The sequence below is a fragment of the Aegilops tauschii genome, chromosome 4 (genome assembly GCF_002575655.3).
Source record: "Aegilops tauschii subsp. strangulata cultivar AL8/78 chromosome 4, Aet v6.0, whole genome shotgun sequence".
In the NCBI taxonomy this organism is placed as follows: Eukaryota; Viridiplantae; Streptophyta; class Magnoliopsida; order Poales; family Poaceae; genus Aegilops; species Aegilops tauschii.
The window spans coordinates 87699781-87770926 of NC_053038.3; the positions used below are offsets into that span (position 1 = coordinate 87699781).

Genomic DNA, 71146 nt, shown 5'->3' on the forward strand with positions numbered 1-71146 from the left:
TGATGCCAAGAATGATGAACGGTGACACAACCCAATTATTAATCTTCCTAGCAATTATCTTCAATTCAAAAGAAAATTTCCTATCCTCCTCAATTTTTTAAAAAACTACTCCTTCGAAGTGAGAGAAAGCTTAGGCCTTGTTTCAGGAAAAAGAAATAGCTCATGAAAAAATTAGCAAACGATATAATTTTAACTAGATAGAGGACATCAAGTTCAATAAACTAAAGCAAAACATGAACAACAAAGTCCCTCCATAGAACAAATAGTTACTCGACCTCATCAAGAAACGGTTTCCTCATCAGATTTGCGGCTTCCGTCATGATTCATGATTTATTAACAAAGATTTTGCGCTTAAAAATCCCGCTGCAATGTGGGGGCAATCGCGCCGCAATTCTATAGTGAGTTGTTGTTGTTCGACTACAAATGCACTGACAACAAAACTGGAGGTAGCTATTGAAGCATAAAGAGTTCATAATTATCTGCTCTTGTCAAAACTCAAAACTGGCGAGTGGTGCCGAAGATCTGATAATATCGACTCAAAGGTGAGTGATCTACCAGAGATCCATATGTTGTAATGTACATCAGTAATTTGGAGAGCCAAAACGTGAAAATGTGCACAAGTGACCTGGCAAACTAGTGCAGAGTTTAGACATGCTTTGCTTTACAACATCATGAGCTCAATCATTAGAGACTTGTGTTGCAACTGCTTGTTCAAGTCATTGGTCAACTTCACTATCGTCACAAAGGCTGGAACGGCGTACATCACCGGCACCACCCCTACCAATACTCTAACATGAAGCATAAGCGCGACACTGATGGAGAGCATGAAGAGGATTTCAGCCATAATCACACCATTCTGAACAAGAACGAAAAATAATTAGATGCTAGCAAAATAAAGTTGCAGGATCAAGGCTTGAGGAATTCTGGAATGCAATAAATGGCCTACCTTCAGACAAAGCCCCAGGAGCAGATGGTTTTGTTAGGGTGTTCTTCTTCAGAAAGTGCTTGGGGGTTATCATTTATCGAAGCTGATTTCAGAGTGGTGATGGAGAGATTCTGTAGCATCAGTAGCTTGAACCTATGACTCTATATAACACAAATATATCATTCTGATACCTAAGAAGGATGGATGTTTGGAGGTCAAGAACTATATACTTATTACTCCCTCCGTTCCTAAATATAAGTCTTTTTAGAAATTTCAACATGGACTACGTAGAAAGTAAAATGAATGAATCTACACTCTAAAATACGTCTATATACATCCATATGTAGTTTATTTAGAAATATCTAAAAAGACTCATATTTAGGAACAGAGGGAGTAGTTTGGTGTGCAGATTTGCAAGGATCAAAGCTTCGGCCGGGCGGATGCTGAGCAAGTGAGCGGTGTGACCGGCCAAAGCTTCGGTCGGTCGGCCAATTATAATCGTCTCCATTTTTAAAAAATAACGGCAAATCAAATCTGGTGTGTCTTAACTAGGGGCTGAAGCGTAATTGTCCCATCCTCAATATACACTGACTGCACTAGTTGGTCACGTGAGTCACTAACAAGAGAAAGAGCGGGTGGACGGGCGCTCCTCTTCTAATCCCAACTTCGGCGCCGCCCGGCACCTCCCATCCATAACCCCCTCATACCCCCTCCCTGGAACCCTAGCTGCTGACGTTTCCGGCACCTCACAGACCCGCGGAACCCTAGGCAGTGCGATAGCAGTGGATCCTAGCCAGGCGGATGCGGCCCCAGACCCCAAGTGCAGCATTGCCAAGCTCATCAACTACGTCGAGGTAAGGACTCTCCGCTCTAGTTTCATTGTTTGCCTCTACCACCTTGGTGCTTCATGCCCGGTGTTGCATGGGTTGCGGATTTGTGTACTGTTAGATCGTTACGGGATCAAGTGCTCGACCAGGAAAATATGTTGGTTTTTCTCATGTTGACGAAGTGGGGAATTTTCGGCCTACCAATGCTCAATTTTGAGGGAGAACGGTATAAAGAAAAGTGTGTTTTTCTTGAGCTCTAAAAAGGAAATTTCCTCGTGTTTATTTTAGTTCAAGGGGAACGGTGGGACGATCAAATGCTAAGGCCCTCCAGAGATCACAGGCTCTGGCCTACATCGATTTTACTGCTTCAGGGTGAGTAGATAACCGAGGTCACAAATGAGCGTAACATCCCCTTTGAAAACTATGTGGCGTTGTTCTTTCCACATACCTCTGATAGGATAAGTTCATAAGTATTGTAAGGGCATATTTATCCCTAAGATATTTTGGTGATTGATGACAATGCTTTTGCGGATTAATCATGTGCATTGAGTTTTTCAGAGATTCATCCTTTGGCACGAGACGATTCCCTCCCCTCGGAGTTTGAAGCGAAGACGGTGTAGTACTTTCGAATTAGTTTGGTGGACTAGTTTCGTAGGGATCACCGTACTATCAAGAGGAGGTCCGCTTTGGAAAGGCTAGGGTGCAATCATCAGCGTACACTTCCTTTGCACACCCTCCGAGCCTTTCCGCTTCGTTGATGAGCTCGTTCCCCTCTCTCAGTGTGCCCTCTCTGGTCCTAGCGGTAGTACCGCGGGCCGGAGCGGTAGTACCGCTTGGGTGCTATAAGCGGCAGTACCACTCCACAGCGGTAGTACCGCTGTAGCCCCCAGCCGTAGTACCGTTGCGGCTTCGTGCTAGTACCGCCTCGATTCGAGGGGTCTTTTTCCGTGTCGGGTTTTACGGTACTTGCCGCGGCAGTGGGGGTGTAGTAATGCTCGAGTGCGGTAGTACCGCCCTGACCACCGCGGTAGTACCACTCTGGGCCCAGCGGCAGTACCGCGAGAGGGAACGGTAGTACCGCTGGCTAAGCGGTAGTACCGCTGGCCAAGCGGTAGTACCGCTCTCTGCGGGGCTGAAGTGGGGGGTAACGGTTGGATTGTTTCCCCCACTATAAAAGGGGGTCTTCTTCCCCAAAGTTGACCTACCTCTTCCCCCAAAAGCTCCATTGTTGCTCCAAGCTCCATTTTCGCCCGATCTCTCTCCCTAGCCAATCAAACTTGTTGATTTGCTCGGGATTGGTTGAGAAGGCCCCGATCTACACTTCCACCAAGAGAAATTTGATTCCCCCCACTTATCCCTAGCGGATCTTGTTACTCTTGGGTGTTTGAGCACCCTAGATGGTTGAGGTCACCGCGGAGCCATAGTCCATTGTGGTGAAGCTTTGTGGTGTCGTTGGGAGCCTCCAATTAAGTTGTGGAGATTGCCCCAACCTTGTTTGTAAAGGTCCGGTCGCCGCCTTCAAGGGCACCAATAGTGGAATCACGGCATCTCGCATTGTGTGAGGGCGTGAGGAGAATACGGTGGCCCTAGTGGCTTCTTGGGGAGCATTGTGCCTCCACACCGCTCCAACGGAGACGTACTTCCCCTCAAAAGGAAGGAACTTCGGTAACACATCCTCGTCTTCACCGGCTCCACTCTTGGTTATCTCGTCCCTTTACTTTCGCAAGTTTACTCGTGTTATATCTCTTATTTGCTTGCGTGCTTGTTGTCATTGCATCATATAGGTTGCTCACTTAGTTGCATATCTAGACAACCTATTTTGATGCAAAGTTTAATTTGGTAAAGAAAAGCTAAAAATTGTTAGTTGCCTATTCACCCCCCCTCTAGTCAACTATATCGATCCTTTCAATTGGTATCAGAGCCTCGTCTCTTTTTAAGGACTTTACCGTCCGAAGAGTATGGTTGACGTCGTAGACGGTGTGGAGGAGCACTCCGGTGTGAATCCGGTCTCGTCTACGGGAGATGGGGAACCGCGGTCTCTTGTGAGGAATTAAATGTGGCGTTGGACACATTGAAAACCTCCATGACTACCGAGGTCGAAAGCATGTTTAATAAATACTTAGAAGGGCTTAAGCTTTCCACCGCACCGTTGAAAGTGGGTGATCCCGCCAACAAGGTGACGGATGCTACCTCCGACAAAGGGGAAGCTACTAGCGAGAAAGCTCCTTCTTCTAGTGGTAAAAAGGGCACCGGCATCTTTGCCCATGTGGAACCTCCACCTGTCTATGGTGGACCGCTCCCTTCCACTCATTTAAATCATGCCGGCCCGGCTCCTAAGATTGAGAAGAATGTAGATTTTGATTCTTGGGTCTATCATTTTAAGCGTCATTTAAATCATGTGAACACTAACCTTTGGAGAATCATTGAAGAAGGTTTTTATCCGCATGACCGAAGTAATTTCACTCCTAGAGAAGTTGTGGATCATCAATTCAATGAGAATGCTCTCTTCATCATCCAAGAAGCAATCCCACCTGAAGATCTTCCTCATCTCCGGCCTTACACCGTGGCCAAAGATGCTTGGCTCCAAGTTGTTTCCCTCTATCGGGGAAGCGCAAGCATTCAACGCTCCAACTATGAAGTAGTGCAAGATGAAGCCGACGAGTTTGCAATGAAAGAAGATGAAGAACCTCGTGAGATTTTTCGGAGAGTAACCAAACTCGCGGTCTCTCTCCGAGATCATGGAAGTAAGGACACGGATGACAATTGGATCAAGCGCAAATTCCTCAAGGCAATGATGCCCTACCACAAAGCCATGTCCTCCGTAATTCGTCAAAGGCCGGACTTTCACACCTTGTCCTCAAGTGAAGTGTTGGATGAGTTTGTTGCTATGAGCATCTTGGACAAGACCGCCGACAATGCGGTTCTTCGCTCTCAAAGAGTAAAGAAGCCCAACCTTGCTCTAAAGGCCAAGGTTAGTATGGAGGAAGAGGATGAAGAGGAAGAAGAGGAGGGCAACCTCGAAGATACGAAGTATGCCTATCATGAACACATGGCTCTTGCTTCAAGGCAATTTTGGAGCAAGAAGAACACAAGGCCAAACTTCAACAAGAGCAATTCAAGTGGTGCAAAGGGCAAGCAACGAGTGAGGACTTGCTTCAATTGTGGCAATGTGAGCCACTTTGTTGCGGAGTGCCCTTACGAGAAGAGGGAAGACAATGGTGGCAAGCTCATTAGAAAGGACAAGGCCAAGTCGTTCCCCAACAAGAGCAACTTCACCAAGAAGACTCCTCCCAAGGCATTGGTGGTACAAGAAGAGTACAATGAGGATGATGACGATGATGAAGATGGTGAGTCGGTTGCCATGGCCTCCTTTGCCATTGCGAAGACTCCAAGGATGTCTCTCTTCGACTCACCCAATGAGAACATCACCGCCAAGTGTCTCATGGCTAAAGCCACCAACAAGGTAACCCCCAACATCAAAACTACCATCATTAATCATCCTTCTTCGACGGATAGCATTGATGAACATGAGGGGACAAATGTGGAGGAAAATGAGTTTGAGACCTTTATGGGTAAACTCAAGGGTAAATCCAAGAAGCACTTCGTTGCTCTCTTGGAACAACTTGGTGAAGCCAATGACATGATCGAGGCTCACGAAGATACCATCTCTAAGATGGAGGGGCATAGTCGTGACTATGCCGATGAGATTTCGGATCTTTCCAATGCTCTTGATGAAGAGCGTGGTATTCGTTTGGATCTTGAGGAGTCATACAACGATGATCATGCTAAGTTAAAGAAAGATCTTGATCATGCTCTTGTTGTGTCTCGTGTGCTAAACTCCGAGAAGGCAAAACTTGGGGTTGATCTTGCTAGACTTAAAGAGGAGTTTGACATTCTCGACAAGGCTCACAAAGTCTTGAAGGGTGTTCATGCTAGCCTCAAGGAGTCTCATGATCAACTCCAAGTAAAGCTAACTAAGGAGAAAGCCACCTTTCCTCATATGGTGTTAATTGATAATGCAAATGCTACTAACCCTTGTTGTGAGCATGTGAACCTTGTTGAGGAGAATGCTAAGTTGAAGGAGCAGCTTGAGAAAGGCCTTGTGTCATGCATACAAGGTGAGAAGAACCTCAACGACCTTTTAAGAAACCAAAAGGAAGTTGTGGCCAAGGAGGGGATTGGGTTCGCACCCAAGCCCAAGAACAAGAAGAACAATGACAAGACCAAACGACCTCCTCCTCTCAAGCAAACTTTTGTGAAGGAGGGAGAGGGTGCTTCCAAGGAGAAGAAAAACAATGCGAAGGGTGACGGTGTCAAGAAGGGCAATACCACCCCATCCAACAAAGCCGGCGACTTTAATCCTTCTTATGTGTTATGCCGTGCTAGTGATGGGCATGTTTATGCCAAATTGTTGGTTCTCCTCATGAGTATATTGAATGGTCCATTTGGGTTCCTAAGACCCTTGTTACTAACATCAAAGGACCCATTACAAAATGGGTACCTAAAACCAAGCATTGATCTCTTGTAGGTGTTTGCTTCCGGTGGGGGATCATGGTTGCTCGATAGTGGAGCTACAAATCATATGACCGGAAGCAAGGACTTGGTGGTGGACGTGCACAGGATTCCATCTATGCCCACCAATGTCGAGTGGGGTGATGCCTCGTCTTCTAAGGTATTGGGACTCGGCAAAATTGTCATTTCTCATGATCTCACGATCGAGAAGGTCATGCTAGTTGAGTCCCTTGCATACAATTTACTTTCCGTTCGTCAACTTGCTATCATGGGCTTTGCCACTTTCTTTGATATTGATACCGTGGCCCTCTTGTGGAGCAAGACTCTTAAAGTAGCCTTTGTTGGGCATGTCGAGAACGGTCTCTATGTGATTAACTTTTCGGAGCGACCCACTAAGACCGCGACATGCCTAATGGCTAAAGTTGATGTGGGATGGCTTTGGCATCGCCGTTTAGCCCATGTCAATATGAGATCTTTGCAAAGTCTTCTCAAGGGGGACCATGTCCGTGGACTAACGAACGTTAGTTTTGCTAAAGATCGTGCTTGCAGTGCTTGTATCGAAGGAAAGCTTCATGAGAAGGCTCACCCTCCCACGACTCTCATTTACTCGAAGAGGCCTTTGGAGCTCCTTCATTTGGATCTCTTTGGGCCTCCATCCTTTGATAGTCTTCGGGGTAGAAAGTATTGCTTGGTAATTGTGGATGACTATTCAAGATACACTTGGGTGTATTTCTTCAAGAGGAAGAGTGAGACCCAACAAACCGTCATTGACTTTGCAAATGAAGCCCAACGTCAACACAATGCAAAGATCTTGACAATAAGAAGTGACAATGGCACCGAGTTCAAGAACTACACCTTGGATGAGTTTCTTAGTGATGAGGGGATCAAGCATCAATATTCCGCACCTTACACCCCTCAACAAAACGGTGTTGCGGAGAGGAATAACCGGACGTTGATGGATGCTGCAAGGATCATGATGGCGGAGTTCAAGTCTCCATACAACTTTTGGGCCGAAGCCATCAACACCGCGTGTCATGCATCCAATCGGCTCTACCTCCGCAAGGGCTTGAACAAGACTCCATATGAGATACTCACCGGTCACAAGCCCAACCTCAAGTACTTTCGGGTGTTCGGGTGTAAGTGTTTCATTCTCAAGAAAGGTGTTCGATTGTCTAAATTTGAGGCTAGAGCATATGAGGGCATATTTGTTGGTTATGCTACAAACTCTCATGCTTACCGTGTCCTCAATAAATCCACGGGACTTATTGAGGAGACGTGTAATGTGGAGTTCGATGAGAATAACGGCTCCCAAGTGGAGCAAAGTGGCACTTGTGATGTAGGTGATGAAATTCCTCCTCAAGCCATAAAAAGAATGGGTATTGGTTTTATACTACCCATTGAGGAACCCCTTGTGGCCGAAGGAGAAGGACAATGCTCCACTCAAGTGGAGCCATCACCAACCCAAGGCCCACACGCTTCCGAAGAACAAAGTGAAGGCCCTCAACCTCATGAACAAGACCAAGGGCAAAATCATGATCAAGACGGTGGAGACACACCAAGTGATGACCAAGGTCAAGTTCTCTCCTCCGAGCAAGTTCAAGATCAAGAACAAGCTCAAGACGGCGCTCAAGATGATCAAGTGACCGCTCCTCAACTCACCTCCGAGGAGGAATTGGAGCGTCGTGCCGCCAAGATTGCTTCCAAGCTCTCCACCAAGGGTCATCTCATGAAGAATGTACTTGGAAGCATTCAAAAGGGGGTAAGCACTCGTAGATAATTGGCAAACTATTGTGAACATCACGCGTTTGTCTCTTGTGTGGAACCCCAAAAGGTATATGAAGCTCTCGAAGATCCGGATTGGCTCAATTCCATGCATGAAGAACTCAACAACTTCGAGTACAACAAGGTGTGGAGATTAGTGCCAAGGCCAACGGGGAACCATAATGTCATTGGAACGAAGTGGATATTCAAGAACAAGCAAGATGCTCATGGGACCATCATCCGCAACAAGGGACGATTGGTGGCACAAGGCTACTCCCAAGTCGAGGGTATCGACTACGGTGAAACCTTTGCTCCCGTTGCTCGCCTTGAATCTATTCGTTTGTTGATTGCTTATGCTTCTCATCACAACTTTAAGTTGCAACAAATGGATGTGAAGAGTGCTTTTCTTAATTGACCTATTAATGAGTTGGTGTATGTCAAACAACCCCCCGGGTTCGAGGATCCCTACTTTCCCGATCATGTGTATCAACTCGATAAGGCACTCTATGGCCTTAAACAAGCCCCACGTGCGTGGTATGACCACCTTACCGAGTTGTTACAAGATCGTGGGTTTGAAGTTGGGCTAATCGACCCCACTCTTTTTACTAAGAAGGTCAAAGGGGAGTTGTTTGTGTGCCAACTATATGTTGATGACATTATCTTTGGTTCCCCTAACAAAGCTTTCAATGAGGAATTTGCCGCACTCATGACCTCAAAATTCAAGATGTCTTCCATGGGAGAGTTGAAGTTTTTTCTCGGTTTCGAAGTAAAGCAAAGAAGAGAAGGAACCTTCATCAACCAAGCCAAATACACTCAAGACATACTCAAGAGATTCAAGCTAAGTGATGTCAAGCCGGCGTCCACTCTAATGCCCACCAAGTGCCAACTTGACATCGATCCCAATGGTAAAGCGGTGGATCAAAAGGTATATCGCTCCATGATTGGTTCATTACTTTACCTCTGTGCATCTAGACCGGATATCGTGTTGAGTGTGGGAATTTGTGCACGTTTTCAAGACGCACCTAAGGAAAGCCACTTTGTGGCGGTCAAGCGAATCTTTCGATATTTGGCTCATACCCCAAACTTTGGCTTATGGTACCCAAGAGGAGCAAACTTCAAGCTTGTAGGGTATTCGGACTCCGATTGGGCGGGAGACAAAGTGGATAGGAAGTCCACTTCCGGAGGGTGCCAATTCCTTGGTTGCTCTTTGGTAAGTTGGTCTTCTAAAAAGCAAAGTTGTGTGTCTCTCTCGTCCACTGAAGCGGAGTATGTGGCGGCCAGGATTTGTTGTGCACAACTCTTATGGATGAGGCAAATTTTAAAGGACTACGGTGTCATTTGTGACAAAGTGCCTCTTTGGTGTGACAATGAAAGTGCCATCAAGATTTCTCTTAACCCGGTGCAACACTTCAAGACGAAGCATATTGAGATTCGATATCACTTCATCCGGGATCATATTAGGCGAGGGGAGATCGAGCTCAACTATGTCAACACTCATGATAACCTTGCAGATATTTTCACGAAGCCGTTGGATGAAGCAAGATTTCGCGAGTTAAGGCATGAGCTAAATATCATTGATTCGAGCAATGTTGCTTGAGCACTTGCACTCCCCACCATACTCGACTTGTTATCTTGTTTAGGTGTAGGCATGGACATAGGGGGAGTGTTGTTCTCTTAATGAACTCTCCCTCCTCTTATTATGCATAAATTGATCAAGTCTTTCACATTAGCCATTTTTGATGGCACTTGTGCTTCAAAGACGAGCTTTGGTCATGGGCCCAAGGATAATTCTTCGCGGTGCCATACCAATTGACTCAAACATAGGTGGCCTCGGCCACCGCCCTCTCTTGTAGAGGTGTGTGGTTCTTGTCCTCGTGCTGATGCTTTTGTTGCTGAGTGTTTTGCTCTCTTTTCTTGCCGTTTGTTTCTCTCTTCTTTTGAGCTAAGCCTCTGTGTCTAGTCTTGGAGTATTGGCTAGGCGGTACTACCGCTGGTGGTGCGCGGTACTACCGCTTATGTTGACAAGCGGTACTACCTCCCACCCGAGTGGTACTACCGCTGGGGGGCGGGATCAGGGGGTTATGTCGGGGCAGGGGGAGGTTTCTCCTCCCCCATACCCATTCGCACCACCCCTTCGTCCCTCTCTCTCTCTCCAGCGACTCCTCGCTGCGGGAGGGCTCCGGCGGGCCGCCGTCTCCGGGCCATCCCTCTCCATTCCCTTCGATGGAGTCGATCCCCACCTCGTCCTCTTGCCATGGATGCCGGTATTGCCCTCGTTCTTTCTCTCTTTTTGACTAGTTCTCAGATCTAGTGTTTTTGGGGCAATAGTGGTTGCATCTCTAGATTTTTGGCTAAATCTCGGCTTGAGTAGTTTGGAGAAGGCATCTAGACTATGTGGATTAAGTTTTGGTAGGATTATTTTTGAATTTGGCAGTCCGATAGTGCCGGATCTGACCACGGCAGTAGGAACCGCCGGTTCCCCGTCTTGCGCGGTACTACCGCTCCCGCTGGGGCGGTACTGCCGCCTATGGCCAGCGATACTACCACTGTCTGCCAGATTCCATCATTCCCTACCTTTGTTTGATCCATGTTGTTTTGTTTGGAGGCTTACGCTTTTTTTTTTCTTTCGTGTTGGTTTTCTGTTCGTGTGCTTGGTTCCAGGTGATGAACATTCTGAGCAGCAAGTCCGCCGTGTCAACCCCGGGCGTTCAACGTCAAAGCGGTACCGCACATCTGAGTCTGCTGGTGGTTCCTCCAGTGCTCCACCGCCGCCAGTGGGTGCTTCCTCAAGTGCTAATCCTCAACGTCAGAAGAAACTTGCCAACAGACCGAAGCCAAGGGCCAAGACTGTGACTGAGATGTCTGCGAAGGAGTTCTGGGCAAAGCGTCGCCACAACCCCTATGCGGAAGACCAAGAACCCAGTTTGGTCAACCGCCCGTTCTGGAACCGCTTTCAGTTTGCCATCTACTTTGATGTGATCAAGGCCAAGAAGAATCTCTTTGTTAATGTTCGCTCCATCGACACGGATGCCATGGAGAAGGATCCCGAATACTTTGGTGAAGCTCTTCAGATGTGTACTCAGCTCAACATTCTCAGAATCATGCAGTTCAACAAGGACTTTGATGAAGATTTGGTGGCTCAGTTCTTTGCTACTATCCATCTTGGAACTGATGAAGAAAGGACTCTGACCTGGATGACAAATGGCAAGTTACTGTCTGTCAAGTGGAAGGCCTTCATGGAGTTACTTCATGTGGAAGATCGCGGGCTTGAGACTCCTGTTGGCTTTCGCCCTCACCACAACGTCAACTCCACTCACAAGCAAGCCCTCTGGCCCTACTGCACTGTGAAGGTTCACCCTGTGACTAAGAAGGAGACCTATGAGTTGTCTGCCTACCTGGACATCCTTCATCGTGTCTTTCGAGAGACCCTCTTCCCTCGCATCGGGAATCTGGATATGGTTCACTCCCATCTCGTGGATATGCTTCTCTTCTGCCAGCGTGAGAAGGAAGCAAACACTGGCGAGTCCCTGGACATCTCTCATGTTATGTGGTCTGAACTTCTCACTGCCATTTCTGAGCGCAAGTGCCCGATCTATGGTCCATTCATCATGTTGCTCATTGAGAAGGCCTGGAGACGTTCCTTTCCCGCGGAGCAGCTGGAAACTGGAGAGTTGGTTTCTCATGAGATCAAGCGTCTGAGGAAGAAGGATAATTGGGGCACCTCCGTTCCTACATCTGGGGTTCTGTCTTCGGCTGCTGCCATGGAGACCGAGGGCGAGGATGAGGCCGATGATGACGATGAGGATTATGTGCCTTCTGGGACAGAGCCTTCTGCGGCAGAGCCCTCTTGGGCAAAGAAACTCAAACACAAGATGAAGAAGCTGTTCTGCATGGAGTCTCACGGTCAGTACATGACTCATGTGGCTGAGAAGAAGGCAAGGGGACGTCACAAGGAGCTTATGCGTCAGTTGGGTGTGACAGTCACCAGCGGCTCTGAGGGTCAGATCACTGAGGAGGAGGAGTGAATCCAGCAGTACTGTCCGTGGACCGATTCAGATGCCGAGCAGTTTCCGGCCGAGGATGGTGGTGCAGATGATCACGCAGAGTCCTGATGTTCGAGATCCTCAGCATGCTCTCACCTGGAGCCGTAGGTTAGCTCTTTGCCCCTTTTGGTGTCTCGATGCCAAAGGGGGAGAGAGTTTAGGGATTTGCGTCGTTGTGTTGCGAGTGTGTCTTTGTCTTTGTGCTTTCGTTGTGTTTGCTACCTTGTGCTTTGTTTCGTTTTGTGTTCCGTGAGACCTAAGTTCCAGTCATATGGTGTGAGACATATGCTACCTTATCCTTTTCATATCTTTATCTATGTCTCTAGTCTTTTGGTATCTCATGAGTTGCGTGCTTATTATGTTATATATCCTGCTCTCTTGAATCACGCTTAGGTTGTTGGTCTCTAAAATACTGGGGGAGTGTTGATCCTAGTATGTGTGTCGTGCAGTCCAAAGCACTTATCTTGATGGCACACATCTAGGGGGAGCCCGTCTATATTTTAGAGATTTGGGGGTTTGCTTATGTCCTTTGTCTTTTCCCGTTTGTGCAAATCCCGTATTGTCATCAATCCACCAAAAAGGGGGAGATTGTAAGGGCATATTTATCCCTAAGATATTTTGGTGATTGATGACAATGCTTTTGCGGACTAATCGTGTGCATTGAGTTTTTCAGAGATTCATCCTTTGGCACGAGACAATTCCCTCCCCTCGGAGTTTGAAGCGAAGACGGTGTAGTACTTTCGAATTAGTTTGGTGGACTAGTTTCGTAGGGATCACCGTACTATCAAGAGGAGGTCCGCTTTGGAAAGGCTAGGGTGGAATCATCATGTACACTTCCTTTGCACACCCTCCGAGCCTTTCCGCTTCGTTGATGAGCTCGTTCCCCTCTCTCAGTGTGCCCTCTCTGGTCCCAGCGGTAGTACCGCGGGCCGGAAAGGTAGTGCCGCTTGGGTGCTATAAGCGGCAGTACCGCTCGCTGTAGCCCCCAGCCGTAGTACCGCTGCGGCTTCGTGCTAGTACCGCCTCGATCCGAGGGGTCTTTTTCCGTGTCGGGTTTTACGGTACTTGCCGCGGCAGTGGGGGTGTAGTACCGCTCGAGTGCGGTAGTACCGCCCTGACCACCGCGGTAGTACCGCTCTGGGCCCAGCGGCAGTACCGCGAGAGGGAACGGTAGTACCGCTGGCCAAGCGGTACTATCGCTCTCTGCGGGGCTGAAGTGGGGGGTAACGGTTGGATTGCTTCCCCCACTATAAAAGGGGGTCTTCTTCCCCAAAGTTGACCTACCTCTTCCCCCAAAAGCTCCATTGTTGCTCCAAGCTCCATTTTCGCCCGATCTCTCTCCCTAGCCAATCAAACTTGTTGATTTGCTCGGGATTGGTTGAGAAGGCCCCGATCTACACTTCCACCAAGAGAAATTTGATTCCCCCACTTATCCCTAGCGGATCTTGTTACTCTTGGGTGTTTGTGCACCCTAGACGGTTGAGGTCACCGTGGAGCCATAGTCCATTGTGGTGAAGCTTTGTGGTGTCGTTGGGAGCCTCCAATTAAGTTGTGGAGATTGCCCCAACCTTGTTTGTAAAGGTCCGGTAGCCGCCTTCAAGGGCACCAATAGTGGAATCACGGCATCTCGCATTGTGTGAGGGCGTGAGGAGAATACGGTGGCCCTAGTGGCTTCTTGGGGAGCATTGTGCCTCCACACCGCTCCAACGGAGACGTACTTCCCCTCAAAAGGAAGGAACTTCGGTAACACATCCTCGTCTTCATCGGCTCCACTCTTGGTTATCTCGTCCCTTTACTTTCGCAAGTTTACTCGTGTTATATCTCTTATTTGCTTGCGTGCTTGTTGTCATTGCATCATATAGGTTGCTTACTTAGTTGCATATCTAGACAACCTATTTTGATGCAAAGTTTAATTTGGTAAAGAAAAGCTAAAAATTGTTAGTTGCCTATTCACCCCCCCCTCGAGTCAACTATATCGATCCTTTCAAGTATGATGAGAGTCGCTTTGTCATTTGTTCGATCAGGCGTTAAAGTTTTCCTCCTAGATTGCAACAAGAAGTTCATGTCTTCAACTGGAACCTAGGACAGGGTTGAGCTCTAGCTTCATTATGTAGTTGCGGCAATGAATGTTCATACATCGTTGAAAACATGAAAGCATAATAGATTTTTTTTGTTGAAGCATGTACCGTAGAACAATTTTTCTACTGTTAATTATATTAAATAAAGTATGTATTTACAAAATTCAAAAACTCAAAAAAAATCTAAGTTAACCAATACCAGCTCTAGGAAACATCAAGAAAAAATATTATAAATGGGTATCAATCCAGGACTGTAACTTTTGGGACTTGATTGCTTTTGCTCTGTGAATTGTTGTCTTCAGAGTTTCTTTCAAATAGTGAAGCCAACTCATGGTATGTGGTGCTGCATTTGGGAAGATTTTATCATTTCTAACCGACCAAATACTCCAGCAACCCGCAATGATGATATCGAGTGCCAGATTAGGGGGTAGTTCACCAAGTCTAATGTAGATCTCATCATAACTTGTCATGCCTCTAACTCTATTAGGCAGGATCTTATCCCAATAGTCGTTAGCAAAATTGCAATCCCAAAATAGGTGTAAGAGTGTTTCTTCAGTTTGATCATGGCACAGGGCACAATGGTAGTTCTGTAGGTACATGGACCTTCTAAGCAAGAGATTTTTGGTGTTGATTCTATCATGTAGTAACAACCAGAAGAAGAATTTGTATCTCAGTCGAGCTGCACACTTCCAGAGTAATTGGAAAAATTTATGAGCAAAGTTGGGTCCCATGAGGGCTTTGTACATCTTAATGGCCAAATAATTGCCCTGATTCCCCTTGTATGTCCATTTGTCATTCTCATTGAGGTGTGCTCTGTTTTGCAAATGTGCCTGAAGTAGCAATAGTTGTTGATATGCTTGAGCTGAGAGTGGGAGTTGAAACATATCCTCAATGTTGTCTTGAGCAAGTGCATCTTGCAGAGTGATCTCAGTATCATGGCAGATGGAGAAAAGGTGTGGGTAGCTGAGTGAGAGTTCTTGACCCTGTCATTTGTCTCTCCAAAAGACAATTGTATCTCCTTGACCTAGTATACATAGTGCATGCCCTTTATATATTGGCAGTAGTTTGAGAACAACTTTCCACCAGCAAGAGCCTTCATTCCTGACATGTGGGAGGTGATGGCTGTAATATGTTTGCCAAATGATTTTGACCCAAGGAATGTCTTACTTATTTAAGAATTTGTGTAGGTATTTCATTACGAGAGCCTGGTTATCGACCCCAGCATTAAGTACTCCAATGCCTCCATGTGACTTGGGCTTGCAAGCTTTCTCCCATGCAATCATGGCCATCCCTTTCTCCTCTGAACCATATTTTCTCCAAAGATAGTGTTTCATATAGGAGTTAATCTGGTTGAGAACTGTTATGGGGATCATCAATGTAGACATGAAGAATATGGGCATGCTTGAAAATACTGACTTGACCAATGTGAACTTATCACCAGTGGAAAGTAGGGTACTACAGCCTGAGAGTCTGGTGGAAATCCTTTTCAGCATAGGGGAGAAATCCTCCACTTTGGGCTTAGAATAGCATAAAGGAAGACCCAGGTACTTGATGGGCCATTGCCCAATCTGACAGCCTAGCAAATTGGATAAGATGTTCATCTTATCATCTGGGGTGTTAATTGCAAGCAGTGTGGATTTGGAATAGTTCACCTTGAGCCCAGTGTAAGAAGCATAGTGAATCAGCAGGGTTTTTCAAGTGCAAGAGTTGAGTGGGGGCAGCAGGTAAGACCAAGAGGGTATCATCAGCATATTGAATGACTGGAAAAGTCAGGGCATGATTGGTGTTGTGGTGGAGATTCAATCAGGTGGTTGGACATGGCTTCATTGAGCATTGTTTGTAGAGATCAGCTGCAAGCACAAATATCAAAGGAGATAGAGGGTCACCCTGTCTCACACCCTGTTTGCATAGAAATTGTTTACCAGGCACACCATTGAGTAGAACCGAGGAGGAACCTGTGCTGTAAGTTTGCTTAATCCAGTTTATCCATCTGTTGCCAAAACCTCTAGTTGTCATTATTTCAAAATGGTGTCATGGCTCAGAAGGTCAAAGGCCTTTTCAAAGTCTAGCTTTAGTAGCACAATTTCCTTTTTGGATTGGAAGCATTGATTATTCATATGACCAGGCAAGACAATCTTGGATGCATATGAAAGCAAAATAGTCAGACATGCAATGCTGCTGGATCATCGTCCACGCGATTTTCTTTTGCAGTATAGTGCTGCCCATAGAGTCCAGATTAGTTCAACATGCAGATGAATGATTCCCATAGCAAATTAGCAAGCAAAGCATTAGCATATTTGCCATAGTATGTGTTATTGATCATCTAGTTCCGAGCGATCTGATCATTTGCATTCAAGAGGTGGACATCCTGTAATACATTGGGTAATTGTTGTGCCATGCATCCGTCAACAAAAGGGCCACAACGCATATTACTATGTTTCAAAACCTCAGTCACAATTCAATTTTTTGACGTGTGCTTGAGGAGATGTTTAACTTGCATCCGTTCAAAACCTGCAACTCCGTTCATTTTATTATGTTTCAAAACCTCTAGGATTGAGAGCTCTCTTATTCCTTGTGCCATATTCAGTCTTAATCAGACCTCACTATTTGCAATTGCAAGTTAAAGTTGTGTGTCACTGGTCATATTCAGCACTACTTCTCGAGTGTCACTAATGTATTTGCCATTTTCCTTTTCAGGATTCTAATGACATCAACCTGACCGGTTGGAATTATCCAAGCTTCGCAAAACCTCCATGAAACCAACAAGCCATACGCACTACAACTCAAATCTGTATCTGGATTCTGGATGGGTTTTTAGTTCAAATCTACTCCCTCCGTTCACAAATATAAGTTGTTCTAACTTTTTTTTAAACCGGATGTATATACACATGTTCTGGGAAAGGATTGACAATTGTCCAGATGCCGGAGAGGGTAACACATATAAAGCCAGTCGCCGATCATATTTCAGATCCAAACCACAAAACGACATTTTAACATGAGGTGAACCGCAGAATCCAGTTCGCGCTTCAACAAGTGGCACATGCCGCAGTTAGGCTAATTACGATGTTGAAGTCGATAGGCGGTCTAGACACGTTCTTGCAGTAATAATGATTTCAACATATCCTCTTTTTGTTTTGGTTGAAGCAATCTTCACTCTGAAGCTTATAACACATAAAAAGGAAAAAAATTATACACATCTATTAACAAACACACAAGCACGACCACACGCGCATGGGTTGGTACCCCTAAACATCAAATCATACACCTAGTAGACAGCACGTGTCTAGGTCTCTCTTATATAACACTTAAAAGCATACAATGTGTGTTGTGTAGATGTGGTTAGTGCTCATGTATGTGGACGTCGGATGCTGAAGCGAGCCGACCAGGGCTCTATTTCTTGATCATGCTGGTAATGACGGCCATGCGCGGCCTCTTGCACACGGCGCGCAGAAAGAAGAAGACACCGACGACGGTGGGCAGCAGAACGGCGGAGAAGACGATCTTCTCCACCCAGTCCGTCCGCGTCAGAACCAGCGCCAGCAGCGGGCAGCACGCGACCGCCGTCAGCAGCAGCTGCAGAGGCACCCAAACCTGCAGCAGACGGAACACCTATGTGAGCCACACGTTTCCAAGTAGATATCCGTCCTCTATCTATGCGTGTGTGTGTGGACGTACGTAGTTCGGCATCTCGCGGTCGTCGTCGTCTTCTCCCCCGCCGGCGGCAGCGGAGGACCTTGGCCGGGCGCCGAAGTTTGCTGGCAGCGCAACGACAACGATGACTACGGACCCGGGCATGGACCCCGTCTCCAAGTCCGACGGGTCGTCCCCTTCCTTGGCCATCTCGGGGCGACGGCGACGGCGACGTACGCGAGTTTTTCGGGTGCCAACAAACCTAGGTTAACAGCGCGTAACAACTTTCCTCCCCGTCCCCGATATATTATTAACCGAAGAGAACAAAAACAAGCGGAAGCCCTTTTGCGGTGGACCGGTAGTATATGAGTATGGACGCAGGACGGAGGTCCAGCAACTAGATTCCGATATTCACTGCAAAAAAAAAAAAAAAAAGGATTCCGATACCGCGTTTGGTCCAATGCAATTCCAAGCACCATGTACCACTTGTATTACTGGATTCCTCCCCGCAAAAAAAAAGAGGATTACTGGACTCCTATTCGGAGCATGAAAGCTGCGCCCTTGTTTGCTTGCGTGCCACATTGCTCCCCTGTTACATTTGTTGTGCCAATGGTCCAGTGTGAGTCTATTCGAATTTGAATCTAATAAGCGATTTATGTTGTATTCTTATTTCTTCAAGAATAAATTGCACGCTGCACTTGAATTTTGTACGACACACGAGTTGCATCAAATGTATTTCATCGTAGCATTGCAGTTCACACAAGTTTTTTTGAGTAAATTGCACGAAACCACCATAATTGCTGCTCAAATAGCAAAAACCGCTACTTTTGTGAAACGTTGTAATATGCACTGCGCGAAACTTTTTAGCCCGTTTAATCCTGAAACTACAGTGATAGTAGTCTTTTTTTCCTTGGACACTCCTTGGGAAACACTTCCCAGCAGACGCCCGACATGATCAATTCAACGTTGAAATTTGCAATTATTTCCTTCTCAATGTATACAACCATGTTGTGTTGAAGAAAATCTTCACCGGTTTTATTTTGGTGACGTGTCTTGACAAGGTTCGTTGCTGACAAAGCTCGCTCTGTAGTTGCAATTGACACCGGGAGAGTGATGAAAAGTCGCAATAAACTATTAACAATTGGATACACATAAGCTTTGCATGTTTTATGCAATCCAATTGTCAAATCGGCAAGTGATGACAAAGATTTCAGTTCATGATGGTTGCGAACATCTAACCGACGGTAAAACGGTCATTTAGCTCAACCAGCTGCTGATCTATCGCACATTGAACACATTTGCTTTGTAGTGGTGAAGCACCATGATGTTATCATGTTTATTTTGAGACTTAGTCACATCTACGTACCTACTAATTACAATTACAGTATATGTGTTAGAGTAAAGAAATTGTGAATAATATTATCGTTTTATATAGAGGAAAAGGGACATACTTGCACTCATATCGGGATCTCAACTTTGTTCTTCATACAAAAGGACTTAACCTCCTCTATCAGAGGTACCCAACCTTCTTCTCTTAGATCAGCAAATAGCACCTGAGTGTTCAAGAGTTAATCTAATGCATTTAAAATGTCCAAAGAATTATTCTGGAATGTTTGGCACGAGACATATGTATTTAACCTCCTCTACTTCGTAGGTGCGGAATGAACACAAAATCAAAATAGACGATTATCCTTAGGGTGCCTCTAGCATCTCCACGGGAATATTGTGTGACCGAACGATCGTTCGCTCTACTTCGTAGGATTGAATTTTAGTAGCAAACATCTTCTCCGGCTCTGAATTGACTTGAAGTGGTAACTCCATATAGTGTCTCCTAGTCCCCTTTAAAGAGCCTATCTGGTTTGCCCCTTTACCCATATCAAACTCCCCAAGTTCAATTTCGCGTGCAATCTCAATGGCTTGATTTGGTGGTAACTCATTATTGCGTTTAGGTGATGCACTAACAACATTTATGATGAAATTAGTATGATAGAAAAAGTTTGCACTTCATGTACTCCCTCCTTTCCGGTTTATAGGGCTCAATTTAAAAATCTCACCAACCAAGGTAGATGATGAATGGTGGAATACTTTTTGTAGTTTGCAAAAGCACCCAATTAATGTTCTTGTTTTCCTCAAAAAATTATGTTTACCAATGCATTAATTGCAATGCACGCATGCATATAGTACATGTATTGGTCAATTTTCTCTTAATACTAGCATGCGATGATTTAATGCACCTTGGAATCTGAACATGTGATGGGGAACAACCAAATTGAGCCTTATAAAATGGAAAAACTAAAATTTTAAGATAAGCCCTATAAACCGGAAAGGAGGGAGTACCTCCTATGATGCTGCAACAAGAGCCAATATTGAAGTTGATGTGTCATACAATAAATGTAATATGCATAAGGGCACTCTTTTAGAATTAAAGCCTTCAATCAATTCCACTCCCCTCGCATGATGATGGCCCCGTCATAGCCTAGACCTCTGATTTCTTGCACATTTAAATTATTGTCAGCTAGGACAGTGCAAACTTTCTCCTTGAGAGTCAATTCAAGAGTGTCATTGACATGATTGACATCAAAGAATCGCTCATGTATGAACCCTTCAGTGTTGGGAAACCGGAGGACAATGCCATTTGCTCTCTTTTGGATTCATGACAACCTTGGTCAACCATTATACAAAATTTATTATCAACAATCTCTTCTCTAATTGTTCTTTGCACCTTCCAAGAAAGTATACTAAGATTTTCTTGTTGAATAGAATGAGAGGTTTACTTTGCATTCCAGGAGCATTTGCCAGGAAAACATCTTTCTCCTCCTTGTTATAAGAAGCCAAAAGTTTTACTAGGTCAAGGAAATTATCCTGGTTAATGGATCTTGGAAATTCATCATGGCCTCTAAAAGTATAAGCCTGGAATGTTAACAGCTTGCATCATATCGTAGAAAATTTCTTGTTAGATCCTACAACATATAAAAATATTTTAATTAATGTAACAGAAGATGGAATAAAATATTACTTACCGAATGGAATCAATTGTACCTATGAGCCTTAGCCTTGCACCTGGAATCATTTTTGTGGATGCTTTCACAAACACCTTACCGATATGAGTCATATTATTTTTAAAATTCTCATAACAATGAACCGAGAGTTATGGGCTGAACCAACATCTTTGCCCATATGAGTTATAAACACCTTTTTCATTATTCACCTTCTTCAACCTATCAAAGCCCAAGACAGTAAATGTATACCCGCACTTTCCAATTGGCTTTCTTGAAAAGAGAAAACGATGCAAGCAATATGCATGCTTTGTGCGGCTTTACTCCTACGTGACCGACCGCTAGATCCTAATCTTTTCTCCCTCCCCCCCCCCCCCCCCCCCCCCCCCCCCGCCCCGATTCCAACGGTGGGGGCCCGGGCGCGTGGCACTTTTCCCCCTCAATTAACCAAAATAGGAAAGAGTAGGGCCTGTCTGAAATCGGGCGCTGAAACGCGCGCGCGTCAGATAGCAACGCCTTGCTTTGTGTAAAGTGAAAACTCGAGCCAATCAAACTGCTTGAACCAACTATAATGGAAATGCCGACGATGTTTTGATGGGTCGTCATTATATGGATACTCTCTCATGTATGGCATGTATTGGCCTTCTTAAATATAGAATTGGTGTGCTTCATTCCACTTCTCAAGAGGGAGTTCCCAAATCTGTTACGATTTGCAATGTCTTGCTCATATGGTGTGCTTCTGATTCTTTCTTGTTGTAGAACTTCTACATATGCCTCAATATTTTGCTCGAGGGTTTGCATATCAACTGAACTAAGATTGGGGACATTGCGTCCAGTAGGTTGTATTGGCTAGAAAAATTACTTATCGGTGGTGTCTTCCTCCTCATGACCTATACAATTCTAATATTAGTACAAAGCAAATATGTAATCTGTAGTTGATCTATCAAGTGACAAAATATACTAAGATCAAAGATAATAGCACAGCCGGCTGCTGGCTATATAGCAATGCCACGTCATCATAAAGCCTTCTCTCATATAGTAGTCTGGCGTTTTGACTGGCTATTAGCATGGCTCCATTTAATATGAAGTATTTATTGCTTGCAGGTGCATATGATCTGCTGTGATCTACAGTAAACAACATCTTTGTGGCATCATATACATGCCATCCATGCAACCAGGAAATAGGAAGACTGACTGGCATTTAGGCAACAAACATATGTCATACAGCATCATAGTACTCCAAACATGTCACACAGCATCATACTACTCCATAGCATCATGAGTAATTACTTAAGATTACATAAGTCTTTAAGAAAGCATTCAGCAAACATAATAGATAACATCTCCGGCAAACAAGCCGTTCACGACCACAAGCAACAATCATAGTTTTGATCTGGACGATGACAAAAGTCACAAAGCATGGAGGGTACTATAAGTAACAGCTGCCGCAATCACCACATCACAGCTCACTCCTGAAATAAAAATGCATGTAAGATATCAAGGTTACAGTAAAAAAAAGGAATATGAACATGCAGATATCAATATCCCACCATGATTAATTATGATGTCTGTTTTGAAACTTATGCCAGATATGCTCGACTAAATCACTTTTAAGTTGGGCATGCTGTGGACGAGCACGAATAGTAGCTTTTCTACGCAACACATCTGCGAAACATAGATTACCACCAACATTCACTTCGGGAGGTAGAGCAAATGAAGCCCCCGGAATCTCATTCAAGTCAATATGAATTTTTGCCTGCTCTCTCTCATCTTCGATTATCATATTGTGGAGAATCACACAAGCCCTCATGATCCTTCCAACACTCTTTCTCTTCCATAGACGTGCAGGCCGACGGACAATGGTAAAACGGGACTGTAATACCCCAAAAGCGCGCTCGACATCTTTCCTTGCCCCTTCTTGCTTCTGGGCAAACAACTTGTGCTTCTCTATTTGGGGAAGTGGTATAGTCTTTATGAAGGCAGCCCATTCTGGGTATATACCATCAGCAAGGTAGTAACCTGCGGTATACTCATTCCCATTGACAAAAAATTGGACTTGAGGGGCTTCTCCTTTCAGTGCATCAAAAACAGTGGGGATTGATTGAGCACATTCAGATCATTATTTGACCCAGCAACTCCAAAAAAAGCATGCCAAATACGAAGGTCCTGGGAAGCAACGGCTTCTAGGATCATCGTTGGTACTCCATAATCGCCGCGGGTGAATTGCCCCCTCCATGCAAGAGGACACTTCTCCCATCGCCAATGCATGCAATCAATGCCGTGTTCTGAAAGTAACTAAGGTAACCACCAGGTGGGTGAGAATCCACTCCCCTGCTCAACGACATAAAGAAGCGAAGAGCGATCAGCACCGAACTACATGCAAGTATATACTCAAATTTGTAAAATCTGAATACAATACATTTGAGATGCATACTAGTTGATCACAGCAACTATTTAAAGGAAAAATAATCTGAAATGATCACAACAACTATTTAAAGGAGAAATCTGAATTGATCACAGCAACTATTTAAAGGAAAAAAATCTGAATTGATCACAGCAACTATTTAAAGGAAAAATAGTTTTTATATATATATATATATATATATATATATATATATCATACACACTATCATGTGGAAACTGAAAAGTTACACTACACTGCAATCCAAGATTCAGCAAACGAGAAGTCACGTGCTCCTGTACATCAAAGAAAGATCATCTAGCAGAAGGAACTTTTCTTTTACTATCATTACTAAGCTACTAAAAATGAACTCTGAAAATAGACAGTAGAGTAGTAGATAGATTTCTGATGTTGTATCATCTAACTAGCATATCATACAAGTGTGTCAGCAGCTCTAAGAAATGACACCACGATTCAGAGTTGAGATAAGCAATGGAGAAAATTCATACCATACTTGTGGATCAGAGTAGTCCATATTGCCAGCCATGTACCAAGGTGATGTAGAGTCACCGATGCAAGCAGGCGGTGCCCAGCAAGGACCTTGAGCCGTAGGACCCGATTCACTTGGTTGCTGCAGACTAGCCGCCAGAGACTCTTGTGGTCTTGGGGGATCCAAGTGCTTGTTCTCTGCTTTGAAGGGAAGGCCGACGGGATCCCCGGCGGCGGGGCGGACTTAGGCGCCGTCGAGACCAGCAGATGCGCCGGCGGCGGGACCAGGAGATGCGCCGGCGGCGGGGTGAGCAGAGGCGCTGGTGGAGGGGCTTCACGAGGTGCCAGCGCGCGCGTCCGTTTGGACTGCTGACCCATCTCCTTGATGTGCGCCGGCGACAGTTCTAGGGTTCGGGAGAGGTGGCGATTTGGGGAAATTTGGAAGGCTTGATTTGGCGCGAGGAAGCTATTTGGGGCGACGGCACGGGCTGATTTTCGCGCGCGAAGGAGGAAGGAGAAGCGCGGGAGGCGGGAGAGGCGCAGGGGATCGAGAGCGCCGGCTCTAGCGCTCGCCACGGGCTGCAAGCGGGCGCAAAGCTCTCGTATCTTGTGCCGCAGCCCGGCGCTTGACGAAGCGCCCGTTCGCTTCTCTCTCCCTCTTTCTCTCCTTTCCAGATGTGATTTGGCTGACGTGGAAGGGCTTATAGCCAGCTGAGTCAGCCTTATTATACTTGCTCTAATGGAACGTATAAACACCGCTGCACTACCCGCCATTCTGGAGGCTTTGCGGGCGCTGAGCTTCGTCATCCGTTGGATTTTTTTACTGTTCACTGATTTTTACCTGCTGGCGTTTGGTCAGCCGTTGGTCCTTCTGTACATCAGCAGCAGCTTCACAGGTCAATGCCAGGTGGGGCTCGTTACCTGTGGGGTCGAGAGAATCATGTGAGGTTGCTTTGGTTTTGCGTGAGTGAATTGGGGGATCGATTTCACCGCGGTGGTCCCCGTCCTCCTCGATCCCCACATCCCTCCTCCCCACCAATCCCCCGTCTCCTAAAGCCCCGCACCCCTCCTCCCCTGCTCTCGCACCCCGCGTCGGGCCGCCGCCGTTTCTCTCGGTCTGCTCGGAGGGACGGAGAGGGTGAGTCCATGGTCAGATGAGGGAGGAAGACAGATGACGGGGTGGATCGGGTACTCGAGGAGGACGCCAAGGCCCAGCAGTCTCCCCCAAATCTCGTCGCCTCGGGCGTGGAGGCGAGCTTCCCGGCGACGTAGGCGTAGCGCCGCCAAGAGGTCAGCAACGAGGAGGTTCACCAGTCCGTTTCGTCGTCCTCGTCCCTAGGCGTCTGTTGCTGGAGAGAAGGACGCCAAGGCCCAGCAGTTTGTGACGGCCCCACCGGACGACGGACCCGGCGGGACAGCGGGCTCTAGCTTTCTCTCCCTTCTTCTTCATCTGGACAGAGAATGGTGAGATCTTACGTACTACATCATGTTGATTTTGTCTTCTTGTTCATGGCTAGGATTTGCAGTGTAATTTGGTGGTTATTCTTTTGCTGGGACTCTCCTGCAAAGACTCTGCTCAGATGCATAGTCAGGCAACTCACCGGAGAGAGCTGGGATGGAGGCGACTCTGAGGAAGATGAAGGCCAAGAGCGGTGCCGCTGCCGGGGAGAGGAGGCCGGTGCTGTCGAGGACAATACTGCTCCTCTGCGCCTGCAGCTTCATCCTTGGCGTGCTCTTCACCGACCGGTGAGCCCTCTCCTCTCCCCCCAGATTCGTTTTCGCTTGACCCTCTTCCTAGCGGAGTCCTTGCTCTCCCCGCTTTCTTTTTCTTGGATTCGTTTGAAAGCTCGCCGATGGAGTGCTCTGCTCGCCGTAGGCCTGCAACTGATACGTGTTCTATGGCGATGGTTTGGTCAGGTTCAGAGCGATGCCGGATTTAAAGAGCCAGGTGGTGGCGCAGCTGCGGTGACAGGAAGAGGAGCTGCAGATCGTTTCTGAAGATTTTGTTGCGATCGACAGCATCCATTTTTTGGCTCCTGGTTTATTTCAGAAAAAGAACAAACGAGGTTTTTGAAGATAATATAAAATCATGTTATTTTTTAAAGAGCGAGTTATGGAGTGAAAATGGATATTTTAATAAGAAGATAATCCTGATGTTCTTCAGTTTCCTCTTTGGTTTGTAATTCTGTGAACATCCTTTCTTGATTTCAGAAACCATCCTACGACAGGGACGTGATGGGGAAGTGGCAAAGACTCATGAGGCCATACAGTACGTCGACTTGATTTTTTTTTTCGCGAATACGCTAAGGATACGTATCTTTCCATTGATAGAACGGGAGTGTTTACAGCATGGGATTAGGACGACACACTATGCCATGTACACAAAAGGGAGGCATGGAAGTGGACGTCGAGCAAACAGACGGGGTTCCTCATCCCCAAGAAAACCCTAGCCTAGCGCTCTGGGATGATGTTGGTGATCGCGCCGGCGCCGGCCTGGGCCCAAAGGTGCGCTTCGTCCTTGATGGTGGAGCACAGGTGGGAGACAGAGGGTCGGTCCCCGTCGAAGGTGCAGCTGTTTCTATGCTTCCAAATCCACCAAGCGGTGAGGATGATGAGGGAGGATAGGCCTTTACGCATGGCAGCGGGCGCGAGAGCACAAGAAGAGGCCCAACGATGCAACACCTGCTGGCTGGCTGCTCCTTCTCCCGCCAGGTGTGGTACGATGTTCTTGCTTGGGCTTGCTTCCCCACCGATCTGCCGACCGGAGACACCGACTTGAATATTGAAAAATGATCTGAATTGTTTGCACTTCTGCGTTATATATCTATTGGGGGACTAATTGGAATATATCATAATTGTATCTAGATATTTAGACAAGTTGATCGCCACGCTGCAGATGGAGTTGGCAGCGCGGTTCAGCAAGCATGAGCTGCTTGAGAGTGCGGATGGCAAGGCAGGAAAGGAAAAAGGCTTTTATGGTGAGCAGGATCAATACCGCGTTCAGTAGCAAGAAGCGCCGTGATTCTGTCAGGGAGAGATGGATGCCTCAAGGTTCATTACTTTGCAATGTTGTCTCCCTTGTTTTGGCTGTTTTGGCCTAGCTGTTGCTTTCTGCATTTCTTGTTCTTAGTTAGATCAATGCAGAGGGATGTGTTTTTAATCAACTAGGATTATGACGTGCAAATAGCAAGGAAATAACAGAGAAATGTGCAAGTACGAAATCAAGGGATCAGATAGGATCATCTATCGTCCCAGCAAATAGAATCAACTAAATGTGATTTTTTATCATCATAACAACTAGAATAATCAGGTAGGTTTATTTAACATCATAGCTGCCTTGGGTCATACAGTTTGTTTGTTGCCTGCATACTTTCTTCTAAGAGCTGAGCTATTTAGATTGGGGTGGATCATTTAGTTGTCTGGCATTTATTTTTATTTCACCACATATATCTCATCGTTGTTTATCAGATGAGAAACTCAAGAAACTGGAAGAGGAAAAGGGAGTCGTCATTCGATTTATGATTGGGCATAGGTAAGGTTACTGGCACTAAGGTTCAATATATAATAACTTGTTTGCTGAAAAAAAATCATAAGATGAGGTCCCGTAAAAGACAAATCGTAACATAGAACACATATATTGTAAATATCTCCATGTAAAGCTTACATATTTTAGACAATAAAAGGAACCCGTAAAGCCTCAATGTTATAAACAGGTGCAGATGGGGTTTCCCTAATTCCCTATCTTTAAACAGGACACCACTTGTCTAATTGGACAGTAAGTAGATAAGGACATAAATCTGCTATTCGTTGTGCAGCTATGAGTCAACTGTGCATGAACTGAAAAGGGAAGATTGAACAAGTTCTGAGCTGCTATCTGGAACCATAAGTATGCAAGTTTTACAAAATAGTTTGGATGAAAAAGCAAAACAATACAAGGAGCCTGCGTAGATGCACATATTTTTGATGAATAACACTCATTTTAGTGTTATATCTCAGCTTGTATGTCAGTAAGTGTGTAAGTTTAGTCTAATACTCGCTTTTCTTTTTCCTCAGATCAAAAGCCAAGGATTTGTTGGGTGATAGCTTGATTCTAAGGCATTAATAGATTTACAACACTTCCAAAAATTTACTGGCATTTTGTATTATATTTATTCAAGTCGCTGATTGATTCTTGACCATCACTTGATCAACTATATTCATTTTCTAATACAAAGCCACTTCGCTAATTATCTTATGACTATTGAAGGGTTTAAAATATTCAGGTATTTCAAGTGACCAACAAGTGTTATTTCAGTAATTTGAAATCTCCTGTATTCAGAGTTTAGTCAACTCTTAGTCATGTTCTTTAATAATCATTAGGTCTAATAAAAGTTTAGAACGATGCACTATTTTCCTGAATTTTGACTAGGCAAGTGCATCTTTGGTTGCGCCGATCGGATCGGATTCAATGCGTACATCGTATTGATGGACTGCTGACCGCTTCATCTGGTGTTTCCTCTGTCGTGTGAGTTGCATGTTGTTTTGAGAGCTTGAAGCAAGCAGAAAGCCGATGGAGGGGCTTAGGGATGATGAAAGCATTAGTGACGACATCAGGCGAGAGAGTATCGAGACTGCAAATCGCTTTCCTGTTTCTGCATTTCTTACTGTATATGTAACTTTGGCAGTATTCAGATCGTATAGCCTACGGGGAGCAGTGGAAAACATAATTTGTTGATGCTTAAAATTTGGAGTGGTATGTTTGATACATCTGCACTGTTGACACGGTCTTCTTTAATGAATAACAAGGTAGTACAGTAGAATTGTAACTTTAGAGCCCTGCAAACTGTCTGTGCAAATTATGATGCTGGTTTATAGAACTAAATTTGTGGTGTGCCTGTATTTTATCTTTAGTTGTAGGTTTCTCGGAAGCTTTACTGTGGGCTGTGTTACTTGCCAAACAAGTTCTAAGCACAAGTCAGATCCTTTCATGGCTTCCCTTATAAGATGATATACAAGGAAGTTTATTGCTTAGTGTAATTAGACAAGTGCTTGGATTATTCTGTAGTGAAAATAATGTGATTTTCCATCTTCTTTCTGTTCTTAGATCAGCTCACCTTAGGCCTTAGCCATACAAAGTAATTTGTGAAGATATATGTTCCTTAGTTTGATCCCACCTTCCCTGATTAAACATATGTCGTTACTCGATTTGATTATTGTATTAGTGTCTCTTAAGTTCGCTGGAATCGCTTGATGTTTCCTTTGAATTTAGAAGAAGGGACTCCAGCCATAAGATTCTTAAGTTCGTTGGCTTTGCGGCCGCATCATGGCAAGACGGCCACAAGGCAGCTGTTGCTTCCAGGCACAGAAAGGCCACCGATCGGATCAGCACGCAGGAAACCCGTTCGGATCGCCGCCGCAAGCCTCACTTTAGCAACAGATCAACCTCTGCACCTACATCCACTTCGATAGGCCGTTAGTCAAAGTTTATTTCAAATTTCAATCTAGAGTAGTTACACTTTTTCGCCTCTGCCTGCCTGCTTCTTCTAGCAGAGTTGCATTTCTCCTATTTTCAAAGCTTCAAATAACTCGATTTGATTAAAAATCATTCCTAGGGGAACCCAGCCGGAAGTTTTGATGATCATTGCACATGGGGTAACAAAGTAAAGCTTTACAAAGATCAAGTCAGAAAATTGAAGCGTCTCATCTCTGCGAAAAAGTCACACATCAATTGTTACATTTGCCACATGAGCCTTCAAGTACCTATGGAAGTATACCATGCAAGCATTACGCGACAATGACACTCTCTTTATTCCTACGTTCACACCTTCTGAAAACCAGTCAGACTAAGATGACTAAATAAGCTCTACAACTGCCTATGTATGTGTTTCTGTAAAACGATCAACCTCACTCTACTATATGTGATAAATTCACATTGCATTATGTTTGTAGCTACATCCCCTACCTATTCACTACTAACATCGCTACTAACTGGCTTCTTGCGCCATTGGCGCAACCGGGTCATCTAGTAACTACTAACAATTAATTAATTGGTTTCTGTAATTAAATTGACAGCTGTAGCAGTATAAATCTGTTATCTGTAGACAATGATACCTTAATCTCTGATTCACGGGATCAAGTTAAGAATTTGTGGCGGTGTCGTTCGGCTGGCCATAGTCCATAGACTCGTAGAATTGTACTCCATTGATGTGCGGCAAGCAACAGCTTCGCTAATCACCGAGCGACGACTATGTCACGCCCGGCGGCCGGCGACAATGAAGCCCTAGCGTGTCGGGCACATCCTCACCACGGAAAGAGTCTAAGAAGTCGGCTCAACGTGTGAGTTTTTGTGTGTGCATTGATCGATTACGTGATGTATAGCCAATGGCGGATGGTGCAATTTGTTGTCTTTCTGCTTCATTCTATAATAGAATGAGGCGGGGGAAACCCCTTTCAAAGAAGAAAAAATGGTGGATGGTTTGGACAAGAGGTCAATGTTTTTCTCTCTAGGGCATCTCCAACCTCGACCTGCACACATCTCCTATCAGTCCGGACTGAGTTGTTCAGACCGCGAAAGCCACATCCAATACGGTCATGTGACAGTCCACGGCGCGGTTCGGACGCGTTTTTTCCCGCAAACCGAACACAACGTGGAGGAGGTTTGCGGGAGTTCAGACCGCTGTCACGCCCGCTTCTGACCGCGCTGGCCCACCAAAAATCACTCCCCTCGCCCCCGCGCGCTTCCCACCCGTCGCTCAGCTGCTTGCATTCATGCCGCTGTAGAGCGCGCTGCTCCACATTGAAGGCGGCTCAGGGCGGACGCGACCTCTCAGTGCCTCCGCCATTGAAGCGGCGCGCCGGTCGAGGGCGCCGCCCGCTGCATGCTCAGCTGAACACGCCTCCTCGCCGCATTCAAACGCCTCCATTAAACCCCGTGAAAGCCGAGAAACTTACTGCGGCTACACGTCCGTTCACGAGTGGACTGGCATTAAATGCAAGCCCGAGCAAGCTCCTCCCGTCCGTCTTCTATTTAAACAAGGTCAGACGCCGGGCAAGAATCGCATCACTCCACCGCTCCCCATCTCCTTCTTTCACCATTTTCTTTAATCTTTCGATGACATCGACGAGCTAGAAGAGCAGTTCTCCGGCATAAAAGCCGACTGGGTGGCCCGCCGAACCCGGCGAATACGAGCGAGGCAGCTCGCTGCTCCACCTTCCTCGCCTAACCCGACGGAGCAAGTTGTTGCCCCAAGCCGATGCGTGGTTCAGCAACTCGCCGCTCGAAGCTAGCTCGCAGAGGAGTGGCGAGTTGCTCCAGGCTGGCACAGCAGGGAGCATGGCGGCACGGGCGTCAACGATGCCGCGTCATACTGGTCCTCCAGTGCCCACGACCGCACCGCATCGACAACGCAGAGAAAGACGCCGGTTGTGCGGATGTTGACGAGGTGGTGGCCCACACGTCCGCGCCCCCCGCCATTATCGAGAAGAAGTAGAACATGGAAGACCACCACCACTTGGGTCCTAGGAAAGCCACCGACGAGGCACCGCCGGTGTACACAGTCGGCGTCTTGCCCTCTCACCAGCCACTGTCGTCCCCTTACCCAAGAACCAACTATGGCTGCGTAGGGACCCTTCCCCTCCGGCTGAAGCATCTGGCGGCGGTTCCACTCTGATGGGCGATAGGGTAGCGAGCCGTCCTTGGCGTTGAAGCGTATACCTTCGGTGCTCACCGATGCCGGTCATGGGGGCGAGTTGGAAACCCGCCGAGCCTGCCGTAGACAAGTCCGGTTTCGGTTTTAATTGAAAATATGTCCAAAATATAACCGTTTTCGTTCGATTTATATGATATCCATCATGTTTATATGAAATCCGAATGAGTTTGCATGAATTTTATCCGATTTATTAAAAAAGAGTTTGCAATGTATGCGGTTAGTGTTGGATGACGGCCTCCCGCATCCGTATCCGCGGACTGGTCCCTCCTGTCCACGGACGGATGCGGATGCGGGAGGAAATTTGCGGGTCGCAAGATGCCCTTAGTCTTCTTGATGCCTATAGGATTCCTTTCGACACCCTGCTTGCGAGATTTATACACTAGAAAGATCTGGATTCTTGTTTGTTTCTACGTCGCCTGTAAACAAATTTCGCAGCATGGAACATGACACTTGGACAGATGGAGACGAAACCATCTGTGCAACGTGCTCACGGCGAGGGCACACGTCAGGACGGGGGCCAAGTCCATGTGTGCTGCAGTTCATGGCACACGTGTGGCCATGCACACCGCCGCACAAACATCCTCGTGTCCGCTCGGTCTGGCAGAAAGAAGCTTGCAATTCTTGGATCCGGTGACGGCTGTCGCACGGCCTATACCTGGCAAACCCTGCATGCACCTGGTGGCAGCAGAACATCAGAAAATAAGCAGGGAAATTGTCTCCATCTACATGGGACCTGGGACTTGGCCACAGCAAAGCCTGGTAACCTTGGTACTGTGCATTGCTCCGCTTCTAGTTCTAAGAAGAAAAGAGCAAGCCAAACAAGGGGGGTTCAGTTGATGATGGAACATTTCCGGAGCTGAAGACAGTGCATCTCTCCCCTGATCACACAATGATGATCTGAATTCTGAATCCAAGAGTTGCCCAACTGAAGAAACAGCATTTGATTCTCACCTAAAGAAAGAAGAATTCAGAAGGTGGGATCAGGACGTGTAGACGATTATCGCATTGCCAAATTGAGCTCGATCTGCAAAGGAGATTGAAGCCAGTGGCTTCAGAGAGATTTTCTTTGTTTCTTGAAGAGGGATGGCCTGGCATGGTGGATGAGAGCCACTCTGGCTAGCCAAGAAGACCCACCCATGCAGCCACACTCACTGCATCCATCACAGGGGCTTCCCAGCCGATGGTGAGATGGATCAGTTAGCAGAGGCATTGCATAGGCAAGTCATTCTTGGCTACCAGATGAAGGGAGGCTCTCCATCTCCATGCAAGGCTTCACCTCTTCCTTCTTTTTCTTCTTCACACTTGATATACAATTCCTTCTCTGATGTATGTATGATGATGGGTCTCCTTGGGGCTCTCTGTGGCATACATCCCTGCTGGCTCACACCAGATGGTATTTATAGTGTGGACATGGGAGGGGGTCAGGACAGGTGGTGCTAGTCACATTTAAGCTGAGTCACACAATTGACATCATTCCAAATTTTATTTGTAGCCAAGTGAGATTAATTTTATTTAAGTGATGATTTTGGATTACTGGAACTCCACGCGAGGCCTTTATTTTCACGCGAGTGATGGATGTCCATCATATATTATTATAAAAGTTCACCAGATGTTCAAAACATACCAAACATACATTGAGGTGTCTGGACCATCGAACGACCACTACCATCGCAAAAACGAGTCACCGACGCGCCTCTGCCGCTGCTCTCCTATTAGAGTAGGCTCTGACCTAATCGATGGCAGTCAAGAAATTTTCGTGCACATGCCCCTAAGGACCAACGTCCTTGAGCCGCCATTGTTGTTGTCGAACCCTTTAACCCATCAGAAATAATCCATCAGAAGCGCCTGACACCAGATCTCGTCGTCGCGTACATACAACGAGAAACCCTAATCTCGCTACCACAAGGAGACGACATGAATCTACATCGGAGCTTCAGCGTGCCCGTCCTCCCGAACAGACTCGAGGAGGATTAGATTTGGAAGACCAACACGAAGATGAAGCGTCCTCATCAGTTCAAATGTCATCCCTACGAGGATTAAAAAACCCTTACCTAATCTAATACCCGAAGCCGTGGAACCGGGATTTCCCTTGCCGCGAGGGGAGGCGAATGCACGAGCTGGCTGACGGAGCCTGGAGGGGATGAGGTCTTCAACCTAGTTGTTGTTGAGGGGAAGGAGTTCCGATGGTTAAGTTCCTTCATGTTTAGTTGTTTGCATTTTTCAAGATTTATTATAGGCAATGTTCGTTCGATGAAAAATGACGTTCTCATCGACTCTAATGTATTTGTGGTGACTTCATCAATCTCAATCTTTATCCGTCTCTTGGGTGTGCTCATATGGATAGGATGTGCATGGATGCGTCCATAGGTATGCTCGTAAAGAAACCATATATTTTACTGCACTTTTCAATATGTCCTGTATCGCAATACTATTCCATTGAAAAGTAGATTTTATTCTGTAGATCTTGAAAGTTGACCCCCAAAATTCTTTTTAGATCTCATCCTAAGGGATTGAGACGCCCAATGCTAAGATCGACCAAAGCATCTAAAAGGTACCTCTCGAACAGGAAAAGTCTAGCGAATGTCAATGAGCATCCAAGAGTAACAATCACAGCTAGCATATGCTTGACACTGCATGGTACCTACGATCGTTTCCCAACACAGGTGAAACGGTTAGATCACCTCAGCCATGATAAAGGAATATTGCAATTTTAGGCATCAACTTGTATGTATAGTGCAAATGTAAGGGCCATCAGATGCAACAATTCTACTTCTTTTAGCAAGTTGGAAGAATACATCACAAATTCAACGACAAATAAAACACGAAACATCCATCAAAAGCACAGACCACTCCAGACTCCACAAGCCTTTCCAAACGTCAAATATATGGCTACAAGAGATAGTAACGCACATCAATAATAAGTCTGATGTGAATGCAGGCAACAAGACAAAATAAAGTAGTTCAGCTGTTTATTTTACAGGTGGAAATTTCTACATTTCAAGTAGAGGAACTAATGCCTTGTTCTTAAGTGAAGCTACTTCTCATCAGGTCCTTACTGCCTACCCTGCACGACACCAAAATGAAGAATCATCAGTGATTAGCCACAGATTAACGGTATAAGCAAAACTGCAGACACAATTTATCATAGGCATATTCCTCAGGGTTGATGTATGCGCCAGGATTTCCTAATACAAAATTTAATAGTACCCCGTATATGCTTGCATTTACATTTAAGGACCTAGCAGGTTCATTGCTCTAGTGTTTTACCAAACAGATGGGCATGAGAATTTAAGGCCAAAAATTTAGTCCACTTCCGAGACATGTTGAAACTACAAATCTACTCCCTCCGTTCCAAAATAGATGACCCAACTTTGAACAAACTTTGTACTAAAGTTAATACAAAGTTGAGTCATCTATTTTGGAACAGGGGGAGTAACAGTCAACATACAAACTTCAAACCATCAGTAGGCAAGCGCTACAGGCATGATAAAGTAATATTCATAGGTTGCTTCAATGTACAGCTTTATGGACAAATTGTGCAAATTTAAGCTTTATGGACAGAAGAAATCAATATTGGTCATCTTCAATCAAATATTCCCTCCGTAAAGAAATATAAGAGTGTTTGAATTGCTACTTTAATGATCTAAACGCTCTTATATTTCTTTACAGAGGGAGTACTTGTCTATAGTGCCAGTAAAAGCCATATGACAAAGGCTTTCATACCTGCCAGTTCCCTTGTTGTCCTTCACCTGGGCTAGGATACTGACCAGAAACCCCTTGCAAGTTATCCCCTCCATATGCAGGCGCTGCACCCTGTCTGTTGTCTCCACCATAACCAGGACCCCCTTGGTTACCTCCAGGATATCTCGACCCAGACGGTTGTCCATAAGCTGGAGGTCCAGATGGCTTCCCATAGGATCCAGGAGCAGGTGGTTGACCATAATTTCCAGGTGCAGGCGGTTGACCGTAATTTCCAGGTGCAGGTGGTTGACCATAATTTCCAGGTGCAGGCGGTTGACCATAATTTCCAGGTGCTGAAGGGCCACCAGGCCTGAGATCTCCTTCCTGTCCTTGCGAGAAACTCCTGCGCTCTTGTGGATCTTGGAAACCTTGACCGGCTTCATTTACACGCCCTTGGTACCCACCAGGCGCATTGTAACCTGGATGGTCGGCAGAATCATTCCTCCCATAACCTCTACCATCTTGCCCAGCTTGTGCGTAATTCTGCTGTGGAGCGTAGCCTCTTACGTCTTGCTGTGGGCGGGACCCTTGGAAGTTTCCTTGTGGTGGCGACCTGTTCTGGTAATTACCTTGCGGTGGAGGACTGTTTTCGTAATTTCCACGATAGTTGCGGTTTCTATCATTCCTTGACGGTTTGCTATACTGAACAGGTGGTGGTCTTGGAGTTATGACACCATTCTCGTATTTGTCTCCTGATGAAACCAATTCACACATACAGATAAGATCGGGGGCATATGAACTTACTAAACAGTAATTGATGAACAAGAATACAACAAACCTCCATACTCCTTTGTCTCTGGGTATAAATATGAATCAGGCAAGATAAAAACAACTCCAGGCAATCCTGATCAAAATGCAAAAAAAGAAGGTACTTAAATTTATAGAATAACAAACATTTCAAACAGAATATAAGTCTAGATATCACATCATCTCACCGCGAAACTTTTCTGACATTTCCTCAGTCATTACAGCTTGAAACCCAACATATGTTGTTGTACTAAGAGCATACATCCTCTTCTTAGCCTCCTCATAACTACAAGAAGCTAAGAGCTCAGCTAAATGTTGCAAATGATATTACATTGCTTACACATCAGTCAGAAGAAACATTAGCATCATAAATAAGGGCATGCCTTCACTAGATAATTTCAGAGCCATCAATTTGATAAGCAACAGCTTTACAAATTCTAGGCAAGAGCAACGACTTAACCTTTTAAGAGCGGAAACAGAACCATCAAATATAGGGAACCATTCGCTAGCAGTATTCATTGGTGTAGAAACAGACCATTCGCTAACAGTGACCATCAAATTCAATGAATAAGAACATACTGCAGTAAATATGACAGATAAGGGATCCTTGAACTGAAAAGTACATTCAAAATACTAGATGTAGATCTCATAATGACTTAAGTTATATATTACCAAAACGTTATGAAAAATATTACCATTGCAATTCTCCAAAATCAAATTTTTCTATATATCCCTTTATAACCAGTTAACTACTATTCTAATTTCATACAGAAGAAAGCAACAAAGCTGACAGCACAAAACAACAAAGTACATATTAGTTTTGAGGTCAATCTCGAGATGCTACTTCTGATATTTCTGCCTAGTGGCACACGTCTAGTTTAGCGGAGAGCCCTAACTAAAAAAGGCAGGATTAAATGTATGGTTGGATTATGGAAAATGCATGTCTTTACGGTCAGGAAATAATAAATAGCAGTGGATTTAGAATATCTTGAATACTTCAAATCACCACACACACAAAAATGCTCCAAACAGAATAATGTTACTTGACATAAGTGTATCAAACTGCTCCCTCCGTTCCATAATTCTTGTTTATTCAAGTCAAAAAATGTTGATGAAACACAAAAAAATTGCATCATTCACGACTAAACCACTGGAGCTATCGAGCATAGAAAATTTTCAAACGTTATTAGTTGTCATAAGTAGAACAAGGCACATTATCGCAAGAATCAAACTTTGTTGACATAATTCAGATCCATAGCCACCAAAATAAACATGACAGCCACCCTCAAAGTTATCACCCACTCACTTGAAAAAGCAACAATCAGCTCAATGATTCCAGCAATTGCAACTACAGATTAGTATCATAAACCTTTGTTGATAAAAAATTAATATGGAACGACAATCAAACTAACAGCACGCCATATATCAGAACCACATGAATACCACACATACGCAGCCTTCAATCACTCCAACCATACACAAGACACAAGAAAGGAAAGCAATCAGACTCATCCTCTGAGACTACTTCGACACGAGATGAGTCCGATTCCTGACCGATTCACACATTTCTAAACAAGAAACGAAATAAGACTAATTCGACACGAAGACAAGTCCAATACCTGACCGATTCACAGATTTCTGACGAGAAACGAAATAAGGGGGATTTCGTTATACCTTCCGACGACCTTGGCGAGGGTCTGCAGGTAGGTCTCGATCATCTCCTCGCGGGAGGGCTTGGGGTCGGGGAACTCCATGGTGATGAGCCAGTGGTTGTAGTCGCACCCCTCGAAGAGGATCTCGTCGGGGTCGATTTTGGCGTCGTCCGCCCCACCGCCGTAGTTTCCCCGTGCCGCTGCCGCCGCCGTCGACCGGAAGCCGGCGGCGCCCCCGGGGAGGAACGGGCGCGGCAGCGGCGCGACGAAAGGGGCGAGGAGGGGAGCCCGATGGGGGGATGCCGCGGCGGAGGCAGTCGGACGGAGGAGGGATGCGGAGGTGGAGGCGGCGGCGAGGGCCCGACGGAGGCGGAGCGCGAGGGCCATGGCGGGCTAGGGTTTTCGTTGGGGGCGCCGCGGATGGAGGCTTCTGGGGTTTAAGGGGGTTGTGTGAGATGGGAGCGGTATACGGAAAGAGCGCTGCTATAGGTACGATCAAACTTCATACGATTTTGCGCACGAGCAGACTGTTCTGGTGTAGTGGGCTCAAACATTGAGAACGATCTGTGTCTTATAGTACAAAATCGTATAGAGAAAACATCATACACAAAGCAGTTTCGATACGGAAATGAGCAGCAGGGAAGCGGCATACGGGTGAACACGATCAACAAGGCCGCGTAGAAGGGCCTAGACGAATAAGAGAGAGCATCACAAAGTTGGGCCAAACAAATGTCTAACCAGTTTCGTTAAACGCTATGAATTTTATAGTGACCCGTATAATCAGCTCAACTTCCCCTCTCACCGTGGGAAAGCTGGTCTCTTTTCGTAAACCTTTCTATAGAAATGTCACATCAGTATTGCCATCAGCGGAGTCTTCCGCCACAAATGAAGACGACGACGACGACCGTCATCGTCACGTCGCCCACCTACCCGCTTGTCGTCGTCGCCAATTGTTCGCCGTCGTCGCGCCACTGCTAAAAAAACACTTTCAAAGAAATTTTTTACGGGACTTGCTAAAGCACCTCACGGAAACCTCCCATGAATTATATAGACACCTAGTAAAAGCAATTTTAGGAGAAGTTTTTTATTGAGCTTGTTTTTTTACCCCCGAAACTAAACTATAGTTCTACGGTAATTTTCATTAATAAAAGTGAATGTGTACAATCAAAGAAAAGGTAAAAAAACATGTTCTCAAAGATCTATCCAACACTAGTTTTCTCTAACATGAGGATTATGTTAACTGGAAAGGTCTAAGGCGGGTTGGAATTCATCCATTGCTCCAGGCAGGCAATGTTCTTCCTTTTGGTTCGATGCTTGACAAGCGATAGATCGTGATGTAAGCCTTGCTTCCAAGAATCTAGACTTGGAGAAATATTATTGAAGATCTTTCCATTTCTCTGCATTCATATGTTCCAGCATCCCATTATAATAATATCCATGGCAATCTGTGAGGGGAAGGCTTGCTCAAGGAAGTTAATTCCATCAAAAACAGGCATTCCTCTATGTCTATTTGGGGCAATGAGATCCCAACATGAGAGTGCAAACTAGCAGCCCCAAAGGAGGTGGAGTGTTGTTTCTTCAACATGCTCATGACAAAGAGCACACTCATAGCTCTAAAGCAACAAGTTTTTCCTTTTGAGTAGGCTTCTAGTGCTGATTCTGTCATAGAGTAGCAGCCAAAAGAATATTTTATGCCCGAGTCTGCTTGCTGCTTTCCATAATTCTCTGAACAACTGATTTTCCTAAGGAAGACCCATCATTTGTTTATACATTCTATTAACTGAGAATTTATCAGATCTCCACACATAGGTCCATCTATTAGCAGAGCTCCCAAGTTGTTGTAATACTGGGATTAGCTCATTCAGTTGATGGAAGGCAATGGCAGAAATGGGAGTGTGGAACTGCTCCATCAGATCAATAGATTGCTTCACATGGGCCACGGGGCATTGATCATTGATTGCAAAAGAGTGTAATTCAGGGTATTGCTCAGCAAGGATTCTATCTTGCCATTTGTCTGTCCAAAATAGTGTGGTGTCTCTAGTGCCAAGTGCACAACGCGTTGATTCTTTGAACAGTGGTATCAGCTTCAGATGGGCTTTCCACCAAAAGGATCCCTCCAATATATCCTTTGGTGGAGCATTAGAATAATATGTTTCCCATAGCAATTTGACCCAAGGCAGATCCTATTTGTTGAAAAACTTGTGCAAGTTCTTTGTTAACAGAGCTTTATTGTGCATTTGGATGTCCATCACTCTCAGTCCTCCATGGGATTTTGGCCTGCAGACTGTCTCCCAAGAGATCATGGCTTTACCAGCCTCTTCAGATCCATATTTTCTCCAAAAATAGTGCCTAAGGTATTTGTTGATCCTTATTTTATTGAACTTGTTGAAGAGGCTCTAAGTGCTTACTCCCTTCGGTTTACTGGACCCCTCATGTTTGGGATCAAATTCGGATGATCCATACAACAAACAAAATATAAAATACATGCTACAAAAAGATACTACTGGATTTGTATTCGAAACAGGCTCCCTGCAGTATATTTTTGTGATATATATTTCTTATTTTATTAATTAAATTTATGGTCAAAGTTTTGCCTAAAATAAGAGGGCTAATACAGGCGTACGGAGGGACTATTTCTCATGGTGTGTATAGTAGTGTGCATCATCTCACATATTTCTTTTTCAACCCTTGTTCAGTTGTTTGGTAGGGTGGATGTGCTCCCTCATCCCTCTTGCTAAGTCCTCGGTGGTTTCCTCCGGAAAACCGTCATGGTACCCGGATCCGGGCAACCGGCAGATGACAGCACCCCAGCAATCTGACAATATGTCGCCCCTTGAACCCAATTGAATGCAGAAGTATCTACGCCACACGCCGAAGTGCAGCGAGCATCCGAGGAAGGCCTCATATAGAGTGATGAAATACGCTGTGTGAAGGATTGAATTGGGGATAAATGACGCAATTGGAGGCTGCAAAAATGCAAGAGTCCCCGCAAGAAGGGACGAATTGGAGATCCCAAACCCCTAATAAGAAAGGGGACAATGCATACCCGCTCCTTCTCCTGGGGGTTGGGGTGGGTTCTGCTACTTGTAAGCTGCGTTGGGATTTCCCCCAAAGAGGAGGGGTGAAGCAGTATAGTAGAGATAAGTATTTCCCTCAGTGAGAACCAAGGTTATCAAACCAATAGGAGAACCACGCAAATTCTCGTCTTCAGCATCTACACACACAAAAGCAAATACTTTCACCCAGCGCAGGCAAGAGGGTTTAACTAAAGAACTAAACACTCTTAATCATGCTAATCAAGATAAAATGAATGATGATGATAAGAAGGAGATTGAGCGTCTAACTAAAGAACTAAACACTCTTAAGTTAGCTCATGAAACTACCTTGGAAGATCATCGAAAACTTTTAAAGACTCATGAGAAGCTACACTTTAAAAAGCTCAACCTTGAGCAAGAGCATGGGTTCTTAAAAGCAATCAATGATGAACTTCGCAAGAAAAGTTCTTCGTACATTGCCAAGCGTTTACTCTTGTCTACTTACATGCCACAAGTAAAATCTAGCAACAAGAGTAAGAAAGATTCTTCTTCTAGCAGTAAAAATAATCATGCTAAATCCAATATTGTTGCTTCTAGTAGTTCTCTTGATTCCACTAATGATTCTCTTAGCCAAGTTACACTTGAGCAAGAAAATAGCTTATTGAAGGGAATCATAGAGAAAGGTGTTTACAAGAGCCTTGCCGGAAGTAAACAATTTGAGGAAATTGTACGCAAGCAAGGAAGGCACCGGAAGAATCAAGGTATTGGTTTTGAACAAAAGTTCAATGCCAATGGAGTTGAGTGGGAAGAAGATCAATACCCCAAGACGAAGTTTGTTCCTCAACAAGAGAAGTATGATCCTACTTCTTTCCAAGGGACACAAGCTCAAGATGATCTTCCACCACAAGACCACAAGCAAAAAGGCAAGGACAAGCTTCAAGAAGAGATTGATGCATTTGAAGAAGCTCCCAAGGCCTTGGTCAAGTGGGTTCCCAAGACTACATCAAGTTCTACTTCATCAAGTACGACTACAACTCCAAGGATTCCCATCAAGTTGATGTGGATCCCGAAGAAGAAGAACTAGAGAGTTCTTGAGGGTGACTTCGCCAACATACTTCGCTCATATCATCTTGGCAAGGACAAGTGCAAACAACTTCCACATCTTGCACTAGTTCAAGGAGTCATAAACCCTCTGAAAGATCGTGGATGTCGCCTAGAGGGGGGTGAATAGGCGCTTTAAAATAATTACGGTTTAGGCTTGAACAAATGCGGAATAAACCTAGCGGTTAATTTGACAAGCACAAAACCTACAACAACTAGGCTCACCTATGTGCACCAACAACTTATGCTAAGCAAGATAAACAACTAAGTGATAGCAAGATATATGACAAGAAACAATATGGCTATCACAAAGTAAAGTGCATAAGTAAAGGGTTCGGGTAAGAGATAACCGAGACACGCGGAGACGACGATGTATCCCGAAGTTCACACCCTTGCGGATGCTAATCTCCGTTTGGAGCGGTGTGGAGGCACAATGCTCCCCAAGAAGCCACTAGGGCCACCGTAATCTCCTCACGCCCTCGCACAATGCAAGATGCCGTGATTCCACTAAGGGGCCCTTGAGGGCGGTCACCGAACCCGTACAAATGGCAACCCTTGGGGGCGGTCACCGAACCCGTACACTTTGGCAACCCTTGGGGGCGGTCACCGGAACTCGTCAAATTGCTCGGGGCGATCTCCACAACCTAATTGGAGACCCCGACGCTTGCCCGGAGCTTTACACCACAATGATTAAGCTCCGAACACCACCAACCGTCTAGGGTGCCCAAGCACCCAAGAGGAACAAGCTCAAGGGCACCAAGCACCCAAGAGTAATAAGCTTCTCAACTTGTAACTTCCACGTATCACCGTGGAGAACTCAAACCGATGCACCAAATGCAATGGCAAGGGCACACGGAGTGCCCAAGTCCTTCTCTCTCAAATCCCACCGAAGCAACTAATGCTAGGGAGGAAAATGAGAGGAAGAACAAGAAGGAGAGCACCAAGAACTCCAAGATCTGGATCCAATGGGTTCCCCTCACATAGAGGAGAAAGTGATTGGTGGAAATGTGGATCTAGATCTCCTCTCTCTTTTCCCTCAAAAACTAGCAAGAATCCATGGAGGGATTGAGAGTTAGCAAGCTCGAAGAAAGTCAACAATGGGGGAAGAACACGAGCTCAAGAGTTAAAGTAGAATGGGGAAGAAGACCCCCTTATATAGTGGGGGGAACAATCCAACCGTTACCCCCACTTCAGCCCCGCAGAGAGCGGTACTACCGCTTGGCCAGCGGTACTACCGCTTGCCCCTATAAGCGGTACTACCGCTCCCCCTCGCGGTACTGCCGCTGGGCCCAGAGCGGTACTACCGCGGTGGCAGGGCGGTACTACCGCATACGAGCGGTACAACGGCCCCCACTGCCGTGGCCAGTACCGTAAAACCCGACACGAAAAAAGACCCATCGAATCGAGGCGGTACTAGCACGAGACTGCAGCGGTACTACGGCTGGGGGCTACTAGCGGTACTACTGCTCTAGAGCGGTACTACCGCTTGTAGCACCCAAGCGGTACTACCGCTCCGGCCCGCGGTACTACCGCTAGGAAACCAAAACTGCCATAACTTCTGCATATGAGCTCCGAATTGAGCAAACTCAAGCTTGTTGGTAGAGGAAGACGAGTAGCATCAAAACAACGACTGGTTATAGTAAGAAGAGGCAGGGGAGGTATGCCAACAAATAGAGGAGTGTAACCTCCAACCGAGAAGGATCAGCATAACCTCCAACATCGAAAACATCATAGAAGATGCGAGTGAACTCCGTTTTCGATGAACTCGAGACCATAAGCTCCAAAACATCACAAAGAGAAGAACCAAACAAGAACCAATAAAGATGATGCAAGGATGCAATGGTTTGAGCTCTCTATGAACGATACGATCAAGCTACTCATCGAGAGCCCCCCCTTGATAGTACGGCAATCGATCCTATAACCCGGTCTCCCAACTACCATCATGAGACCGGTAAAATGGAAAACCTATCAAGAGCAAACCTTTGCCTTGCACATGGTCCACTTGAGCTAGATGATGACGATCTTGACTCCCTCAAGTTGGACCACCTTTCTTGGTTGCGTTGGCTCGATGAAGACTAGTTGATTGCTCCCCCATGCTCCACTATGGGTGAGCCACTCTTCCGCACATCTTCACAAGTCCATTGTCACCACAATGGACGGCAAGCTTCAAGCATTTGATCTCTTCATGATGCTTCACTTGAACTTGCACACCGCAACCTAACCCCACAAAGAACTCTCACGAAGATCATGGGTTAGTACACAAAGCGTAATTGACAATGCTTACCACACCATGGGATCGCTTGATCCCTCTCGGTGCATCTTCTACGCTTTGTGAGTTGATCAAGTTGATTCACTCTTGACTTAGTCTTGATCAACCATGAATCTTTTCAACTCTCTTCATTTGGATGATGTCTTGAAGATATACATGAATGATCACACAATCTTCTTCTCCAAGAAATGCTTGCAATAAGCTCAACTCTCACATGACCAATCTTTGGATAATTCCTTAATAACACCTTGGTCACCACATAAACTCCTTGAAACCAACACATGAACTTCAAGAAATGCCTATGGACAAATCCTTCAAATATAACTCAAGGCAACCATTAGTCCATAAAGATTGTCATCAATTACCAAAACCAAACATGGGGGCACCGCATGTTCTTTCACCCTCTTGTTGGTAAGACAAGGGATAAGGTAACCCAATGCTTCCATGGACATCATCATGTATGAACTTCATTCTATGTCCATGGATATCTTTGTGTTGTTCCTTGTGGGACTAACCCATGTGGGTACTGAAAGTGTAACTCACTCCAATGGATTGCTCCGAATGATCTACATCAACATTGAGCGTCCACATCTTCAACATCTACATGAAGTCATCATCGACAAAACCCAAGGTTAGATCATCCCTCTTAGGGGGGATATCACATCTAGGGGGAAATTTACTCTAAGAATTGAGCTAAAGCAACTCTAATGGTGTGAACTGAAGGAAATATGCCCTAGAGGCAATAATAAATTTGTTATTTATATTTCCTTATATCATGATAAATGTTTATTATTCATGCTAGAATTGTATTAACCGGAAACTTAGTACATGTGTGAATACATAGACAAACAAAGTGTCACTAGTATGCCTCTACTTGACTAGCTCGTTGAATCAAACATGGTTAAGTTTCCTAGCCATAGACATGAGTTGTCATTTGATTAACGGGATCACATCATTAGAGAATGATGTTGACCCATTCCGTTAGCTTAGCATTTGATCGTTTAGTATATTGCTATTGCTTTCTTCATGACTTATACATGTTCCTATGACTATGAGATTATGCAACTCCCGAATACCGGAGGAACACTTTGTGTGCTACCAAACGTCACAACGTAACAAGGTCATTATAAAGGTGCTCTACAGGTGTCTCCAATGGTACTTGTTGAGTTGGCATAGATCAAGATTGGGATTTGTCACTCCGATTGTCGGAGAGGTATCTCTGGGCCCTCTCGGTAATGCACGTCACTATAAGCCTTGCAAGCAATGTGACTAATGAGTTAGTCACGAGATGATGCACTACAGAACGAGTAAAGAGACTTGCCGGTAACGAGATTGAGCTAGGTATTGAGATACCGACGATCGAATCTCGGGCAAGTAACATACCGATGACAAAGGGAACAACGTATGTTGTTATGCGGTTTGACCAATAAAGATCTTCGTAGAATATGTAGGAACCAATATGAGCATCCAGGTTCCGCTATTGGTTATTGACGGGAGACGTGTCTCGGTCATGTCTACATAGTTCTCGAACCCGCAGGGTCCGCACGCTTAAAGTTCTGTGACGATCGGTATTATGAGTTTTGTGTTTTGATGTACCGAAGGTAGTTCGGAGTCCCGGATATGATCACGGACATGACGAGGAGTCTCGAAATGGTTGAGACGTAAAGACCGATATATTGGACGACTATGTTCGGACATCGGAAATGTTTCGGGAGGTTTCGGACATATACCGGAGTACCGGGGGGTTACCGGAACCCCCCCGGGGAGTTTATTGGGCCTATTGCGCCTTAGTGGGAGAAGAGGAGGGGCGGCCAGGGCAGCCGCGCGCCTCCTCCCCCTCTAGTCCAAATTGGACAAGGAGGGGGGGGGCAGCGCACCCCTTTCCTTGTCTTCCTCTCTCCCTTCCTTCTCCTCTCCTACTCCTACTTGGAAGGGGGGAGTCCTACTCCCGGTGGGAGTAGGACTCCTCATGGGGCGCGTCATAGGGGGGCGGCCCCTCCCCCTCGTCCACTCCTTTATATACGGGGAGGGAGGCACCCCTTGAGAGACAACAATTGATCATTGATCTCTTAGCCGTGTACGGTGCCTCCCTCCACCATAATCCACCTCGGTCATATCGTAGTGGTGCTTAGGCGAAGCCCTGCGTCGGTAACTTCATCAACACCGTCACCACGCCGTCGTGCTGACAAAGCTCTTCCCGGAAGCTCTACTGGATCGTGAGTTCGTGGGACGTCACCGAGCTGAACGTGTGCTGAACGCGGAGGTGTCGTACGTTCGGTACTGAGGATCGGTCGATCGTGAAGACGTACGACTACTTCAACCGCGTTGTCATAACGCTTCCGCTAAACGGTCTACGAGGGTACGTGGATGACACTCTCCCCTCTCGTTGCTATGCATCACCATGATCTTGCGTGTGCGTAGGATTTTTTTTGAAATTACTACGTTTCCCAACAGTGGCATCAGAGCCAGGTTTATGCGTAGATGTTATATGCACGAGTAGAACACAAGTGAGTTGTGGACGATACAAGTCATACTGCTTACTAGCATGTCATACTTTGGTTCGGCGGTATTGTTGGATGAAGCGGTCCGGACCGACATTACGCGTACGCTTACGCGAGACTGGTTCTACCGACATGCTTCGCACACAGGTGGCTAGCGGGTGTCAGTTTCTCCAACTTTAGTTGAACCGAGTGTCACTACGCCCGGTCCTTGTTGAAGGTTAAAACATCACTAACTTGACGAAATATCGTTGTGGTTTTGATGCGTAGGTAAGAACGGTTCTTGCTCAGCCCGTAGCAGCCACGTAAAACTTGCAACAACAAAGTAGATGACGTCTAACTTGTTTTTGCAGGGCATGTTGTGATGTGATATGGTCAAGGCATGATGCTATATTTTATTGTATGAGATGATCATGTTTTGTAACGGAGTTATCGGCAACTGGCAGGAGGCATATGGTTGTCGCTTTATTGTATGCAATGCAATCGCCCTGTAATTGCTTTACTTTATCACTAAGCGGTAGCGATAGTCGTAGAAGCAATAGTTGGCGAAACGACAACGATGCTATGATGGAGATCAAGGTGTCGCGCCGGTGACGATGGTGATCATGACAGTGCTTTGGAGATGAAGATCAAAGGCACAAGATGATGATGGCCATATCATATCACTTATATTGATTGCATGTGATGTTTATCCTTTATGCATCTTATTCTGCTTGATTGACGGTAGCATTATAAGATGATCTCTCACTAAATTTCAAGGTACAAGTGTTCTCCCTGAGTATGCACCGTTGCCAAAGTTCGTCGTGCCGAGACACCACGTGATGATCGGGTGTGATAAGCTCGACGTTCACATACAACGGGTGCAGGCCAGTTTTGCACACGCAGAAATACTCGGGTTAAACTTGACGAGCCTAGCATATGCAGATATGGCCTCGGAACACTGAGACCGAAAGGTCGAGTGTGAATCATATAGTAGATATGATCAACATAGTGATGTTCATCATTGAAAACTACTCCATCTCACGTGATGATCGGACATGGTTTAGTTGATATGGATCACGTGATCACTTGATGATTAGAGGGATGTCTATCTAAGTGGGAGTTCTTAAGTAATATGATTAATTGAACTTTAATTTATCATGAACTTAGTCCTGGTAGTATTAGCATATCTATGTTGTAGATCAATAGCTCGTGTTTAGCTTCCCTGTTTAATTTTTTGATATGATCCTAGAGAAAACTAAGTCGAAAGATGTTAGTAGCAATGATGCGGATGGATCCGTGATCTGAGGATTATCCTCATTGCTGCACGGAAGAATTATGTCCTTGATGCACCGCTAGGTGATAGATCGATTGCAGGAGCAAATGCAGACGTTATGAACGTTTGGCAAGCTCGATATGATGACTACTTGATATTTAGTGCACCATACTTTACGGCTTAGAATCGGGGCTTCAAAGACGTTTTTGAAACACCACAGAGCATATGAGATGTTCTAAGAGTTGAAATTAGTATTTCAGACTCATGCCCATGTCGAAAGGTATGAGACCTTTGACAAGTACTTTGCCTACAAGATGGAGGAGAATAGCTCAGCTAGTGAGCATGTGCTCAGAATGTCTGAGTACTACAATCACTTGAATCAAGTGGGATTTAATCTTCCAGATAAGATAGTGATTGACAGAGTTCTCTAGTCACTATCACCAAGTTACTAGAACTTTGTGATGAACTATAATATGCAAGGGATAACGGAAACGATTCCCAAGCTCTTCGTGATGCTGAAATCGGCGAAGGTAGAAATCAAGAAAAGCATCAAGTGTTTGTCACGACCGGTTTTTCAATAAAATAATTATTGAGAGACCAATCCCTTTTACGGACCAGTAAGGAAGAATTCCTTCTCACTGATAGACAATTTCTTGGTCACAGAAGAAAAATACCAGGAGTACTAAATATAATACGAGGTTGAGCGGAGACTGCCCAACAATTTATTACATGCACGCCTATAAAGCAAAACGGCGGATAGGGTGGCATCCTACTAACTTACGATAATGACGGTAGTGGAAATATCACCGCGAAGCGAGTGATATGACTCCTGAAGACTACAGCTCTTCGAGCGTCGGAGTGAAGCTCGAGGAGACTTATTGCGGGTGGCGGAAGCGTATATAAAACAAGTGACCAATATCCGGGATCGCGCAGGACTGACTGGGACTCCTCTAGGCGTCGGACGCGCTATCAAACTCTTCATCCAAGAGATCGCCTTCGTCAACATCTGGCCAAATCAACAAGCCAGGTGAGTACTATGAAAGTACTCGCAAGACAGTCCGGACATAAGATATAACAAATGTAAACATGAAGCATATGAACAAATAACCAGTGCGTTCAGACATAGAGATAATAAATACGGGGTGCCAAACGAGGGTCTGAATGACGCCTCGAGCGGAAACTGCAGAATAGCAATACTGGTACCAAACGAGTGTCTGAAAGACTCCTCGAGCGGAAACTGCAAGAATAATAATACTGGTGCCAAACAAGTGTCTGAAAGACTCCTCGAGAGGAAAATGCAGAATAGTAATACTGGTGCCAAACGAGGGTCTGAATGACTCCTCGAGCGGAAACTGCAGAATAATAATGCCACAGTCGGGCGTCGGGGCGACACCACATAAAGGGCTTATAACAGAAAATAAAGGCAGTGCGTGCCATAGTCGGACGTCGGAGCGACATCACATAAAGGGCTTATATTTAAAGTAAGAAACAAGAACACGCCACAGTCGGACGTCTGCGCGACGTCGCATAAAGGGCTGATATTGTAGTTTAGTAATTCAATAGTTCGGAACATAAATTATCACAAGCACGAGACAAAAATAAAGTTAGTCCATCCACAGGAATAAAAATCAAACTGGATTTACCACTTGAGCTTGTTCACCGGGGACAAGTCCTCCACGCGGATAGACATGGATATACTGATTACACTACTTGATCATGGATACGATGACTTGGAAGGAATTGACTCTGCAGAGTTTGTACTTAACCACAGCCAACGGATTTCAGTAGTCACGGGGACTAGTTCCGTCTACGGTGTTTTGGAAGAAACACGTCTAACCAGTACACACCCAATTCAACCTTCCGAAGCCAGGGATCACCCTCGGCAACGTTCAAGAAAAACCTTGAGACGGGGAGGCTACAACCTCGCGTAGCATGGGATCAAATTTCTATACGCGCGCTCTAAGGGGGTGCCCCCCCTCTCGGTCCCAACCGGAAACACCCATGCCCCCTGACCAGATGACTGGCTTTAATCCTGGGCCAAGGTACCATCATCCCGGCCTCTCTGTTTGGTGTGTACACGGAAAGAGGTTACCAACTTACTAAACCGCATCCTGGCAAATGAAACATGTGGTAGTACGAAAGGGGGGAAAGAACGATAACGTGACTCCATCCACATTAACGTCGGAGAAAGTCGGATGACGCAAGGCTGGTATGCTACAACAATACCACCTTGCTGCCCTTCATGTCACCACATGATTAGGTCATCTCTCATCAGAGATCATCGCAACTTTGGAACAAGCAGGTAGTTGCCTTAGCAACGAGGTATTTACCGACACTCATATGCCACGCACAAACCTTCAAGCAAACATGCAAAACACTTATCATATCAAATGTTCAAACATGCTTGTCTGGTTCGGAGAAGTCGGAGTCTAGCTCGGCGAAGTTCGCGGCTCCGTCACCTCTTCCGGAACCTACGGCAATCATGAAAACGGGCACTAACGTGAAAACCAATGGGTGCACAGAAACTTCTCCAAAAAATTTCCAATTAAATCTCATAAAAAACTAGACAAAATTTTAAGATTGTCAGAAAAAGAATCACTCAAAATCCCTTTTTAATAAAAAGTTATAAAGTTTTCTGTCCAGGGACTTATCTGTAATGAAACAGAAAAGTTCCAGGGTTTAAACTGAGAAACCAGAAAACGCTTCGGTAAGAAATGCGCTAGCTAAAGAGAGAAAACGTATTTTGCCCGAAGGCGCCAACAGAAAATGGTTCGCGAAAGAATAGAACAGAGGCTGACATGCGGGGTCCACATGTCAGGTTTGAAAAGCTCGCCGGCGCCCGAAGACTACGGTGGACGCCGGCGTCGAACCACGGCGAGTCAGGAGGATCGGAGGGTACCAAGAGCTTCAGCTTGTTCTTCCGCGTCGGTGGGTGGTGGACTCGACCAACGGGGAGCACCACATCGACGGCGATACTATCTCCGGCGGACGGCGGCTCGGGTGAGGATGGAGAACTCTGGTGGAGGGCTGCAAACTTCAAATTGAAGCGCGGGTCAGAAGGAGGGATGCATAGTGAAGCTACTGGCAAGAGAAGGGAGGCGGAGGTGCACCCACGGGGGCGAATCGAGCTGGATCCCGTGGCGGGTCGCGGCGGCCGGAGTCGAGGAAGGAGACCTCCTCGGGGCTCTTCCAGTGGCTAGGAGTGCTCTAGGTAGAGTGCAGGGATGGTGGGTGCTCGAGTTGAAGCTCGGGGCCTCTATTTATAGGCGGATCGACGGGGTGGCCGTGAACGGAGAATCTCCGGCGAACGATTACGGCGATGCAGTGGATTGGCAGGAGGTTTGAGTGGCCAGGCAGCATCAGAGGAGGTTACTGGTGTCATTCCACAGCTAAACGGAGTTGGACTTGGCGTAATGGCGTTGGTCCATGGTGAGATGACCGCACGGGCTCGACGGCGGCAGAGAGCGCGCTCCGCGCCCTGCGGTTCACGACGAGGGTGGCAGCGCGTTCGGGGGAGTGGAAGGCCACGCGGCGAGCTCCGATGGTTTGGGCGGCGCTGGGTGGCGCCGTCAGCGCCGTGCCTCCCGCTGGCGGCCGCAAAGCCGCCGCTGGCGTCGGTCACGGGGCGGCGCACCTTCTGCTGCTCGTCGCCGACGTCCGCAAGGTGCCAGGCATTCGTGCGGTGCAGGAACAAGAGGGAAGGGACGGGGAGCAAGGCGACACAGTGGCACTGGTGATATCGACGTCGGGTTCTGAAGAAAACGACAGTGCACTGCAATGTTCTCTGAACTTAACTGAAACTTGACATTGACAATGCACTGCAGGTGTTCGACAGAAAGATTTGGCTATGAGATAAATTTTTCTGGGGCTGTAACTTGGTGAGGTGACCACTCAATGCATCCAGAGGCTGCCTGATTTTACTTGGAATTTTTGGAGAAAGTTTTGAATGAATTTCACCAAATTTGACAAATCTGGTCCAAACTTGCAGCAAGTGTAGTTTGAAAAATTTGAACTGAAGACCAGTGGATCTTCATGGGTCTTGGTTGAGGGTTCAAAGGACTAGGAGGGGAAAAAGGTTTGGGGGCAAAAATCAAAACAGAAAATGGAGTTCCTTTGTAAATCACCAATGGCTAGAATAGAAGGCAGAAATTTGTTTGAATAAGATTTAAATGGAAAATAAACATAGGGGAGGTTCAACTTGCTGGATTAGATGCCAAACATGATCCAAGGATGAGGGGAGGTTTAGGAGAGAGTATTTGCACTAAGGCCATGGCAAGAGAGAAATGTTGACAGTGGTAAAGGATTATTCCAAAAGCCATAGTGCAAATTTCAAAGAGATCTTCAAAAGGTATTTTCCCAAGTGAAAAGCATTTTGTCTTGAGTCCAAATAAAAAGCAAGAACCTCCAAGACCAAAGACAGATCTTGGGTGAATCCAAATAAAACCTTTGCCATAAAAAAATATTTGAAAGGGAGAGTCCTTTTTTAAAATAAATAAATAAATTAAATCACCTCCCTCAAGTCAAATAAAATCTTTTAAAAGAAAAAATCCAAATAAAAATTTGGGTGTCACAACACCTACCCCCTTAGGAAAAATCTCGTCCTCGAGATTTCTGCTGATCCTCAAATAGATATGGATACTCTGCCCGGAGGAAATCTTCCCTTTCCCATGTAGCTTCATCCTCAGTGTGGTTGCTCCACTGAACCCTGAAAAAATCTTGTCGTTTTCTGACGGGTCCTCCGTTCAGACTCTTCTAAAATCTTTACTGGTCTTTCTCTGTAGGTGAGATCTGGTTGCATATCGATGTTCTCATGAGGTACATGCTTCTCCGGGTTACTCACACATTTCCTCAACTGTGAGACGTGGAATACTTCATGGACGTCTGACAGCTCCTTGGGTAGGTCTAGTTGGTAGGCTACCGTGCCTCTTCGTGCCTTTACACAAAATAGTCCAATAAATCTTGGGGCTAGCTTCCCTTTAATTTTGAACCGTTGCAGACCCCTCATAGGAGATACTCGGAGGTATACGGAATCACCGGGTTCAAAGCTGACCTCATGATGTTTCTGATCATAGTAGCTCTTTTGTCGGCTCTGTGCTGTCTTGAGTCTGTCCCTGATTTGTTTAACTTTCTCCTCGGCCTCTTTAAGCATGTCCGGGCCGAAGATACGGCTGTCACCCGTTTCTGACCAATTCAGTGGGGTACGACACCTTCGTCCGTACAATGCTTCAAAGGGTGCCATTTGCAAGCTGGCTTGGTAACTATTGTTGTAAGCAAATTCGGCATACGGCAAACTCTCTTCCCAACTGGATCCATAGGTGAGCACACAGGCTCTTAGCATATCCTCTAGGATTTGGTTTACACGTTCCGTTTGTCCATCAGTTTGAGGGTGGTATGCTGTACTGAAAGCTAGTTGCGTGCCCAGAGCTTGTTGTAGGTGATCCCAAAATTTGGAGACGAATTGGGTGCCTCGGTCTGATATTATAGTCTTTGGGACTCCGTGCAAGCAAACTATACGGGAGAGATAAAGTTTGGCCAGTCTTTGTGTGGAGTAGGTAGTCTTCACGGGAATGAAATGAGCAACCTTGGTTAGTCGGTCTGTGATGACCCATATGGCGTCATTCCCACGTTGTGATCGGGGTAGTCCGACGATGAAATCCATTCCTATTTCATCCCATTTCCACTTCGGTATCCTGTTAGGCTGGAGTAGCCCTGCTGGCTTTTGGTGCTCGGCCTTGATGCGCTGACATGAATCGCAACAAGCAATGAATGTGGCTATATCTCTTTTCATACCGTGCCACCAAAATCTTTCCTGAATGTCCTTGTACATTTTGGTTCCTCCAGGATGGATCGAGTATGGAGCGGTGTGGCTTTCCGTCAAGATCTGTTGCTTGAGTTCCTCAATGTTAGGTACGCAAAGTCTGTCTCCGTACCATAATGTTCCTTCACTGTCTGTGACGAACTCTGAAGCCTTACCAAGGTTCATTTTCTTCTTTATGCCTTCGATGCTGGGATGTCCCTGTTGAGCCTTCTTAATTCGTTCCACCAGGGTGGGTTGTATCTCCAGGTTTGATACGGTGCCCTCGGAGAGTAGCATCATGTTGAGCCTAGTGAACTCTTGCTGAAACTCAGGCCTCAAGTTTTGCGGACCGTCATTGTCCGGGCTGGGGTTTCGAATAAGGGCATCGGCCACTACATTTGCTTTCCCTGGATGGTAGTGAATGCCGACGTCATAGTCCTTGACCAGTTCCAACCAGCGTCGTTGGCGTAAATTCAGCTCTGGCTGTGTGAAAATATATTTGAGGCTCTTATGGTCCGTATATATTTCACAGCGATTTCCCAACAGAAAGTGCCTCCACTCCTTGAGTGCATGGATGACTGCTGCTAGCTCCAAGTCATGTGTTGGGTAATTTTCCTCATGTTTTCGCAGCTGCCTGGAGGCATATGCGACAACTTTGCCATCCTGCATTAGTACGCATCCGAGACCCTTTCGGGACGCGTCACAATAAACTTCAAAACTCTTGTGTATGTCTGGCACAGTTAGGACCGGTGCGGTTGTCAGCTTCTTCTTGAGTTCTTGGAAGCTTTTCTCGCATGCTTCCGTCCATACAAATTTCTTGTCCTTCTTGAGCAACTGTGTTATAGGTTTTGCCACAGTGGAGAATCCTTCAATAAATCTTCTGCAATATCCGGCCATTCCTAGGAAACTCCGCACATCAGTAACGTTGGCGGGTGGCTTCCAGTCCAGTATGGCCTTGACTTTTTCTGGGTCTACGGCCACGCCTTCTTGGTTCAGTATATGGCCTAAGAAACCAACTTGTCTTAGCCAAAATTCGCACTTGCTAAATTTGGCGTACAACTGATGTTTCCTCAATTCTCCCAAAACAATTCTGAGGTGCTCAGCATGCTCTTCTGGTGTCCTTGAGTAAACCAGAATATCGTCAATGAATACCACCACAAATTTGTCCATGAATTTCATGAACACTTTGTTCATGAGGTGGACGAAATATGCGGGGGCGTTCGTTAGTCCAAAAGGCATCACTGTAAACTCGTATAACCCATATCTGGAAGTGAAAGCTGTCTTGGGGATATCTTCTGTCCGTACCTTCAGTTGATGGTATGTCGATCTCAAATCAATCTTTGAAAATACCTTGGCTTGTGCGAGCTGGTCAAACAAATCATTTATCCGTGGCATCGGATATTTGTTTTTGATGGTGACCATATTGAGGGCTCGATAGTCTATACACAGTCTCAGTGTCCCATCCTTCTTCTTGGCGAACAACACTGGCGAACCCCATGGTGAGGAGCTGGCTCGAATAAATCCTTTGTCCAATAATTCCTTTATCTGCTTCTTCAACTCCACCAATTCTGAGGGTGCCATTCTATATGGCTTCTTATAGATGGGAGCGGTGCCAGGTGCTAGTTCGATGCTGAATTCTATCTCTCGGTCTGGTGGCATGCCTGGTAGTTCTTCAGGGAACACATCAGGAAACTCGCATACCACTGGAACTTTTCTCAGTTCTGCAATGTCCATTTTGTTCAGTTTTGGTTGCTGTGATCGTGGCCTTTCTTGAGCGGAAACTCTTATTGTCTTGCCGTGATGGTGAGTGAGAATCACTGTCCGATTGAAACAGTCGATGAATCCTTTGTTGGTGGTCAACCAGTCCATCCCTAAAATGACATCCAGTCCCTTACTCTCCAACACGATGAGATTCGCGTGGAATTGTAGTCCATCGAACTCAATGACCACTCCTCGGCAGTAACCCTGAGCGATTTGCTTATTTCCGGGGGACTTGATGATCATAGATTTTTCCAAGGGAAGTATCGGAAAACCATGTCGCAAAACAAAACTCTTCGAAACGAACGAATGGGAAGCTCCAGAATCAAACAAAACTGTGGCAGGTACTGTGTTGACAGGGAACGTACCGAGCACGATGTCTGGGGCATTCTGCGCTTCTTCCCTGGTCATATGGTTCAGGTGACCCTTCCTGTGGTTGTTGTTGGGGTTGAAATTGTTGCACTTGGGGGCTGGATTGTTTCCACCATTGTTTGGCTTGGGTGCCGAGTTCCTCGGCTTTGGGCACTGTTTAGCATAGTGCCCTTCTTGACCACAAGCATAGCAGGTGACCCGTGGACGGTATGTGTACTCCTTGTCCCTGGCATGAAACTGTCCGACGGGCTTTGGATCAGTAGTCGTGGATCTCCTTGCGTCTGTCCTTGGGACCTCAGTCTTGCCTCGGTTGTTGCGAGTAAGAGTCGCCTTGTCCCTCTTTCGCTTGCGGATATCTTCCAGACTACGGCGCTCATTCTCCAAGGTGATGGCCTTGTCCACTAGAGTCTTAAAATCCGGAAAGGTGTGTACAATCAGTTGGCATCTTAGCGCTGGTGCCAGGCCGTCCAGGAATTTTTCCATCTTCTTGCTTTCTGTCATGTGCTCGTCGTAGGCATAACGAGACAGCTGGGTAAACTGACCATTGTATTCTGTCACTGACATGCCTCTCTGCTTCAGGTCATCAAACTCTCTCTTCTTGATCTTTATGATGCTCCTGGGGATGTGTGCCCCACGGAAGCCTTCCTTGAACTCTTCCCAGGTGATGTTGTGTTCACTGGGATGCATGTGTAGGAAGTTTTCCCACCATGCTGCAGCTGCTCCAGTAAGGTAGTGTGGTGCATAAAGCACCTTCTCATGATCTGAGCACTGAGCAATAATCAGTTTCCTTTCAATGTCACGAAGCCAATCATCGGCTTCCAGCGGCCTATCGGTGTGAGCAAAAGTTGAGGGGCGAGTCTTCTGTAATTCGGATAACTTGGAATGTGGTTGATAGGGTTCACGGTGGTTTCCCATATTGATGACATGATTCATCATCTCTTGGTGCTGTTGATGGCTTTGCTCGAAGAGATGGCATACTTGAGATAGGGCTGCTTCGCTGTCTTGTTGACTGGACTGACCCTGAGTGAAATTGTTGCTAGTCTGTGTCCCATACACCTCTTCTGGCTGATTGGGCATGGAGCGAGTCCACGGGCTAGACATTTTTTTCCAGTCTGGGGTATTTTTTTGCAAAAACCCATGAGAAAACTGTGTAGCACAAGGAAAATCTTGCAAAGGCAACAATTTAAAAGGCTTCAAGGTTTTTCAAGAAAACATAAACGATTTTGCACGGAGAAGAACTGCTTAACATAAATCTTACACGCGAAAAGCAAACACATGATACAACACTCAGGATGCGCGTACACATTCCTAACATGTTATTTAGACTAGCGTACTACTCCGGAAGGCAGCAAACACACCAATACAAACTAGCGTACAGATAAAACAGCACATCATACAAGCAGACATAACACGCGGCTACTCGGTGCTCTCAGTCGGAGAGGGTGAAGATCTCCTTCCCCTTGCCGATGGCAAGACTCAGCGGTCCAGGAGAATCAACCTCCACCTCCTCTCTAGCTGGCTCCTGGCGCGTAACGCTGCGCTGCGGTGATGGTGCGGGGGCGACTGGTGGTAGAGCGGGTGCGGCAGGCGGTGCGGCTCTGACTAGAGTAGGAGCGATGACTCGGTCGAACTCCTCAGTGGTAGGCAGACGACGAGCAGTGGCCAAAACGGCCGGTGCATAAGAGGCTGAAGACGAGACGAATGTCAGAGGCGGCGCCGTGTTGAGAAGCTCCTTCCTGCTGGCAGGACCGCCCCGGACTAAGTCCATGCGGGCAGCCACAAGATCATCCACGAGGTTGTCGAAAGACTCCTCCAGAGCCTTGAGATACTCCACAACCATCTCGATGGCTTCATCTCGTTCTCCCCGATGGCAGGCGAACGCATAGTGGCTGGTGTATGGCACATGGCATGGGAGGTAGCGGTAGCGACGAGTCTTCATCGTAGGAAGAATGTCCCAAAGGTGAGCTATCGCCTCACGGGCAGCCATCTGCATGGCATGCCCCTCCGTAGGCATGGCCCTTCCCACAAAACGGAAGTGGCGAGCTGCAGAATGTCCTCCCTTGAATTGCACCACAGCTTGGTGCATAGACACGTCGTCACTGAGCTTGTGCTGGTAGAGCGTGAACTCCGGGCGAGCTGCTGGCCCGATCGCGAGCTTGGTGATGGATACGAGGAGCTTGACAAACCCCTCGGGCACATTCGTGAACACTCGATTCTCACAGCTGCTGCCAGCCATCTACAAAAGTAGGCAAAAATTCTGAGTAGTCATGTCATAAATTTATGATGACCAACAGAAAATAGCTACAATTGCAAAATGCTGAAAAAGCACAAAAAAACGCTAATAACCGATTAGCGATCGCACCTAGTGGCTTCCTACAGTCAGCCTGGCTCTGATACCATGCTTGTCACGACCGGTTTTTCAATAAAATAATTATTGAGAGACCAATCCCTTTTACGGACCAGTAAGGAAGAATTCCTTCTCACTGATAGACAATTTCTTGGTCATAGAAGAAAAATACCAGGAGTACTAAATATAATACAAGGTTGAGCGGAGACTGCCCAACAATTTATTACATGCACGCCGATAAAGCAAAACGGCGGATAGGGTGGCATCCTACTAACTTACGATAATGACGGTAGTGGAAATATCACCGCGAAGCGAGTGATATGACTCCTGAAGACTACAGCTCTTCGAGCGTCGGAGTGAAGCTCGAGGAGACTTATTGCGGGTGGCGGAAGCGTATATAAAACAAGTGACCAATATCCGGGATCGCGCAGGACTGACTGGGACTCCTCTAGGCGTCGGACGCGCTATCAAACTCTTCATCCAAGAGATCGCCTTCGTCAACATCTGGCCAAATCAACAAGCCAGGTGAGTACTATGAAAGTACTCGCAAGACAGTCCGGACATAAGATATAACAAATGTAAACATGAAGCATATGAACAAATAACCAGTGCGTTCAGACATAGAGATAATAAATACGGGGTGCCAAACGAGGGTCTGAATGACGCCTCGAGCGGAAACTGCAGAATAGCAATACTGGTACCAAACGAGTGTCTGAAAGACTCCTCGAGCGGAAACTGCAAGAATAATAATACTGGTGCCAAACAAGTGTCTGAAAGACTCCTCGAGAGGAAAATGCAGAATAGTAATACTGGTGCCAAACGAGGGTCTGAATGACTCCTCGAGCGGAAACTGCAGAATAATAATGCCACAGTCGGGCGTCGGGGCGACACCACATAAAGGGCTTATAACAGAAAATAAAGGCAGTGCGTGCCATAGTCGGACGTCGGAGCGACATCACATAAAGGGCTTATATTTAAAGTAAGAAACAAGAACACGCCACAGTCGGACGTCTGCGCGACGTCGCATAAAGGGCTGATATTGTAGTTTAGTAATTCAATAGTTCGGGAACATAAATTATCACAAGCACGAGACAAAAATAAAGTTAGTCCATCCACAGGAATAAAAATCAAACTGGATTTACCACTTGAGCTTGTTCACCGGGGACAAGTCCTCCACGCGGATAGACATGGATATACTGATTACACTACTTGATCATGGATACGATGACTTGGAAGGAATTGACTCTGCAGAGTTTGTACTTAACCACAGCCAACGGATTTCAGTAGTCACGGGGACTAGTTCCGTCTACGGTGTTTTGGAAGAAACACGTCTAACCAGTACACACCCAATTCAACCTTCCGAAGCCAGGGATCACCCTCGGCAACGTTCAAGAAAAACCTTGAGACGGGGAGGCTACAACCTCGCGTAGCATGGGATCAAATTTCTATACGCGCGCTCTAAGGGGGTGCCCCCCCTCTCGGTCCCAACCGGAAACACCCATGCCCCCTGACCGGATGACTGGCTTTAATCCTGGGCCAAGGTACCATTATCCCGGCCTCTTTGTTTGGTGTGTACACGGAAAGAGGTTACCAACTTACTAAACCGCATCCTGGCAAATGAAACATGTGGTAGTACGGAAGGGGGGCAAGAACGATAACGTGACTCCGTCCACGTTAACGTCGGAGAAAGTCGGATGATGCAAGGCTGGTATGCTACAACAATACCACCTTGCTGCCCTTCATGTCACCACATGATTAGGTCATCTCTCATCAGAGATCATCGCAACTTTGGAACAAGTAGGTAGTTGCCTTACAAGCAACGAGGTATTTACCGACACTCATATGCCACGCACAAACCTTCAAGCAAACATGCAAAACACTTATCATATCAAATGTTCAAACATGATTTCCTGGTTCGGAGAAGTCGGAGTCTAGCTCGGCGAAGTTCGCGGCTTCGTCACCTCTTCCGGAACCTACGGCAATCACGAAAACGGGCACTAACGTGAAAACCAATGGGTGCACAGAAACTTCTCCAAAAATTTTCCAATTAAATCTCAGAAAAAACTAGACAAAATTTTAAGATTGTCAGAAAAAGAATCACTCAAAAATCCCTTTTTAATAAAAAGTTATAAAGTTTTCTATCCAGGGACTTATCTGTAATGAAACAGAAAAGTTCCAGGGTTTAAACTGAGAAACCAGAAAACGCTTCGGTAAGAAATGCGCTAGCTAAAGAGAGAAAACGTATTTTGCCCGAAGGCGCCAACAGAAAACGGTTCGCGGAAGAATAGAACAGAGGCTGACATGCGGGGTCCACATGTCAGGTTTGAAAAGCCCGCCGGCGCCCGAAGACTGCGGTGGACGCCGGCGTCGAACCACGGCGAGTCAGGAGGATCGGAGGGTACCAAGAGCTTCAGCTTGTTCTTCCGCATCGGTGGGTGGTGGACTCGACCAACGGGGAGCATCACGTCGACGGCGACACTATCTCCGGCGGACGGTGGCTCGGGTGAGGATGGAGAACTCCGGTGGAGGGCTGCAAACTTTGAATTGAAGCGCGGGTCAGAAGGAGGGATGCATAGTGAAGCTACTGGCAAGAGAAGGGAGGCGGAGGTGCACCCACGGGGGCGAATCGAGCTGGATCCCGTGGCGGGTCGCGGCGGCCGGAGTCGAGGAAGGAGACCTCCTCGGGGCTCTTCCAGTGGCTAGGAGTGCTCTAGGTAGAGTGCAGGGATGGTGGGTGCTCGAGTTGAAGCTCGGGGCCTCTATTTATAGGCGGATCGACGGGGTGGCCGTGAACGGAGAATCTCCGGCGAACGATTACGGCGATGCAGTGGATTGGCAGGAGGTTTGAGTGGCCAGGCAGCATCAGAGGAGGTTACTGGTGTCATTCCACAGCTAAACGGAGTTGGTCTTGGCGTAATGGTGTCGGTCCACGGTGAGATGACCGCACGGGCTCGACGGCGGCAGAGAGCGCGCTCCGCGCCCTGCGGTTCACGACGAGGGTGGCAGCGCGTTCGGGGGAGTGGAAGGCCACGCGGCGAGCTCCGGTGGTTTGGGCGGCGCTGGGTGGCGCCGTCAGCATTGTGCCTCCCGCTGGCGGCCGCAAAGCCGTCGTTGGCGTCGGTCACGGGGCGGTGCACCTTCTGCTGCTCGTCGCCGACGTCCGCAAGGTGCCAGGCATTCGTGCGGTGCAGGAACAAGAGGGAAGGGACGGGGAGCAAGGCGACACAGTGGCACTGGTGAGATCGACGTCGGGTTCTGAAGAAAACGAGAGTGCACTGCAATGTTCTCTGAACTTAACTGAAACTTGACATTGACAATGCACTGCAGGTGTTCGACAGAAAGATTTGGCTATGAGATAAATTTTTCTGGGGCTGTAACTTGGTGAGGTGACCACTCAATGCATCCAGAGGCTGCCTGATTTTACCTGGAATTTTTGGAGAAAGTTTTGAATGAATTTCACCAAATTTGACAAATCTGGTCCAAACTTGCAGCAAGTGTAGTTTGAAAAATTTGAACTGAAGACCAGTGGATCTTCATGGGTCTTGGTTGAGGTTTCAAAGGACTAGGAGGGGAAAAAGGTTTGGGGGCAAAAATCAAAACAGAAAATGGAGTTCCTTTGTAAATCACCAATGGCTAGAATAGAAGGCAAAAATTTGTTTGAATAAGATTTAAATAGAAAATAAACATAGGGGAGGTTCAACTTGCTGGATTAGATGCCAAATATGATCCAAGGATGAGGGGAGGTTTAGGAGAGAGTATTTGCACTAAGGCCATGGCAAGAGAGAAATGTTGACAGTGGTAAAGGATTATTCCAAAAGCCATAGTGCAAATTTCAAAGAGATCTTCAAAAGGTATTTTCCCAAGTGAAAAGCATTTTGTCTTGAGTCCAAATAAAAAGCAAGAACCTCCAAGATCAAAGACAGATCTTGGGTGAATCCAAATAAAACCTTTGCCATAAAAAAATATTTGAAAGGGAGAGTCCTTTAAAAAAAAATTAAATCACCTCCCTCAAGTCAAATAAAATCTTTTAAAAGAAAAACAAATCCAAATAAAAATTTGGGTGTCACAGTGTTGATGGTTGACAAGACCACTAGTTTCAAGAAAAGGGCAAAGGAAAGAAGGAGAACTTCAAGAAGAATGGCAAGCAAGTTGCTGCTCAAGTGAAGAAGCCCAAGTTTGGACCTAAGCCTGAGACTGAGTGCTTCTACTGCAAAAGGACTGGTCACTGGAAGCAAAACTACCCCAAATAATTGGCGGATAAGAAGGATGGCAAAGTGAACAAAAGTATATTTGATATACATGTTATTGATGTGTACTTAACTAGTGTTTATAGCAACCCCTCGGTATTTGATATTGGTTCAGTTGCTAAGAGCAGTAACTTGAAACGGGAGTTGCAGAATGAACAGAAACTAGTTAAGGATGAGGTGATGATGTGTGTTGGAAGTGGTTCCAAGATTGATAAGATCACCATCACACACTCCCTTTACCTTCGGGATTAATGTTGAACCTAAATGTTATTTGGTATTTGCGTTGAGCATGAATATGATTGGATCATGTTTATTGCAATACAGTTATTCATTTAAATGAAAGAATAATTGTTGTTCTATTTACATGAATAAAACCTTCTACGGTCATACACTCAATATAAGCGGTTTATTGAATCTCGATCGTAGTAATACACATATTCATAATATTGAAGCCAAAAGATGCAAAGTTAATAGTGATAGTGCAACTTATTTGTGGCACTGCCATTTAGGTCATATTGGTGTAAAGTGCATGAAGAAACTCCATGTTGATGGGGTTTTGGAATCACTTGATTATGAATCACTTGGTACTTGCGAACCATGCCTCATGGGCAAGATGACTAAAACGCCGTTCTCCGGAACAATGGAGCGAGTAACAGATTTGTTGGAAATCATACATACAGATGTATGTGGTTCGATGAATATTGAGGCTCGAAGCGGGTATCGTTATTTTCTCACCTTCACATATGATTTGAGAATATATGGGTATATCTACTTAATGAAACATAAGTCTGAAACATTTGAAAAGTTCAAAGAATTTCAGAGTGAAGTGGAAAATCATCGTAACAAGAAAATAAAGTTTCTACGATCTGATCATGGAGGAGAATATTTGAGTTACGAGTTTGGTCTTCATTTGAAACAATGTGGAATAGTTTTGCAACTCACGCCACCCGGAACACCACAGCGTAATGGTGTGTCCGAACGTCCTAATCGTACTTTACTAGATATGGTGCGATCTATGATGTCTCTTACTGATTTACCGCTATCGTTTTGGGGTTATGCTTTAGAGACGTCTGCATTCACGTTAAATAGGGCACCATCGAAATCCGTTGAGACGACGCCTTATGAACTGTGGTTTGGCAAGAAACCAAAGTTGTCGTTTCTTAAAATTTGGGGCTGCGATGCTTATGTGAAAAAACTTCAACTTGATAAGCTCGAACCCAAATCGGAGAAATGTGTCTTCATAGGATACCCAAAGGAAGTTGTTGGGTACACCTTCTATCACAGATCCGAAGGCGAAACATTCGTTGCTAAGAATGGATCCTTTCTAGAGAAGGAGTTTCTCTCGAAAGAAGTGAGTGGGAGGAAAGTAGAACTTGATGAGGTAACTGTACCTGCTCCCTTATTGGAAAGTAGTTCATCACAGAAATCTGTTCCTGTGATTCCTACACCAATTAGTGAGGAAGCTAATGATGATGATCATGTAACTTCAGATCAAGTTACTACCAAACCTCGTAGGTCAACCAGAATGAAATCCGCACCAGAGTGGTACGGTAATCCAGTTCTGGAGGTCATGTTACTTGACCATGACGAACCTACGAACTATGAGGAAGCGATGATGAGCCCAGATTCCGCGAAATGGCTTGAGGCCATGAAATTTGAGAGGGATCCATGTATGAGAACAAAGTGTGGACTTTGGTTGACTTGCCCGATGATCGGCAAGCCATACAAAATAAATGGATCTTCAAGAGGAAGACGGACTCTGATAGTAGTGTTACTATCTACAAAGCTAGACTTGTCGAAAAAGGTTTTGACAAAGTTCAAGGTGTTGACTACACTGAGATTTTCTCACTCGTAGCGATGCTTAAGTCTGTCCGAATCATGCTAGCAAATTGCCACATTTTATGAAATCTGGCAAATGGATGTCAAAACTACATTCCTTAATGGATTTCTTAAATAAGAGTTGTATATGATGCAACCAGAAGGTTTTTGTCGATCCTAAAGGTGCTAACAAAATGTGCAAGCTCCAGCGATCCATCTATGGACTAGTGCAAGCATCTCGGAGTTGGAATATACGCTTTGATGAGTTGATCAAAGCATATAGTTTTATACAGACTTGCGGTGAAGCCTGTATTTACAAGAAAGTGAGTGGGAGCACTACAACATTTCTGATAAATATATGTGAATGACATATTGTTGATCAGAAATAATGTAGAATTTTCTGGAAAGATTAAAGGAGTATTTTAAAGGAGTTTTTCAAAGAAAGACCTCGGTGAAGCTGCTTACATATCGAGTATCAAGATCTATAGAGATAGATCAAGACGCTTGATAAGTTTTTTCAATTAGTACATACCTTGACAAGATTTTGAAGTAGTTCAAAATGGAATAGTCAAAGAAAGAGTTCTTGCCTGTGTTACAAGGTGTGTAATTGAGTAAGACTCAAAGCCCGACCACGGCAGAAGATAGAAAGAGAATGGAAGTCATTCCCTATGCCTCAGCCATAGGTTCTATAAAGTATGCCATGCTGTGTACCAGATCTATTGTATACCCTACACTAAGTTTGTCAAGGGAGTACAATAGTGATCTAGGTGTAGATCACTGAACAGCGGTCAAAATTATCCTTAGAGGAATAAGGATATGTTTCTCGATTATGGAGGTGACAAAAGGTTCCTCGTAAAGGGTTACGTCGATGCAAGTTTTGACACTGATCCAGATGACTCTAAGTCTCAATCTGGATACATATTGAAAGTGGAGCAATTAGCTAAAGTAGCTCCGTGCAGAGCATTGTAGACATAGAAATTTGCAAAATACATATGGATCTGAATTTGGCAGACCCATTGACTAAACTTCTCTCACAAGCAAAACATGATCACACCTTAGTACTCTTTGGGTGTTAATCACATGGCGATGTGAACTAGATTACTGACTCTAGTAAACCCTTTGAGTGTTGGCCACATGGCGATGGATATTAATCACATGGTTATGTGAACTATTGGTGTTAAATCACATGGCGATGTGAACTAGATTATTGACTCTAGTGCAAGTGGGAGACTGAAGGAAATATGCCCTAGAGGCAATAATAAAGTTGGTATTTATATTTCCTTATACCATGATAAATGTTTATTATTCATGCTAGAATTGTATTAACCGGAAACTTAGTACATGTGTGAATACATAGACAAACAAAGTGTCACTATTATGCCTCTACTTGACTAGCTCGTTGAATCAAAGATGGTTAAGTTTCCTAGCCATAGACATGAGTTGTCATTTGATTAACGGGATCACATCATTAGAGAATGATGTTGACCCATTCCGTTAGCTTAGCATTTGATCGTTTAGTATATTGCTATTGCTTTCTTCATGACTTATACATGTTCCTATGACTATGAGATTATGCAACTCCCGAATACCGGAGGAACACTTTGTGTGCTACCAAACGTCACAACGTAACAAGGTGATTATAAAGGTGCTCTACAGGTGTCTCCAATGGTACTTGTTGAGTTGGCATAGATCAAGATTGGGATTTGTCACTCCGATTGTCGGAGAGGTATTTCTGGGCCCTCTCGGTAATGCACGTCACTATAAGCCTTGCAAGCAATGTGACTAATGAGTTAGTCACGAGATGATGCACTACAGAACGAGTAAAGAGACTTGCCAGTAACGAGATTGAGCTAGGTATTGAGATACCGATGATCGAATCTCGGGCAAGTAACATACCGATGACAAAGGGAACAACGTATGTTGTTATGCGGTTTGACCGATAAAGATCTTCGTAGAATATGTAGGAACCAATATGAGCATCCAGGTTCCACTATTGGTTATTGACCGGAGACGTGTCTCGGTCATGTCTACATAGTTCTCGAACCCGTAGGGTCCGCACGCTTAAAGTTCTGTGACGATCGGTATTATGAGTTTTGTGTTTTGATGTACCAAAGGTAGTTCGGAGTCTCGGATATGATCACGGACATGACGAGGAGTCTCGAAATGGTTGAGACGTAAAGACCGATATATTGGACGACTATGTTCGGACATCGGAAATGTTTCGGGAGGTTTCGGACATATACCGGAGTACCGGGGGGTTACCGGAACCCCCCCGGGGAGTTTATTGGGCCTATTGCGCCTTAGTGGGAGAAGAGGAGGGGCGGCCAGGGCAGTCGCGCGCCCCCTCCCCCTCTAGTCCGAATTGGACAAGGAGGGGGAGCGACGCCCCCTTTTCCTTCTCTTCCTCTCTCCCTTCCTTCTCCTCTCCTACTCCTACTTGGAAGGGGGGAGTCCTACTCCCGGTGGGAGTAGGACTCCTCATGGGGCGCGCCATAGGGGGCCGGCCCCTCCCCCTCCTCCACTCCTTTATATATGGGGAGGGAGGCACCCCTTGGAGAGACAACAATTGAGCATTGATCTCTCAGCCGTGTGCGGTGCCCCCCTCCACCATAATCCACCTCGGTCATGTCGTAGCGGTGCTTAGGCGAAGCCCTGCGTCGGTAACTTCATCAACACCGTCACCATGCCGTCGTGCTGACGAAGCTCTTCCCGGAAGCTCTACTGGATCGTGAGTTCACAGGACGTCACCGAGCTGAACGTGTGCTGAACACGGAGGTGCCTTATGTTCGGTACTGAGGATCGGTCGATCGTGAAGACGTACGACTACTTCAACCGCGTTGTCATAACGCTTGCGCTAAACGGTCTAAGAGGGTACGTGGACGACACTCTCCCCTCTCGTTGCGATGCATCACCATGATCTTGCGTGTGCGTAGGATTTTTTTTGAAATTACTACGTTTCCCAACATGAACACAACAATGCTTTATGTAAAAGTGGTAACCCCACTTGCGCTTAAATGATGAGTATGACCTATGATCAAATTTTCTCATTTGACTCTTAAGTCAATATACTCATATATAGATGACCTAGTCATCGCCAATTGCTTGATAGATGCTAGAGTGTTTGTGCATGCTTTATCACATATTTCATTTGCCATTTTATTGTGTGAGCATGTTGATTGCATATTTTACTCATTCGAGGACATCCATTTGTTGATTTGATTGTTTGGATCTTTTTCTTTTGCCAAATGGATGGACAAGAATGCCTAAGAACCTCCTCTAACTATCTATGCTTTTCTCGTCTCAAACTCTTTTCATGCTACATCACAAAGTTTGATCAAGTCAGATTCAAACACTCTATGTGAGGAGCACTCGGAGTCCCCGATTCGTCATAGACTTAAACTTCCAAAACCTCTCTGTGCATTTTGGTTCGACCGATTCATCCTTTTTGGTCTAACCGAGTTCACCGAGTTGATCTAGGTTTTCAATCTCGGTGCAACCGATTAGAACATTTCGGTCACATCGAGTTGCAGTAACCGCTTGCGATTCTGCATCTTGGTGCCACCGAGTTGTTCCACTCGGTCACACCGACAGGGTCAGGATATATATACCGACGGGTCAAATTTTGGAAATTTCGCCAAAACCTCTCAGCTCGCGTGTGTCCTGCTCTGCCGCCTCGGGTCTCCGGATCATCCTCTTGTCGCCTGCGACCTCCCGCCGCTGGTCTCCATCGCCATCAACAGAAATCAACCCCACTGTTGCCGCCATAGCGAACTCACCGCCGAACTAGGGTATGAGTTCGAAACTTTGTGCTGTTCCATACTCCGATTCTTAGCACAAAGCAAATGCCATGTTCTTTACCACGTTTGAGACCATCCTGTCCAGCAAGAACATTCCTTACATTAGATTTGATTCAAAAATTTAGGGTTAGGTTTCCGCCAAACTCATCTCGGACCGACCGAGTTGTGGAAATCGGTCTCACCGATTTGGCTTAGGCCATTGCACTTGCACTTTTCGGTCTGACCGAAAGTTGCAAATCGGTGTGACCGAGTTCAACTCTTAGTGAAACCCTAGCAATCTCGGAGTCACCGAACTGTGTCTCGGTCTGACCGATTTCACTAGTTTAGACTCCAAAAGTTGCTTCGGTGTCACCGAGTTTAACAAATCAGTAGCTCTGAAATGCTTTCTGTGGAAAACTAAAACTAAGTTTTTGACTCATTTGTTTTGCAAAAACTCTGCACTTTGTGATGCTCATCCACTCTATCTCATCTATAACTATGCACAAGGTCAACTGTCAGTTTGCTTTGCCAGAATGTTTGATCAGAGTGATAGCCAGAACAAGTCAAAAGAGCAGGTGAACATGAGTGGGGGCACTAGTCCCTCTAGCAGCTATGATGAGGGTAGCAGGAGTACCCCAAGCAATTTGCCCAAGGCAGCTACAAGGACAAGGAAGAAGAGAAACTCAGACTCAAGAGGATGAGGATTATGTTGCTGCTGAGGAAGAGGTCAGCTCCAAGAAGAAGGTGCTGAAAAAGGAATATGCTGTTGCTGCAGCAACAAAACCTGGTATGCACAAGAAGGCACGTGCCAAGAGAGTTCCTATGTCAAAGGCCAGAGCCTCCACTCTTGAAACTTCCAAATCCACTGGAGGAGAGGCTGCTGGTGAGGGCAAGAAGAAGAAGGAAAGGAAGAGAGGAAGATGGTGCAAGAGAGTGGATCCCATGGCAGAATTTGAGAAGCACTCATCTGATGAGGAAGAAGAAGAGGAAGAAGATACTGCACCAGCATCAAAACCTCAAAAGCTGATGGGAGATGCCATCAAGTCTGGGGCTGCCCCTTCTAAGCCTAAGACAACTCCCAAAGTTTCTGCTCCAGCTCCAAAGACTGCACCCAAGAGGAGCACAAGGAACATTTCTGCTGCTGAGAAGAACAAGGCCCCAGTGCCTGAGATTGATGAAGAAGATGCTGAAGCCCAAGTGCTGAGGAGGCATCTCAAGTGTTTCTCAAATCTAAGCAAGATCAACTTGGATATCTGATTCAAGCAACCTTGAGGACTGAGAAAGGATTGGCCACCCTGACTCAGAACCAAGAGAGCCTGGAAAGGATCATTGAGACAAAGTTCTATGATCTTGATCTAAAAGTGACAGAGATGCAGACAGCAGTTGAGCAGCTCCAGGAAGAAGCTGAGGAGAGGAAAGGGCAGGCTACCACAGATGCGTTTCAAAGAGTGCCAAGAGGTTAGAGACCTGCTGCAGTGCCCATGGTTGACACTAGAGCAACTACATCAGCACCTGCAGCCACAGCTTCAGTGCCACCTCCAGTTACCACTCCACCAGCTCCAACAACTTCAACAGATGCATTCGTCCTTGGAGTCCTCTCAACACCACCTCCCGAAGATCAACCCTAGAGAGACGCATAGCACTGTGCATTTTCAAACTTTTTGGTAACTTATTTCCAAAGGGGGAGAAATGTATAGATCATAGGCTTCGAGAGAGAGTGTTTTTGCTTCTTTTGTCTCTTTTGCTATTTGGTTGATACTTTTGTGTGCTTGCTTGATACTTTATGTCTATGTGTGTGAGATACTTGTATGATCATGTGTTTGATCATATCCTACATTAATGCTTGCATTTGATTGATGTTATATTTTATATCTCTTGTATGATCATTCACTTTGCCTTGGTGATGAGTGCATGTTTTTACTTTCTATCATTTTGAGCGCTCCACCAAGATGTATGTGACATGGAAGAGTAACCCATGATCCTAATCGATTGTGCATTTACATTCAAAAGCAAATCTTAAATAATGCACAAATTTAGGGGGAGCTCTTACTTATCACATACTTCTCAAAGCGATGATGCATTTCAATCTTATTATCATTTGTCGAAGCTTTGATCTATATGTTGTCATCAATTACCAAAAAGGGGGAGATTGAAAGTGCAACTATCCCTGGGTGGTTTTGGTAATTCCTAAGAACATATAGCTCATTGAACTAATGCACTTTCAAGATGATTATTTCAGAAAGTTCAATGATTGGCATGGCATGGACTAGGAATGTGTACCCCTCAAAATGCTAAGGACACATATTGGCTCAAGCTCAAGACTCTACATTTTCATTTTAGTGATCCAAGATCACATTGAGTCCATAGGAAAAGCCAATACTATTAAAAGGGGATGAGGTGTTGCTTAATGGCTTGCTTGCTCAAAATGCTTAGTGATATGCTCCAAAAGCCCTCAACCACTTTCTCATATCCACATTTGTCCCAAACCAAAAGTCAAACTCGGCCCCACCGATTTGATCTATCCGGCGCCACCGAGTTCATTTGACATAGCCACTGCCAGAAACCCTAGTCAGTTCGGTCTCACCGATAGGGATCTCGGTCTCACCGTGATGGGATTGTAAACTCTCTGTTTCCCTTTCGTAACGTTTCGGTCTCACCGAAATGAGCGATTCGGTCCCACCGAGTTTGCCTGACCAACTCTCTGTTTGCCTATTACAGAAATCAGTCCTACCGAGTTTATGTGATTGGTCTCACCGAGATTACGTTATGCCCTAACCCTAATGAAATCGATCCCACTGAGTTGACATGTCGGTCCCACCGAAAAGCCTAACGTTCACATTTTGAACTAAATTGGTCTGACCGAGTTTCATGATTCGGTCTCACCGAGTTTGGTAAATTGTGTGTAACGGTTAGATTTTGTGTGGAGGCTATATATACCCCTCCACCCACTCTTCATTCATGGAGAGAGACATCAGAACGTGCCTACACTTCCAGCATACATTTTCTGAGAGAGAACCACCTACTCATGTGTTGAGACCAAGATATTCCATTCCAACCACAAGAATCTTGATCTCTAGCCTTCCCCAAGTTGCTTTCCACTCAAATCATCTTTCCACCAAATGCAAATCTGTGTGAGAGAGAGTTTAGTATTGGGGAGACTATCATTTGAAGCACAAGAGCAAGGAGTTCATCATCAACACACCATCTATTACCTTTTGGAGAGTGGTGTCTCCTAGATTGGTTAGGTGTCACTTGGGAGCCTCCGTTAAGATTGTGGAGTTGAACCAAGGAGTTTGTACGGGCAAGGAGATCGCCTACTTCATGAAGATCTCCCCTAGTGAGGTAAGTCCTTCGTGGGCGATGGCCATGGTGGGATAGACAAG

General features: G+C 45.7%; 3 protein-coding genes and 2 long non-coding RNA genes across 12 annotated transcripts; 1 reads left to right on the forward strand and 4 right to left on the reverse strand.

Annotated features, from left to right (window-relative positions):
• Positions 1-17242: 17242 nt before the first annotated feature.
• LOC109749740 (uncharacterized) lies at positions 17243-18101 on the reverse strand. The gene is made up of 2 exons (XM_020308697.4): positions 17822-18101; positions 17243-17737 (listed from the first exon to the last, which is right to left on the reverse strand). The coding sequence occupies exons 1-2, from the start codon at positions 17984-17986 to the stop codon at positions 17537-17539; spliced, it is 366 nt and encodes a 121-aa protein (XP_020164286.1). The 5' UTR covers positions 17987-18101; the 3' UTR covers positions 17243-17536.
• Positions 18102-21954: 3853 nt separating this feature from the next.
• On the reverse strand, positions 21955-24040 carry LOC109749737 (uncharacterized). Its single transcript, XR_012182923.1, has 3 exons — positions 23744-24040; positions 22323-23067; positions 21955-22244 (listed from the first exon to the last, which is right to left on the reverse strand). It is a non-coding gene; the product is annotated as an uncharacterized lncRNA (long non-coding RNA).
• A 627-nt stretch (positions 24041-24667) lies between these two features.
• On the forward strand, positions 24668-28540 carry LOC109749724 (uncharacterized). 8 transcript variants are annotated; one of them, XM_073496324.1, is made up of 8 exons: positions 24680-25126; positions 25232-25408; positions 25580-25728; positions 25874-25931; positions 26011-26374; positions 26559-26713; positions 27131-27194; positions 27716-28540. In XM_073496324.1, exons 5-8 carry the CDS (start codon positions 26127-26129, stop codon positions 27762-27764), a joined length of 516 nt encoding a protein of 171 aa, XP_073352425.1. In that variant the 5' UTR covers positions 24680-25126; positions 25232-25408; positions 25580-25728; positions 25874-25931; positions 26011-26126; the 3' UTR covers positions 27765-28540. The 8 variants fall into 8 exon arrangements, 2 of the variants coding, with proteins under 2 accessions (XP_073352426.1, XP_073352425.1); XR_005753701.3 differs by having other exon boundaries at positions 24684-25126; positions 26528-26713; XM_073496325.1 differs by having other exon boundaries at positions 24668-25126; positions 25243-25408; positions 25580-25931.
• Positions 28541-29255: 715 nt separating this feature from the next.
• On the reverse strand, positions 29256-32833 carry LOC109749725 (uncharacterized). Its single transcript, XR_002229721.4, has 2 exons — positions 32302-32833; positions 29256-32228 (listed from the first exon to the last, which is right to left on the reverse strand). It is a non-coding gene; the product is annotated as an uncharacterized lncRNA (long non-coding RNA).
• Positions 32834-34179: 1346 nt separating this feature from the next.
• Positions 34180-37955, reverse strand: LOC109749730 (uncharacterized). Its single transcript, XM_020308685.4, has 5 exons — positions 37513-37955; positions 36027-36124; positions 35870-35935; positions 35074-35783; positions 34180-34414 (listed from the first exon to the last, which is right to left on the reverse strand). Exons 1-5 carry the CDS (start codon positions 37875-37877, stop codon positions 34403-34405), a joined length of 1251 nt encoding a protein of 416 aa, XP_020164274.1. The 5' UTR covers positions 37878-37955; the 3' UTR covers positions 34180-34402.
• Positions 37956-71146: the final 33191 nt, after the last annotated feature.

What these genes read in the sequence shown, in the direction of transcription:
- LOC109749740 (XM_020308697.4), bottom strand. Translation starts at nt 17,986, where the DNA reads ATGGCCAAGGAAGGGGACGACCCGTCGGACTTGGAGACGGGGTCCATG. An exon ending in ACCGCGAGATGCCGAACTAC is followed by an intron (nt 17,738 to 17,821) that starts GTACGTCCACAC and finishes CGTCTGCTGCAG; the next exon opens with GTTTGGGTGCCTCTGCAGCT.
- LOC109749724 (XM_073496325.1), top strand. Translation starts at nt 26,127, where the DNA reads ATGATGTTGGTGATCGCGCCGGCGCCGGCCTGGGCCCAAAGGTGCGCT. An exon ending in GGAGAGATGGATGCCTCAAG is followed by an intron (nt 26,714 to 27,130) that starts GTTCATTACTTT and finishes GTTGTTTATCAG; the next exon opens with ATGAGAAACTCAAGAAACTG. An exon ending in CGATTTATGATTGGGCATAG is followed by an intron (nt 27,195 to 27,715) that starts GTAAGGTTACTG and finishes CTTTTTCCTCAG; the next exon opens with ATCAAAAGCCAAGGATTTGT.
- LOC109749730 (XM_020308685.4), bottom strand. Translation starts at nt 37,877, where the DNA reads ATGGCCCTCGCGCTCCGCCTCCGTCGGGCCCTCGCCGCCGCCTCCACC. An exon ending in AATGTCAGAAAAGTTTCGCG is followed by an intron (nt 35,936 to 36,026) that starts GTGAGATGATGT and finishes CATTTTGATCAG; the next exon opens with GATTGCCTGGAGTTGTTTTT. An exon ending in AGAGACAAAGGAGTATGGAG is followed by an intron (nt 35,784 to 35,869) that starts GTTTGTTGTATT and finishes TGGTTTCATCAG; the next exon opens with GAGACAAATACGAGAATGGT.